We start from the raw sequence: 72,089 nt of genomic DNA on the forward strand, positions 1-72,089 counted from the left end.
GAGATACAACTACACAACCACTAAAATAACTAAAACTAAAAAGCCTGAAAATAACAAGTGTTGGCAAGGATGCAGCACAACTGGAACCCTAGTCCTGCTTTGGGGGTGTAAAATAGTTCAATCACTTTGGGAAACAGTTTGACAGTATCTTATCAATCTAAACCTGCTCCTACTATCAGCCCAATAATTTCACTCCTAGGCATTTACCCTAAAGAAAAGTAAACATATGTCCATGCAAAGACTTATTCATGGCAATTTTATTCATAACAACCAAAAGCTAGAAACAACTTTATTGCCCTTCAATAAGTGAATGGATACACAAACTGTGGTACTATACCCATACAAGAGAATACCACTCAACAGTGAAAAGGAACAGACTACTGGTACTCACTACAACATGGATGAATCTCAAAAACATTGTGCTGAGTGAAAAAAGCCAACTCAAAATAGTGAAAAGTCTTTAAATGATAACACCCAAAACAGGATTAGGTGAAAAAAATTAGATATTTGTATCACTGCCTGTAGAACATAATTGATGTGAGTACTAAGGACAATGTAGTAATATGTATCACAAGTCTTAAAAATACCTTACTTTTTGAGTCAGTAATTTTTACTTTAGAGAACTATCTTAAAGAAAAAATAAAAGATTCAGATAAATATATATAGAAAGTCATTGAAAATATTTTAAAATTACATACAATTTACATGTCCAACAATAACCAAGTGATCAAATGATGACATATTCGTGACTACTTTGAAAACATTGTAATGGGATAGGAAGATATTAATTATAAGTGTTATGTGAAAATAGCAGGATTCAGCTCAGCATGCACAGTGTGATTCTCAAGATATATTTCTTCTCAAGGAAACTCCTCACCCGAACCAACTGATTAATCATTCAGCCCAAAACCATATATTTTGGTAAAACTCAAGGCACAAATGATCATTGAACTTCATTAGACTTTACCCTGAAAACAATTCTGGATCAAGTTAAGTATTGACAATCATTTCTTGCAATTGAGAGAGTGGTGAATAGTGATGGGCGGTTGCCTTGCTATCCTCTTCCCTACCTGTCACAACATCCTCTGGAGTAGCCAGATGTGTATACTCAGTATTCTCCAAACAGTCAAGGTGAATAATGAATGCAATCCACCATCCTCCAACTTAATTCTTTTCAACACAGAATGCACTCATCTCAAATCAGCAGTCCTCTATTCAGAAGCCATGAGTCTTCACTGGAAAACTATCGCTACTTATCAAGAGTAAGAAGCATTCAAATTCATGAAAAGCAAACTGTACCTGTTCATTCCTCTGCTATAAAATGTGTCAACTGTCATGGGTATAACATGCCGAGAGCTTAAAACTGGGGGGATATTAAGCATTTTTCATATACCTTCTGAACTTACACATTACCCAATTTCTTATCATGACAAGGCATATTTGTGTTAGGTGGGTCATGCAATATTATTATTCCAGATTAAGAAATTAACTTAAGCACTGATAAATGAAAGTGTTAATTTAAGCACTGATAAAATAGAAGTATTATTCCAGATTAAGAAATTAATTTAAGCAATGATAAACTGAAAGTGGCAATCTGACTGTTCTGACTATCCAAGTGTCTTAACCACAATGTGAAATTAGTGGAGAAAGGGGTGCATTTACCCAATATTACTTTTGGTGAAAGGAGAGTATGATCCAAATTAAAGACCTAATTGATGTGGAACAAGAAGTTTCCAAACAAGGAAACACAATGTGGACTTTAAAATAAAACTGCTGCTCCAACAAACTGCTGGCAGAGAATTCTTACACTGTGTCCTCACTCTTGTAGAATGATGCATAGAACATGACATTCTGAAGCACACAGAGCACACAGCAGTTAGAGAATATGCTCCTGGCCTGAAGTGTCTATCCTTGTCACAGCAATCAGCACACTGCTCACTAGACAACCTGTTCATCATTGGATTCCAGTGCTCAGTATGGAGTAAGCATTAAATATATTTGCTGAATGATGATTATATGAATGAAATGAAATCAGTGAGTGACAGACCCAGGTCTAACCTACGTAATTTTATCCTAATGAAGATCTGTTTCCAGAAGTTAGTTCTGTTTGGCCGAACTAACCGGCCAAACGGTTCTGTTTATCATTCTCCTATTAGGTCAACAGGGTTGATTATGCACTCAGTAGGCCAGTTAATTGTGCCACGTTCTACAGTCAAAGACTGCAACATCAACTGACCAGTTCAACACAGGCACACATTTAGAATCATTAAAACTCCCTAACTTATTAAAATAGGAAAGACATTTGTGTGAAAATGCACAATTGAGTGTGGATTTTGAAAATATTTCTCCTTTAGTTCACAAGTCAGGTCCAGGACAAGATTATGTTAAAAACAAAACAATATGCCCAGGCAGAAATAGAGACACAGATGTAGAGAACAAATGTATGGACAGCAAGGGGGTAAAGTGGCCAGGGGAGAGGGTGGAGGGATGAATTGGGAGATTGGTATTGACATATATATACTAATATGTATAAAATAGATAAGTAATAAGAAACTGCTGTATAAATAAATAAATAAATAATTTTTAAATGCCCAAAATGGAGTCACTTATGCTAAGCTCCATGTCAGCAAACCAAGACTTAATTACCATTTCTGCTCTCCCAGAAACAGAATCTTAAACCAATCAAGAATTACCTAATCAGCACTACTTAGGTAATCCGCCTGATGGACCCTTGCTATGCCCTAAAGGAAAGTTACTTTGCAATGACCAACCCACTTTTTTATGGGACTTTTAAATATTCCATTTCCTAAAAATGTGACTGTGCAGCAACTTTAGAATTTAATACGTAATTCTTACGTTAAAAGTTAACTCAGTGAAATCAGTCAGACTGAGAAAAACAAATACTGTATGATCTCACTTATATGTGGAATCTAAAAAAAACAAAAAACAAATTCATAGAAACAGAGATCAGATTTGTGGTTGCCAGAAGCAGGGTGGAGGTGTGGGGGAATTGGATGAAGGTGGTCAAAAGGTACAAACTTCTGGTTATAAGATAAATAAGTACTGGGGATATAATGTACAATATGATGACTATAGTTAGCAATGCTGCATGCATAATTTGAAAAAGAGTAGATCCTAAAAGTTCTCATCACAAGGAAAAAAATTTTATAACTATATGAGGTTACGGATATTAACTAAACATAATGTGATAATCATTTCACAGTGTCTTCATACGTCAAGTTATTATGCTGTACGCCTTAAACTTATACAGCACTGTATGTCAATTAAATCTCAATACAACTGGAAGGTAGGTAAATAAATACATACATATATATATACACTTCCGGTTTGGCTTACCTGATTTAAATCGATTTTTGCTCAAATAAACTCTTAAAACTGAAAAAAATAGTTAACTCATTTTCCAAAGTCTCATTTTACAGGATGTTCAAGGAGCAGCTAGCAATTTTCTTTAGGAATACCAATTCTGTGGCTAACTTGTCATTTTTTAAAAGCACATTACAAAATAAAAGTGGATGTATTTAATATTTAAGACTATCAGATCCATTTTAAAAGAAAAATAGCAACTAGAGCCAGAATAAAATAGGGAAGTAGATTCCAAGTCAGTTCATCTCAGGGGCTTTCACTTACTGGGACAATTATTATCATCTATAGAACATCATTCAAAGATCCCCCCTACTAGCTTGACAATTGCTTTTCAGACCAAGTGCCAAACTGAAATATATAACAAGACAGCTCCTTTCCCAGATGGTAATTTTCCACATTTTACTCCTGTAAAGCTGCTTTTAGGAGTCCTGAGTTCAATAAGAAGATAAAATAGAACCAGTAGAACCAACTCTTTCTAAACTTTCTATTGAAATATGAACGCACATACAGGTCAAAAGTGTAAAGGCCAATGAATTTTCACAAACTACCTTGCACCCAGATCAAGAAACAGATTATCAGCACCCCTAGGAATGCCACCTTGTGCTCTCTTCTAAGAACTAGTCACAACAATGGTAGTCACTATCCCAACTTCTGACATCTAGGTATGTTTTGTCTGTTCTGTATTTTATGTGAGTCATCCATATTGTAATTTGTTGTTGTGAATTCTTTGTTCTTGTTGCTGTATAGTGTTCCAGTCTATGGATAGAATACACATTTGTCAAGTCTACTATTGATGGGCATTTGAGTAGTTTCCAGTTTGGGGCTATAACAAATAGTGTTTCTATGAATATCCTAGTACATATCTTTTGGTGAACATATGGACACACTTCTGTTGGGTATATAGCTAAGTGCGAAAATGTAGAGTCACAGAAGTGCATATCTTCAACTTTAGTAAGTAATGCCAGTTTTCAAAAAAGGTTGTACCAATTTATACTCCCACAGCGTCACAAGAGTTCCCTATTACATCATTTACCTCGTATATTTAAATGATCAACGTACATGTGCATCTCCTTAAGTGGTTGATAACAGGGATGAAGGGTATGATGGGAGACACCATCAGACACAGGCAAAAAATAAAAATTAGTTTATATATGTGGAGGAAAGTAATCATCTGCATATAGAAAACTATACAGGATAGGGGCACAACATAGTCCTAGGTGAGGGGAGGAAAAGGCAGGCAGGTTTCCATAGCAAGGAGTTTCCAACAAAGCTCCCAGTGGACCAAATGTAAAATAGATAGCTAGTGAGAAGCAGCCACATAGCACAGGGAGATCAGCTCGGTGCTTTGTGACCACCTAGAGGGGTGGGATGGGGAGGGTGGGAGGGAGGGAGACACAAGAGGGAAGAGATATGGGGATATATGTGTATGTATAACTGATTCACTTTGTTATAAAGCAGAAACTAACACACCATTATAAAGCAATTATACTCCAACAAAAACATTAAAAAAAATATTACTCAGCCATAAAAAGGAATGAAATTGAGTCATTTTTTGAGACGTGGATGGATCTAGAGACTGTCATACAGAGTGAAGTAAGTCAGAAAGAGAGAAACAAATATCGTATATTGACGCACATATGTGGAACCTGGAAAAATGGTACAGATGAACCGGTTTGCAGGGCAGAAGTTGAGACACAGATGTAGAGAACAAACGTGTGGACACCAAGGGGGGAAAACCACGGTGGGGTGGGGATGGTGGTGTGATGAATTGGGCGATTGGGACTGACATGTATACACTGATGTGTATAAAATTGATGACTAATAAGAACCTGCAGTATAAAAAAACAAACAAACAAAAAACAACTAATACTAAACTTTCTTTGGGTTATTTGTATGGAAATATGTTAATATAAATGTTTCAGACACTACATGAAATTTCGAAAAATCTTATATGTTCTGGTATAATGTTATAAGTCATAATTCTAGTTATTACTTTAAAATGTATATCTCAGAAATAACTAAATTTCCTTGTCAATTGCATTATTATGAACTTTCATCAAATCTTTAACCGTGGTCATTTTTAAGTCTTTTGTCATTTACAGACAGTTCTGGGTGTACTCTGATGCTTTTGCAAAAATGTTCCTATAAAAGGGTTTCATCTTCAAGGAATTCATGGAAAAGACCCTGACAAGTACAGGTTTCTGGTAACTGACTATACTGCTGAACTGAATGAATAAGCATTTTCAGAACTCTAATGGAAAACAGATGAATTCATAAAAGTGCTAACAAAAGATCAAGATAAAAAAAAATTAATTACATGGGACTGAGTGAACTGATAAGGATGATTACAATTTTTGTGACTTTGTTTGAATAAAAAAAATATTTTTTAAATCCCACAAGGACTCAAGAGGCAAAAAATATACAAATTAATTTTCACTGCAAAGTAAAGGAGCTGTTACAGTGGAGGATTACTGGACTGAATGTCAATATTATGACATAGTATGAGTGTGTTTCGTGTTTGGTAATTGCAATCATTGTTGCTTTTGTTGTGGTCATCCATTTACAATGCTTGGTGTCCGTTTATTTATCTCTTGTAAAAATAAAACACAGTGTGTGTGTGTGTGGAAAAAAATAATAAAATAAAATAAAATTCCCTAACCAAAAAAAAAAAAAAAAAAAAAAAGAATCCGCCTGCCAATGCAGGGGACACGGGTTCGAGCCCTGGTCCAGGAAGATCCCACATGCCGCAGAGCAACTAAGCCTGTGTGCCACAGCTACTGAGCCTGCGCTCTAGAGCCCAAAAGCCACAACTACTGAGCCCATGTGCCACAACTACTGAAGCCCACACGCCTAGACCCCATGCTCCCCAACAAGAGAAGCCACCGCAATGAGAAGCTCAAGCACTGCATCGAACAGTAACCCCCACTCGCCGCAACTAAAGAAAGCCCACGTGCAGCAACAAAGACTCAATGCAGCCAAAAATTAATTAATTAATTAATTAACTAATTTTTAAAAAGCCCCCAGTGGCCAATGATACAAATTGAGGTTCTACCAAGAATTCCATCCACCTACCCCATCCTCAGAGGATCTTACAGGTTCCTGTGTCACTACTGATCTGGAAGGTCTTGCTAAATAGTTTGTCTGCTCACCTTGGGCAGACAACTGGAAATAATCTGAGTCCCAATACATACCTGAGTGTTTACTATTACTGCGAGAGTTGGAAAAATCAAGCCAACCCCTCAGTAAACCATATTCGTAGCAAAAAGCCCACCTGAGATACTTCCTCCAATAAACTGTAAACTCCTCGAGTATAGCATATTGTTTAATCTTTTATCCCAAATATTAATGCACTATATAGAACACAATAGGTTCTCAACAAATGCCCTTTGAACTGAACTGGGTAAAACAATTATTATCATTCCCACTTTACAGTTGAGCATAGTGCCAGGAACATAGTAAGCCCCCAATTATGGTAGCTTCAGCTAAATCTTACTCCAAAGCAATGCTCTCTGTACTACACCACTCTACTTGACAACACCACACTGAAAATCAGTTTATTTTGTGTGACCCCAAGGAATAAATTTAGGAAAAGAGACTTCACTTCAATATAAAAACATTTCTAATAGTTGGAGATGTCTAAATATCATTTGCTTCAGAGGTTACTACTAATAAAAGCGCCACTTATGAAGTACTTACTATTCTTACGCCACAGAAGATATTATACACAGCACAGTTGCTGTGTATACATGGAAAAGCAGAAATACTTCTGGTTTATGTGTTCATCAAAGCGACAGCAAACGTATAATCACAAAAAGGAATGTATAATTGTAACTGTGATAGAGGTACATGGTCTATGATATACTAGAAGGGTGAGGAGGCTTAAGCTAAACTACCACTCTCCCTAAGAAAGTGATATTTAAAGTTGACATCTAACGACTGGTTAACTAGAAGATAAAGAAAGGCCCCCAACCAACAGGAAGAGTGACGTGTTTGAGGAAGTACAAGGAGACCAGCGTGGCTGGAACAGAAGGCTAAGAGGAGGATGCAAAGACACTAGATTGGGCCAGCTCACAAAGGGTTTAACAGACTCTATTAGGGATTTGGGGCTTTATCCTGATATGAATAAGTGTGGGTTTACTCAGTGTAATGTCCTGACTTTCTCTATCAATTTTTGGTAAGCAGCAATTAATAACAAGGACACAGAAGGTTAGTGAAGTCAGGCGAAGAATTTTAAGATTCTGGTGAGGACTTTGTTGTAACGGCTAACCCTGGGATCAGGGCCAGTAAGGAAACAAATTAAGTCTGAAGGAGCAGGTAATGAGGGGCAGACAAAAACATCGGACTGTCACGATGCACAAAAATAATTCAATCCACAGTAGTAAGTGAAAGTGGTTGCAAAGGTAAGGAAACTATTACCATAGAACAAAATTTCAGATTTTACCCAAGTTCAGAGTAATTTTTATCGAGAAGCTCAAAGTGATATGAAGGTGACTAGAGTTAAGGACATCAAGAAAATATTATGAAGCTATAATTTTAGAAGGGTTGACACCATAGAAATCAGGACCTCTGAAGAAGACTTAGGAAAGAAAGAAGAGGATAACTTTCAGACAGATGGTGAAGTCCTTAAGAAATGTGATGAGAATATCTTGAAGAACAGGTCTGAGTGATAAAAGATGGAAAGGGACACGAGAATTACCAAAAAGTATTTAAGATATTGACCAGACTTCTCAAATCAAGTGTTAGCAATCAATTCACAATGGCAAATAAATAACTCCTCTTAGAAGAACAATTTTCAAATATTAACATAAAAAAGGGCTGTGACTATAGTCTGGGGAGCTTTGTTTTCTTTATTCAACTTCTTATTTAAGGTCATAGAAATCCAAGATCCACAAGTTGTTTGTTTGTTTTTAGTTGTGGGTAGGATGTAAACATCTAACTTTTTTTAATTATAGGAATTAGAATATACAACCCTCAAGTGATCTAAAGAAATTCCACTAAGTATTCTTCATGAAGAACTCCATCTCTTGTGCATTACAGGGTACAACTTCTAGATCAGAGGAATCTTGACATTTTTCTAAAATGTATTGCAACATTACTAAGAATGAGGAAAGAGATGAAGGTGAAAAACGCCGTCTGAAATGAGACCATTTTAATATCATCAGAGAGTTTGAGGAGTGAAAATTCATGAAATTCTTTTAAAATATGAAATGGTAAGAAAGGGGATTTCTAGAAAGTAATCATCCACATATATGCTTTCTTGATCAGATAGAAAGGGTAGGTCTATGTAAATCCAAAATACGAACTCATCATGGAAAATAAGCATCGTACTCAGGCTGCCAAGTAAATGATCACCTGCCACATGACTTAAACATTGTAAACTGACATATTCCGAAGCACATCTTGGAAACTGCTCAAAATGCAGGAAGTGTCTGCTTCCAGCCTGCACGTTTGTTCTGCGACTTCAACTCCAAGCATTCCATATTTCCTCTGAGGCCACGGCTTATAAATCAGATGAGACTGGTCATCTTGCAACAAAGTGGACTTTTAAAATGTGATTTTGAAAAGATTGGAAAGTGTAATACAACAGGTTTTTCAGTCTTCAGGGCTGAGAAATGATTGTCTTATTGACGGCTCTATTGAGAATGATATTACTCCAGAGAGATGTAGACCTGTAACATTTCCAGGGGCCACATCATTAGATGTTTTATTTCAGGGACTAAATGGTCAGATACCAATTATGTGATTTACTTCAAAAGGTAAAATAATAATAGCTTAAGGGCTCCAATCATTGCTTTTGTTTCTGAGTTAATCATGGTATTTTAACAAATCCACAAAGGAAAGCCTTACTGATGAATTCCAGTGAAATTTAAATACTCCAAAATAGGTATATGGTTAATGACAATATAGATGGGTGGTTCACACTTTAAATGTCACTATCACTGAAGAGAAAAATCCAAAGGAATGTATTACAAAATGGTTCTATATTTGCATCTGTAGAAACAATGTATTTCTAGTCTTCAAATCAACATACACAAAATAAGGAACAGTTTTACAAAGTCAATACCTTGCTAAATTAATTCATTGTTGCCTTTCCAGGTATCCAAGCTCTAGATGGCCTTTCACGTTTTCACCCTCACGGCAGTTCAGAGAATACCCGTTCGCCCCATCTCCCCACCCCCTGGCTTGCATTTAATGACTAGAATTCATGCAAACTGGCTGCTCTTCCAGGCTCATAAGGAGATGGCAAAATCTGGAACCAGGTGGATGATGGCCAGTTAATTGGCTCTTTCTTCGCCAAACACCAGGGAACAGCTGGTTTGCATTGTTGTTCTAATGAGCTACGCTGAAAGTGAAGCCGGGCACATTAGTTGGAGCTCTTCTGGTGCTATGTACAGTCTTGGAAATCACGCTTATCACTGCCAGAGGCTTTTATTGTGAAAAGAATAGTTTCTATATTTAAAAAATGCAATCTGATATTAGGAGAAGGCAGCAGTGTGTCTTGGTTGCCCCATTTCAGTCCTCATGTTTCTAAATGGTCATTTCTTCTGCCACCTATTCCCTTGCATGGGCACATATATCTGATATAAGTGCACATGTCTGAGCACCACAGGCACACACTTCGCTGGGTAATCCCCTGGGAGAAGGGGCAGTATGGTTTCAACAGAGGCAGAATGAGTTTAAACTTGCAGGCCTGGTAGCCAGAGCCAAAGGCCAAAAGCCATTTTAAAAATAAGAATAAAGCACAACTATGGAGTAGCTTTGTAAATCATACTCTTTAGGAGGCAGGCCAGTGTAGTGTTAATACCTTCCTTAAACATTTGGAATAAAAGAAGGGGAAATTACTTGGAATATTCCCATTATAGATGTAAGATTTAGGAAATGTTAGTAAATAGACAAAAATCCAGAATCATAAGACTCTCTCCTCTCCCAATAATCCAGGCTCTGAGATCCCTCACTGGTTACATAGGTAAAAACTCAACCTTTAGCCAAGACTGCTAAAAGCAGTATAATTGGGTCCCTGTTTTTCTTTTCATGTTTGGGAGAGATATGAGATACCTTTTTTTTTTTTCAATATGAACTGTTAAAATGGTTCCAAATGGTGTCAAAATACAAAAGATTTAATAAAATACTTAAGCTTTGAAAGGTATTCTCTTTTTTCAGGACAGTGAGAAGGCACACAAAGAATGATAAAGTTAAGCAACTATAAAAATACTGATGAAACTGAAAAGTTTTCTGGCAATGAATTGTATTCGTTCCTTGGCTCTTGTTTCCACAAATCTCCTTTGATTTTCTCTTTTACTCTGAAATTTAAGATCTTTGCTTTTTCTCTTGGAGCATTTAAGTCTTCCTCTTAGCTACCGAGAGGAATGAGGTGTCCTCAGCATCCACATGCGTCATGCTGCAACGTTCCCTTGTAAGAGACTCATCTAAATGATAATGAGCATGAAAAATTAATTATTTCCTACATTGAACTGGTCTTTGTGATTTTCATCTGGCAAGTCTAACAGTTCTAGACTAGGTCTCAAAGCATAAACATGCCAGCAGTTCAATTAATAGAATAGTTAGAGGCAAATCTGCAGGATGTTACCTATTGTCGGCAAAAAGCTTCTCAAATAATAGTGATTCATATCATAATTTCAACAGAAAAAGGCCAGTGTGAATTTTTAACTTCCTATTTAAACTTGCATGTGGACTGTTTTCTTCAAACCCTCTATCCAAGGCAGAAGATAGATTACAGAGTTTTCAGGCATACCAAAACATGAATTGCAATGACCTAGTCCTCTAATAAATAAATAATCTGACAAAAATATTTGATGAAAAAAGTAGTTATGTGTTGAGGCTTTCTGGATCTTCATCTTCTTTCCAATTTTTGGTCCTTAATTTTTTATATTCTCCCCTTTAAAAAAATGTATCCCCTCTAAGATTTCAACTTTATTCTATGACATTTCCCAAGCTATGGCTCTAACCTTAATCTCCCTGCAGATCCAAGTGCCCACAGGAAGTCTCCACCTGTATTGCATACTACCAAAACATGTTCTAATTCAGCATCCACAAACCATCTCCTTCTCCTGGTTTCCCCATTTCTGTTAATGATGCCCATTCATTTTCTATTACCCTGTGGTTCTCTCTATCATAACATGTTCTGCTATTTGTGATTTTCTGCCTACTTCCATGGGCACCACCGGACTGAGATCTTCAAGAAATACCCAGAAATTCGTTTTCTATATCCTTAAATTTTGTTATTTAATAATGTTGAATGAATGACTATATAGATTAATTATCCTATAGCACTTTTTTCATACTACTACTATGGGGCTATCATATTCAAATTTGAAAATGAATATAAAAATTCATCGATACCATTATTGAAAAGTGGATAGCAATTGGCAAAATTTGAATATGGACTGAATATTTGATAATATTAATGTTGACTTTTCTAAATTTTGTTATTGCTAAATGTTAGAAAGTTATGTGATTGTGTATTAGAATGTCCTTGTTCTTAGGAACTATGTGCTAGAGTATTTAGGAGTAAAAATATTAAGAAACCTAGAAGTCACATGGTAGTTATCATTATTGTTGATGCTGGAAGTAATGATTTTATTTTTTAAATAAAACTATTAAATAATGTAATAAATTCAGATTTTGTAGGATCTGGTCCTGTACTAAACCAGGACAATTCTGGAACCTAATTAAGGCTTCTTAATTCCTTAAGGAGTTGTCATGCCTAATCTCATATAATTCTAATATAATAAATACCTGACATCCCAAAACCAAAAATAGTCAGGATTCCAGAAGATGTTTGAGTGGTGAGATGTAATAATAGAACAAAAGTCTGCTTACACAGTCTATACCATACATGATACATTTTTACTGAATATGAGCCTGATTTGCCTGCCAAGGCTTTTGTCAAATATGTTAGGAAATGTTAAAACCTGCAAATTGATAAATTCAACCTCAAAAAATTGTGATCTGAACCCAAAAATTCCATGGAAAGTAGAAACTAAGTCTACAAGCAAGAACAACTTTGCACCTTCAAATGAGACTCAGATATTCTCCCCTCAAATCCCCACTTTTCACCTGAGAACTTGGAAAGAAATACACATCCTCAGCTTTCATCTGTTCCAGGAAAGGGAGTGAGAAAGAGAGAAAAAGAAACAGAGAAAGAGACAGAGAGAGAAACAGAAAGAATATGAATCTTCCTAGACAATTATTTGTCATTGATTATCATGCCCCCCCACCCCCAAGACGGACCAAGATTCAAACACTTCCAGGACTGAAAAGAAACGTAATGATCACTCACCCAGAGGTGTTTCAGACTGTGTCCCAGAAACTCCTAGAATTCTTTGGCAGACTTTAGGGGCCATGCTGGGAATTAAAGGATAACTTGACCACTGCTTCCACCTGAGCCATCCTACTTTTATATGCTTTGCATACTGAGGCTCTGGCTAATATTTCATTTGAAAAACTAGGTTCAGTTCCATCATGACAAAACTGAGATCAGAAATGCTGAGTGACTTGTCGAGTCCACACAGCTAGCATCAGAGCAAGACTGGAACCCAGCTAGCAGATATTCAAACTCCTAGTGCTCTTTCCACAGCAGCAGTGATTCCCAAACCTGCCTGTGCATCTAAATGACCTAAAGAGCTCATTCAAGTAAAGACGTCTGAGCCTTCATCCAGGGATTCCAATTCAGTTGGTCTGAGATGAGGCCTGGGAGTATGTATTTTACCAGGTGTTCCAGGTGATTCTGATTCAGCCAGTCCACAGACCAGCATTTAGAAACCACTGATGCCTCTATTAATGCATGCATTAAATCTCACAACAAAAGTAATTTATATTTAATCAATGTCGAGCACGGGGCTCAGCCTCCTGCCACACAGGATCCTCATCTCAGCTGATTCAGGAGTTAAGAAAGCTTGAAAGTTAATTTAGCACCAATGAGAAAAGTGATTTATAGCCTGGGTGTGGGTGTGGGTGTGGGGGGAGGGGTGTGTGTGTGTGTGTGTGTGTGTGTGTGTGTGTGTGTGTGTGTGTGTGTGTGTGTGTGTGTGTGTGTGTGTGTGTGTGTGTGTGTGTGTTCCCTAGGGACAGCTCTCAGAGGCTGCGGAAACAGCATGTCCGCCTTGGCCCTAAGGCCTCTTCCAGATGGCTCCTAAATGAGCTGGAGGAATCAGCAGCAGCTTTTCAAAATCCTACATACCCACCCACATGGTCTAAGCAAAATGAGTACTTTTAATGAGTCTTAGAAATAGGAAAAGAACTTACTGGGTGCAGGAGACACATGAAGAATTGCACCAACTGTCCCCCTGGAATTTCCCTGCTCCCCACTCTCTCAACATGAGCCCCGTAGCAGAAACTCTCAGGGAGAGATGTAGCTGATAACGCTTGCAAGGTGGACCTTGGGTGTTGGCAATGCTAAACCAGCAATATGGTCCCTGCTAGGGAGAAAAGGAGAAAAGTGTGGGAAAATGCCAGCCACAGCAGCCCCTCTTCAAGACAGGAGCCACAGTCCTTTTATCATGTATCTTCCACTGGGTAAACATTACAATTGGTCACAAGTAGCAGGGTCTATTCTCATTCTTGGCAAACTACTCTTTCCAGCCTCCTTGCCATTAGGCAGGGTCAGGTGACTAATTCTGGCCAATGAACGTAGAGGTACCCTGAGTCCCTTCCAGGTGAAAGCAGGAAAAAGCTCCCACTCAACACTCTGGCTCTGCTTTCGCTGTCACTGTGCACTGGAATCCATGTGCTGATATACAGAAATATTAGAAAGGAGCAGATGGGGTTCCTAAATCGCTGCTTAGGACAGAACAGAGCTACCCTACAGAGCATCAGGGTCTGCAACATATTATGCATGATCAAGAAGTGATTCTTCACTGCATCAAGCCACTGAGATTGCAAGGTTAATTTGTTTCTTGAGCAATCCTTAGCCTGTCCTGACTCCTCTCCTCCTCTCCCTAACCCTACCCCTCCCTTCTCCTGTGTGTCTCTCCAAGATTGTTACATCAGTATCAGGGGCTTCATTCTCATTGGCCAGCTCCTCTTTAAAAAGTGGGATCTGAAGTATTAATGGATCACCTGCTTTGTGATGTTATCTATCAAGATAATGAAAGAAATTAAGACTAAACACCTGTTTTAACTTAATCCACAGGTAGAAGAAAAGAGAATGTAAAAGAGACAGAGGTCTCTGTGAAGTCCCAACATTATGATTCTGGTTTCAGGTTCTGAAGCAAGAGTGACTGTCTTTTAAAAAATACACAGTTCAATCACAAAAGTAGAGGCTCAAGGCTGCTCCAAATCAGCCCAGGTCCTTGGATATGTTCAAAATCCTTAATTTCACAACAGATGCAAATACAGGATTAAGCTACTATGAGTTAAGTCTTTCCCTTCACACTGGTAATTCACAGAATTCCCACACTTCCCTGCACAAAGGTGAACTCCCAGACCCATGCCTGCCTTAGAAGTGGCCTTTACAGGACTCAGAAAATAGGCATTAGACATGTTGATCTCCTTACAGAGCTATACCAACAAGCCTGGGTGTGTGCTACATCCAGGCCTGCCGAGCAGAACCTACATGGAAGGCGGATGATGCCCTTGCAGTTGCTGTGTGATTGTCTAAGTGAAAGAACCACGGTTCATGCACACAAGAGAAACACTCCAAGCAGGGCTTCAGGCGCCTCAGACTAACCGTGACCTGATAAAACCAGCAACAGCAGCAGTCCCATATAAAGGTGGCCCAAGAAGTGAGGAGGAAGGACCTTGGTCAAGGTAGGCTTGCAAGCAGCTGGAAGTCCAAGTGGACAGAAATCAATATGGGTTTTTTAGCCACTCTCTCCCACAAACAACACTGATGCCGACCACGACTGTGAAATGTTGCAGACTGTTGATGGGGAACAAACGAGGGACTGGTTTTTCCTGCCCTGCAATGTGATCCACAATAGTAAAATCAATTTCCAAATACTAAGCAAAATGCAACTACATACATGGAAAAGGAGTAGTCACTCAGAACCCAAGGTGGGAGCCCAGGCACCACCAGTGTGGTTCCAGGTCTCAAATCAAACCAAAAGAGTGCATAACTTAGTAGGAAAGTCCGTTCTCCTAGGACAGGGAGTCCAGGCTTCCGAAATCAAGACGGCTTTGGCCCTAAAGCCAGGGTCAGCCACAGTCCCTATTCCCAGGAACATTCCTCTAACTTCTCCTTTTCAAGGTAACTCAAAGCTTATGCAATGACTGAAATCTCAGATACCTCTAAGCAAAGAAAGAAATACAGGGGGATACTCTAGGGTCTTTTTCTAAAATTTAGGATCTAGTATCCTATGACAGCAACTCAGTGACACTTTGTGCTACTTTTCATGATCGTAAGAAGCATTTTCTGCACATAACTCTACCCACAGTTAATTACGCACAATAAATCTGCTCTGATTTCTGCTAAGTCATGCTGAAATTCAAATCTAAACCTCGTGCTAAGGGATCATATATTACTGGCGTCTTCTGATTTCAAAGCCCCTTTGCCAGGCCAACTCTGAAAACATTGTTTTAGTTGAATAATTATTTAAATGTGTGCTCATAGGAAATATTATCAAATTATAGTGAATGAACAAATGCAATTAAATAAAGCTATGTCTCCTCATGAGCACATAATGATCTGAGATGTTTGGCCCCAGGAAATGTGGATAGAGTAGACATTAATCTCTGTCCACTGACTCAGGTGTGCAAAATAATCAATTTTTTAATAAATAAACTTAATTTCTGGCTCGGCCCCCATCCTGCAGCTTGGTGAGGGATGCCCCTTTCTCCAGGGTCACGTTGAGGTCATCTGTCTTCATAACTTATTGCTGAGATAACCCACTGTCATGAACTACATGGTCTCTTCAGATCCTGAAACTTCTTATGGCTTCTATGCTCTGCCAGAGGTAGAGAGATACATGTAAAGCTGGGAACTCTAAGCCCGAGGTCAGGCCCTCTCCTATGCACCAGGCAGCTGTTCTCTTTGGGATCTTGCTGCCTCACTAATTACCACCATGAAAATGGGCCTAGGTCCTCACTGTTTCTGCACTCACAGGGCCCATCTGGGAGAATCATGTCTTCAGTCTGGTAGAAGTCCATATTTTCCTACTGCTTCTTCCAAATCAGTCTGATTCTTCCTATAAACCTTCTCTTCTCCCTTCTATTACCTCTGCAAACCATCTCATCCTCTTGTGGACTTAGGTTTTTAGCAACAAACATGATGATGCACCACTGGCTATTTCTGTGTTCAGTGATCCAAAGAACAAAATATCTCAACCCTTGATTTAAAACATAAAAGCAAGCCCAAGTATACAGAGCATTCTCTAATCTGTTGTGATATATTCCAATAAATACTAAACTATTTTTAGAGTCTGACCACAGAGCACAAAGCAAGAAGGGTAAAATATCAGAAGTAAATTAGAAAAAAAAAGAATTTTGAATAACTACAATGCACAGCCTATTTGATTGCCTTCTCTTCACCAATTAGTGTCACTCAATTAAATGAGATGAATTTTCATTTAGTCCACTGGATTCAAGAGTAATTAAAACAATTGAATGACTTCCATTGAGTTTTTTTTCCTTCTGCTCATATACCCCATCAGATTGGCTCACAGCCCCACTGAGAGGCTGTTGGCAGCTCCAAATAAACTATATTCAAGTTATTCTCATATTTCTGCTAATTCAGTCTAGCTTTTTGGCTAAAAGATAGTATCTCCAAGTGTTCATAAATATGCATATGGGAGAAATTTTAAAACTTAGAATTTTTCTTTTTCTTTTTTTTTTTTTTGGCCTTCCAGGAATTTTTGAAGTCACAGAACTCTGGGCTAAGAAGAAATACAAGTAGTCAATCACCATGTCGACTTTACTAGAACTCAAAGAATTGAAAGATTAAACAACGAGACACCTACCACTTACCTGCTATGAAATTGGCACTTTTTTAAGCACTATGGAGGCACTGGTGAGACTGAAAGGAATAAGGAGGGGCACTTTCATATGCTGTTGGTGGAGGACAAGCTAGCTGATTTAGATAAGGAAGTACTAGGTGCTGTAAAGAATGAACCCCTAATGTCAGTGGCTTCGCACAATGAGTAGTGAGTAGTTCTTACTTACCTAGAGTCTGAAATAGGTAATCCTGATTGGTGGTAGGGCTCTCATCCTCTCACTCATAAAGAGAATGACAGAATCTGATGGACAGAGCCTCCACCATCTTTTGTGTGGCTTCCAGGTTCACCCGGGCATCAATATTCAGCTGAGACATGGGAAAAGAGGGAGGCCGTAGAGAAGGCACACCAGGAATTGACACGCATTACTTCTGCTAGGAGTGCATGGATGAGAATCAGTCACATGGGTGCACTGAGATGCAAAGAGGGCTGGGAACAGCTGCTCCCCAGCAATAAATCTATACTATGGATGGATGGATGGAGGGCATGAGATTGTCTCTGCAAAGGTAGCTAAATAAACACATAAACAGTATAATAATAAATATTATATACATATACACACATATATATGTACATATATACATAATTTTTTAAGTTATACTCTTTGACCAAGCAATTCCATTTTTCAAAATTTATTTAAAGTAAATAATTAGATATGTGGGCAAAGATATGTGCATAAAGATGTTTACTGACATTTTATGTTCGCAAAAAAATTAGAAACAACCTAAAAAATGTTTTTAGGCAGATTGGTTAAATAAATTCTGGCACATTTGTATAATAAAATACTAAACACTATTTACAATTCAAGAATGATGCTGTAAATGTTTATTGATTGATTGATATGGAATTTACAAACCAGGATATACAGGATGAGCCCATTTTTATAACAAAAATATCTGGTAAATATATAGATTGGTGAATCACCATGTAGAGTCCAGATTCTCCACCTTTTATTATGGATTCTAAAATTCAATTTTTTCCAGTAACTTGGAAGCATTCAAGGTCTGAGGAATTGACTCTGGATAAAAAATTCTGAAGGGACCGATTGACAAATTAGAATGCTGATTTATTCTTCTGCAGTGAAAATACACAGTGAAAAATATGCAGTGAAATTTTGCTACTAGAAATGCCTGTTTCTTTTCTCTAAGAGCTTCTTCACCCTGTTATTGAGAAACTAGGAAATCAAGTTTTTTTAATCAGAAGTTATGTCATGAGCTCAGTCCTCGAAAGAAAGGGAATTTGATGTGCTTGAGACTTTTTTCCAGACTGGAGAATCCTCAGCCAACATTTAATGCACTCCCACTCTATGACATGGATTGTGTTAGACCCTGAGGATGAAAAGATGAGCAGCACAGCTGCTCAGAACTCAGAGAGGACTCTGCAAGGCAGACACAGCAGTTGTGATCTGTGAGCAGAGCTTAGTGAGGGATGGCCATAAAGTGCTATGAGAAGCACCCAGCCCTTTTTCAGGGATCAGGGACTCCAAGACAAGACAATATTTGAGTTAAATCAAAAAGGACAAGAACAGCTTCCATAGACAAGCAAAGTGAAGAAGGACCTTCCAGGCAAAAGGACAAGCATATACAAAGAAGATACTGAGAAATCAAAGATTGTACAAACACTGGAGAAATGTAAACAAGGTTCCCAAATTGAAATGATCTAGTATATACAAAATACCAAGCCTGATGCCTGGGACAGGGTAGGCACTCAAATGTCAATTTCCTTTCTCTTCTCCTTCCCCAACTCTGAGCAACTGAAGCAGAATGGGGGGAAGGTTTAAGTTTTGTAAAGTTTCTATATGTAGGGGGTTCTTTGCAAGAAAAAGAAGCTTTCAGGAAGGAAGAACTTACTCCACAGCTGCAAGAAGAGCTCCCTCAGCTGTAAGCCCCTACAGGGACTGCCTCAGAAGAAAGCTGCTCACCCAAGGCACATTCTCCTTCCTGTGGTATCCTGTGAGGTGTAAAGATTACTCACTCTGCGTAGGTCCAAGTTGACACAGAAACCGAGAAAACTAAAGTACCATCATGGGTCCCATTAGAATAGAGGTATATGGAGCCAAATAATAAACGAGGTCCTGACCCAGGTCCAGTTCACAGTCAGTGCAGTAGGTCCACTGACCCAGCTGGTGGTCATTTTCCCGGTCTCCAAATATGTAATTGGAATGGACCCACTTCTAGCTGCCAGAATGCCCACATTGGTTCCTTGGACTATGTGATGAACACTAGAGCCATGTGGAAAGCCAAGTGGTAACTGCTGAAATTGCAAACCCTTTCCACCACCACCAACATAGACTATCAAAAATAATACCGCCTCCCAGGGAGAGAGGCAGAGATCAGTAACATATTTAAATAATTAAATTCTATTCCTTTAATTAACCATTCTGATTCCCCACAAAAACGAGAAGTATTCCATAGTAGACAGGATTACCACAAATTCAACCAAAGAGTATAACCCCGCTTGCAGCTGCTGTGCCATATGTGAAGTCTTTGCTAGAGCAGCCTTGGGTACGCGGTATGTGGCATTTGATCTGGCATAGGCATTCTTTTCCATCTAACAAGAGAGCAGAAACAGTGTGCATTCACCTGAAATGAACAACAGTAAACCTTTATAGTCTTGCCCCAGGACCATGATAACTCTCCCACCTTCTGTTATAATATAATCCAGCATGACTTGGACTGACTGGACATCTCGGAAAACATCACACTGGCCCACTATATTAATAACACTATACTCATCAGAGCAGATAAGCAAAATCTGGCTGGTACATTGGAGGCCATGGTAAGACACATGAACTCCAGAGTATGAGAGATATTCCCTCTGAAGTTCAGGACCCCAACATATCAGTAAAAATTTCAGATGTCTAATTGACTTGGGTAAGCCAGGACTTCCCCTCCAAAGTAAAGGACAAATACTAAGATTTGCATTTTCCACTGTGAAGAAGGAAGCACAAGGCCTGATAGTCTTCTTTGGGTTATGAAGGCAGCATATTCCATACCTGCAAATATTGAGAATATTGCTTCAACACCAAGTTTCCAGCTTTTAGTGGGGGTCCAGGGCAGGAAAAGTTGTCAGATTTTCATTAGGATCAGAGCAAGAAAGGGCTATGCAGCAGGTCCAGGCTGCAGTTCAAGCAACCCGGCCTTTTGGACCATATATCCCAGCAGATCCTATGGTGATAGAGGTTTCAGTGATGAGAAAAGATGTCATGTGCAATTTATGGCAAGTACCAATAGGAGAATCATAACACGGATTCATAGGGTTCTTGGGCATGACACCTGTAACGGAGAATTACACACATTTTGGGAAATGGTTCCTGGCACGTTTCTGAGCCCTGGTAGAAATGGAGTGTAGGACCATTGGACACCAAGTTAGAAATGCCCCTTATGAACTGGGGATGTCAGCACCACCAAGTCATAGGTTGGACAGGTCCAGCTATCAGATGGAAACGTACATGGGGGACTGAACACAAGCAGGAGCAGAGAGCACAAGCAGGCTGCACAGCAAGTAGCCCAGACCCACATGTTATCCACCACTGTGGCACCAGAGCCTCTTCCTCAGTGCACATGTATGGTCACAGGAGTGATCCCTTTTGACCAGCTGATGGAGGAGGGAAAAAGCCTGAGCTTGGTTCGTAGATGGGTCAGCTCATTATGGGGGTGAAAACCAAAAATGGATGGTGGCTGTACTACATCCCTACTCACGACTGGCCCTGAAATTCAGTGGTGAGGGAAGATCCTCCCAAAATGCAGAGCTTTGGGCAGAGGTGTGTAGATGGACATACAGGAATAGAGACAAGGTATGACAATCTTTATACCACATGTCAATGCCCATCAAAGATAATTCATCACAGAAGAGGAAGTAAACAATCAAGTAGATGGAATGACTCAGCCAGCTGATATAAGCCACCCTCTGTCAATAGCCACCCCATGACAGATACAATGGACACATGAAAGAAGTAGTCATGGTGGCAGGGATGGAGACTATGCATGGGTTCAAAGAATGACCTTTAACCCACCAAGGGTGATCTAGTACTGTGACTGCTGAATGTCTAACCCACCAACAGCAAAGAACAATGCTGAGTCCCCAGTACAGCTCCATTCTTCTAGGGGCCAATCACCCACTGGTAGCAAGCTGATTACATTGGACCCCTTCTTCCATAGAAAGGATAATTATTCATTTTCATAGGAACAGACATATATTCTGGGAGATACATCTACAAAAGATTTGCCTTTCCTACAATAGGACCTTAGCCAGCATTACTATCCAAAGGCTTACAGAATATTTGATCCACTGGCAAAGTATCCCACATAAATTGCATCAGGCCAAAGAATGAATATTACAGCAAAGGAGCTGTAGCAGAAGGAACTGACCATAGGATCAACTTCTCATATAATGTACTGCAATACCCAGAAGCTGAGAGCCTGATAGGATGATGGAAGAGCCTATCGAAAGCACAGCTGAAGTGCCAACTCAGAAAAACTACCTGTCAAGGGCCATCCTCCAGGATGCAGTACATATTTTAAATCAATGATGTTTACATGAGTACTGTGTCCCCAGCAGGTAGAATATATGGGTCTCAGAAATAAGGAGTAGAATCAGGAGTGGCCCCACATACCATTATTCCCAGAGTCCCATTTGGGGAATTTGTGCTTCCCAGCCCTACAGCTTGGGGCTCTGTGGTTTTACAGGTCCTGGTACCCAAAGAGGGAATGCTTCCTCCAAGAGACACAGCAAGAGTTTCATTGAACAGCAAGCTGTAGCTTCCACCTGGGCACTATAGCTTCCTCATACCAAGGGCTTAGACCCCTTAGACCCAGAATGAAGGTCTGGGTCACACCAACAAGTAAGCCACTAAGACCAGCAAAGGTATCAATGAAGGGTGGTGAGAATCGAAAATAAAGAGTAGAGGAGGGTGATGATGAACATCAATTGTGGCCCTAAGACTTGCTGCAAATCAGGGGCTATGGCTGTCAAATTACCTTTCTTTTGTTAAGTTTACATAAGGGAGAAAACGGCCCACTGGAATCCTAGAGAAGTTGCTTCCAGAACTGACACAAAGAAGTAGATCATAATGGCCCAAGGAATGGACTGTGGTGACTGCGGGGATTTGCTACCCAGATCCCCATTAGGAATGAAGACTTACTCCCAGCCTCTGAGAGTGCTGAAAGCAGAAGCTCTCAGCTGTCAGACCCCTATGTAGACCCACCTCTGCTGAAGAGAGTTGTCTCACCCAAGATCATGCCTCCTTCCTAGGATGGCCAGAATCTAACAACTGATGGACATGGGAGTATAATGGCCTGGTCCCTGGCTCAACTCAGGGCAACTCTGAAGAGTCATCCCAGGTTCAGAACTCCCCAGAGAGTTGGCTGAGACGTCTGTTGAGATGCAACACAGCTCAACCTCTCCCTCTGCCCTGTCCTGCTTCCTGAATGTTCCCGTATGTTCCTCTTCATCTCAGAGTCTGTTTTTCAGGGAACTCAACCTGTGACGTGCACCAGAATACAGGCAACCAAAAACATCTGTGTCTGCCAGATAAGTTCTCTCCTTTGAATGGTACTTGATAAACACCAATATGTTCACCGTCCAACTTGCCTACATAGTTTGTCATAGTTTCTTTTTATTAAATATAAATATTGATGAGACACTATTTACTGTAAGGGGTCAGAATGCCATCTTCCAAGGTGGTTCCAGATTTCCAGAGTTCAATTAGATGTTTTCTTCAAAGATGACTCACTACCGACCTCAGATAAAATATCTGATTCATTCTTGTTTTGAAAGTAGGTAACTGCCAAAAAGATTAATGACACTTCCAATGGGCTAGCCCTTTCAATTACCAGGTTGTTCTCTGGTTTTCAGCAGCAATACTTGGGGTCAGATCATTGCTTGTGATTTCTTGAAGTTTCTTGTTTTAAGATCTCCCATCTTGGCTGTCCTAGAAAAACAGAAGGCACAGAAGGACTCTCTTCTACCTCCTCAGTTCATTTTTTCCTGCAAAGTACTCTCCTATTACCTAGGTTGGCCTGCAGCTCACATAAGCACTCCGGGATCTTTTAATTTCTAGGAAAGAGCAAGAGAGCTACTGTCTTTCACCCTTCCTATCCCTGTTCCCCAACATGGCACTTCCCCTAAAAGATTGCTGTCTTTTCCAACTCCGGAATTACATGAATTTATATGTTGATTAATTTCAGGTGGAAAAGCAGTAATTCAACTAGATATGAAACTACAAATCTGTACAAAATAACAGAAAGTTCCAAGTATGACCTGGCCCTCTCCATATCAAAATGGTGTCAGGGAAATTAGGTAACTGAGTAACCTTAGACTAGAAAAGAAGAGATGATAAAAGGATAGTTCTGTGTGCTATACCACTTATGTCACCCAGGACCTACAAATCTTCTAGTGTTGAAGATCGTTTGTTAAGAAATGGTCCTGTTCATAATCAAAATAATAGTAATATATGGCTTCTCTGTTTCCCAAGATCTCACCCCTCTATATCAAAGAAATGCCTGGACTAAAAACAATGGCTTATCATGATATAAAATAACCGTAGTTAAGGCGTTTAGGGTTCTCGGCCCATATATGCTGCTGAAGATGACCCACTTTCATCTCCTGACATCTCCTTTTCATCATCTGTTTACAAAAATGGGGAAAGTAGAGGTAGGGCTAATGTTTCCAAATTATTTTCTAATAAGCATGTATTACTTTCTAGTGGAAATAATTTAAAATATTTTACTATTTGAAAAATAAAGGTAATTTCTAAGTTTCTCTCCAATGCTAAAATTTTATGAACTTGCATGTAGTCATGGTGAGCTAAATTGCATTAGTTAATCAATCTCAGCCCATATTTCACCCAAAACGTGGTTTCAGTAACAATTTATATGTCAACAACTTCCAAATTTACATCTCCCAGACATACTTCTCCTCTTAGCTCCAGACTCGTATACAACTGTCTACTCCATATATCCCTTTGGATATCTGAAAGACACCTCAAATGCTCCCTCAAATGCAAAACAAACTTCATGATTTTCTCCCAAAATCTGATTCTCCTCCAGTGATCCTTATTACAGTGACCAGCACTCTTGCCTAATAATTACAATAAATCAGGTAGCTGTAGTAAGACTTGACTCCTTCTACCTCTTTTACCTTCTATTTCCAATCTATCATCAAGTCCCATCAATTTATCACTAAATAACTCAGACCATCCATGGGTCTCCAGCTCCACTTCCACCACCTAATCCAAGCTATGATGACTTCTCACCTGTGCTAGTTAATAGCCTCCTCACTGGCCCCCGACATCCTTGCTTGCCCCATATCCATTCTCCACACTACAGTTTGTGATGTTTCAAATAAAAATATGATCACGCCACAGCGAAACTAACACAACATTGTAAAGCAATTATACTCCAATAAAAATTAGTTTTAAAAATAAATAAATATAAATAAAAATATGATCACACTATTCCCCTGATTAAAACCTTCAAATGATTTCCCTATTTTCTTAGAATAATCACAAAATCCTTAACTGTTACTACAAGGCTCTGGATCATCTGCCCCTACTTATCTTGCAGCTTCACAGTGTAAGCCCTCTATTCCTCCCTTAGAGCTCCAGCCACACCGGCTTCTCTAAGTTTCTTAAAAGCTCCCACCCACCTCAGGACCTTTGCACATATTGTTGCAGAGCTTCAGAACTCTGTTATGGATGGAATGTTTATGTGTCCCCTCAAAAGTCATATGCTGAAATCCTACACCCAAAAACGGGACCCTCGCCAGACCCAAATCTATCAGCACCTTGATCGTGGACTTCCCAGCCTCCAGACTATGAGGAATAAGTGTTATTTAAGCCACCCAGTCTATGGTACTTGTTATAGCAGCCCAAGTTAACTAAAACACACTTCATTTTCTTTGCCTAGTTAACTCCTACTTTTCCTTCAAATATCGGCTCAAAAACCACTTTTTCAGGGAGCCCTTCTCTGACTCACAGGCTTTCTGTTACAAGTTCTCATGGTACCTCATGAATTGTCTTTATACCACTTATTATAGTTTGTAATGATGAATGAAGGTAGTTATTTATTCAATATCTCTCTTTCTTACCAGAAAGTTTCATAGGGCTAAGACTTCTGTTTGTTATTCACTTTATCCCTGACATTTCACTCACTGCTTAGCACCTAACAGGTACCCAATAAATATTTCTTTAATGGATGAATAAAAGCAGGGGAAAATGGTGAGGCATTTTTCTCATTATTGCTTTTGCTCAAAAACCTACACATTTTCCTCTTAACTTTATTGTACTTTGTGAAGATATAATTTGGGACTGCTGCTCAAATTTCATCAATTTTAGAGGAGAAAAGTTATCTACTTATCAAATTGAATTGTTAAGAATGATCGCTTATTATTTCCATGACAGTTATAAGATGTCAAGTAAAATTGACAGTCTTGATAGTCTTTCTGGGGGAATTATTAGCAGGTCAAGGAAACTAGAAGCTAAGAAATGTTTGGTATACTCTCCAGAAATGAGATATCATCCCTGAGTATTATACAGTGGAAAAGTTTTGAATCACCATCAGCTTTACTTCTCTATAACTATCCTAAGTCAAGTGTCTCACATACGTCAATCTTAGACATTTAATGAGGTCCCCAAACCATTGTCTAACCTGGAGACCACTGGAAAGGGAATGAGGAATGTTTCTAGTGGTAAGTAGGTACACAGGTACACCAGTCTAACGAAAACCAGAGAAAACACACAAATGGTGTTGGGGGGGGGGTGGTAGGAGTGAGTATTTTCTGATTCAGCCTCTGATCAGCTCACCTCCCTATCCTTATGTCCTTGGATGTGAACTTTGTAATGCAATCCCCAACTACAAATATACATAGGACATTCATTAAGTCCTTGGGACCTTGGACTCAAGGACACTTGAGTCAACAAGGCACTCCTCTTGTTTAACTTATCCCTCACTGCTGCCTTTTGGCCAGCTCTGCCTTTAGGGAACAAACTAACAGCAAGATTCTAAGTCAGGTCTTTCATCAGCACCAAATTCAATTTCTAAAACCCCAAGTGTTACCTCTTTCAGTGAAAATGCTCCAGATGATGCTTTGGAGGCAAGTCATGTCGAAATTGAATCTTATGTCTAACTGAATCCCTAAACGGATTTCTCCTTCTCTCTACACCCTACTACTTTCTTGTATTTCTGAACTAAAGGAGGAAAAAATAGAAAGAGGGCCAGGCAGAAATCCATCACTGAGGCCCAAATTCCCTCTTCATATGACCCAGATCAGCAGTTACTGCCGTCTCATGGTCTTCCAATGTGACTTGAATAAATCTCTCCTCCTTAAGGTAGAGCATCGATTGGTCCTGGACTGGAGAGAAATTTACAAAAGGATGCATCAAAAGGGAAGCTTCAGAAACACACAGACAGGCACCTGAAAACAAGACCAGCCACTTGTGCCATTTAAGATCTCCTCTCCCATCAACCTTTAGGTCCTCAAGATAAATAGTTCCCATAAGCTCGCAATGCAAAGAATGAGGCTCACAGGAAGCATGCATTTGGTATAACTAAGAAAAAGAGAGGCTTAGGGTCTTTTTTTGTGAAGCCATCCATGGCTTTAACATACTTAGTGGCACACACACAAAGAGACACACACAGACACACACAGGCACACGCCCCTTCAGTTATCATAACACATGTTTTGTATTTCTATTATATTGCTGGTCATAGTATCACACAATTATTTTTTACACATTTGTGTACTCCACTGTACTGGGAGATCTGCTGGGGCCTGCAACCACATTATTCTACATTATAGCTCCATCACATAGCACAGTAAGTGTTCAATCAGTGTTTGTTGAATGAATAAGAGAATAAAAGAATGCAGGAATCTCTCAGGATCAGCCAATTAACTCTTTATCTAGTCAATGTAATAAGTAAGATTGCTCAGCCAATTTATTCCTTTTAGTTTTTTTATTATTTTTTTAACGTCTTTATTGGAGTATAATTGCTTTACAGTGTTGTGTTAGTTTCTGCTGTGTAACAAAGTGAATCAGCTATATGCATATGTATACCCCCATATACCCTCCCTCTTGCGTCTCCCTCCCACCCCACTTATCCCACCCCTCTAGGTGGTTGCAAAGCATCAAGCTGATCTCCCTGTGCCATGCAGCTGCTTCCCACTAGCTATTTTACATTTGGTAGTGTATATATGTCAATGCTACTCTCTTACTTCATCCCAGCTTCCCCCTTCCCGTGTCCTCCAGTCCATTCTCTACGTCTGCATCTTTATTCCTGTCCTGCCCCTAGGTTCATCAGAACCTTTTTTTTTTTTAGATTCCATATATATGTGTTAGCATATGGTATTTGTTTTTCTCTTTCTGACTTACTTCACTCTGTATGACAGACTCTAGGTCCATCCACCTCACTACAAATAACTCAATTTCGTTTCTTTTTATGGCTGAGTAATATTCCATTGTATATATGTGCTACTTCTTCTTTATCCGTTCATCTGTCAATGGACACTTAGGTTGCTTCCATGTCCTGGCTACTGTAAATAGTGCTGCAATGAACATTGTGGTACATGACTCTTTTTGAATTATGGTTTTCTCAGGGTATATGCCCCTATTCCTTTTATTTTTAGTCTTTTTCTGTTTATATAGTTATGTTTAACGCATAAATGTGCACAAATATGTGAAGACTAGCACAATAAACATTAGGGTATCACCTTTCTTAAGAAGCTAAACAAGACCAATACAGTTGGAAAGTTGCTTGTACCCTCCTCCCTTACCCCCACCCAGAGGTAAGCACTATCCTGAATCTCATAATCATTTTTAAGTGTCATTTCTTTAACTCAGCATGAACAGAGGTTTGCCTTACACAAAACTTTAGGTTATGATTGTGTTTATTTTTTAAAGTTGCACAAATAAAAACAAACTTCATAATGATTTGAAATGGAAACCAACGGAAATATTTCCAGCCAATCTACATGCAAACAAGGAATTTTACCTATCTGGATCAGGAAGTCTTTTGACTCAAATGTTACCATGCCCCAGTGAACAAATTTTAACCCTTTTTATCCTCCCTTCCGTGCAATAGAGATTACAGTAATCAGGAAAAAGAAGGCATGGTCATAGAGAGTACACCAGGGACTGGGGTTAAGAATGTTCTTCTGAAGCCAGAGGAACAAGGTGAAGATAGGTCCATACCTTAAAAAGTAAATGCAATGGTGACTATTAATAGGTAACATAAAGAACTACTTACACAATTCCATGTATGCATGTGTGTGTGTGTGTAGACAGAGTGCAAGAGAGAGAAAGGGAGAGAGACAGAGAGAAAGAGAGTGAAACTAGCTGGACGGGGAATGATCAAGCATCCCAAGGGAAATAAGAAAGTAAGGCAGGATCAGATCACTTTTTTTAAATTAGTCATTGCCAAACTGTTTCCCAAACTGGTATCCTTTCACAACTCCTACTAGCAGTGTATGTGAGTTTCCACTGTTTGTCATCCTTCCAATACTTAGTATTGTCAGACACATAAATTTTAGTCTATCTGATAGTTGTGTAATGGTATCTCACTGTGGTTTTAATAATTTCCCTAATGCCTAATGAACCCCATATTATACTTATTGGCCATTTGGATATCCTCTTTTCTAAAGTACCAGCTCAAGTATTTTGCTCATTTTTCAATTCAGTTTTTTTTCTTTTTCTTATTAGCTATTCTTTATAAGTCTTTTGTTTGTTATATGTGCTACAAATACCTTCTACTTTCTCTTGTCCTTTTTCTTTACAATTTTTTGAGATATAATTGACATATAACATCACATTAGTTTCAGGTGTAGAATATAATCATTCAGTATTTGTATATATTGAGAAATGATCACCACAATAAATCCAGTGAACTTACTACTTTAAATGAGTTCAAGTCTTAAGGACCACACAAATTCTACTCCAAGAGGATGAAAGATTACCCAGGTTTTATCTCTGAACCACCAAAGATATCTTTTGAGGAATAATTAGGAAGAAAGATCATTGCTCCAATTTATCAAAAAAGAAGTAAAGGATGAATCCCAGGAACACCAGAAAAGTTTTAGACCAACTTATGAAACAATGGATTCATGAATATACAGAAAATAATGTGTTAGTAATCTCTAAAACCATTTCTATAATGATTTTTTTGGATATGAAACCTAAGGCACAAGCAACAAAATCAAAAATAAACAAGTGGGATACATTGAACTAAAAAATGTCTACACAGCAAAAGAAACAACAAAGTGAAAAGACAACCTATGGAGTGGGGAAAAAATATTTGCAAACCACCTATTTGATAAGGGGTTAATATCCAAAATATATAAAGAATACAACTCAATAACAAAATAATAATAATGATAATAATAATCCAATTAAAATGGGCAAAAGACCTGAATAGACATTTTTCTAAAAACAATACACGAATAGCCAACAGGTACATTAAAATTGTTCAACATTGCTAATCATAGAGAAAAGCTAATCAAAACCACAATGAGATATCATGATTAGAATGGCCACCATCAAAAAGACAAGAAAGGGACTTCCCTGGTGGTCCAGTGGTTAAGACTCCACACTCCCAATGCAGGGGGCGCAGGTTCGATCCCTGATCGGGGAACTAAGATCCCACATGCCGCATGGTGCAGCCAAAATAAAAAGACAAGAGAATACTGGCATAGATATGGAAAAAAGGAAACCCTTGTGCACTGTTGGTAGGATTATAAACTGATACAGCCACTACGGAAAACAATATGGAGGATCCTCAAAAAAACTAAATATATAACTATTATATGCCCCAGCAATTCTACTTCCAAAGAAAATGAAAATGCTAACTTGAAAAGAGATCGGCACCCCATATTCATAGCAACATTATTTACAATAGCCAAGACATGGAAATGAGCTAAGCGTCCATGAACAGATGAATGGGTAAAAAAAGTTGTGGTGAATATATATACAATGGAAAGTCATGCAGCCAGTAAAAAAATGTGGAAATCCTGCCATTTGTAACAACATGGATGGACCTTGAGGGCATTATGCTAAATGAAATAAGTCAGACAAAGGCAATTATTACTGTATGATCTCACTTAAATATAAAATCTAAAGTAAAAAACTCATGGATCATATTTGCCGTTACTGGTGGTAGGGGGTGGAGGGTGGGGAAACTGGAGGAAGGTGGTCAAAAGATACAAACTTGCAGTTATAAGATGAATAAGAAATGTACAACATGGTGACTATAGTTACCACTGCCATATGATATATATGAAATTTGTTAAGAGAGTAGATCCTAAGAATTGTCATCACAAATTTTTTTTTCTTTTTTGCTTTTTCTTTTTATTATATCTATATGAGATGATGGATGTTAACTAAACTTACTGTGGTGATCGTTTCACAACATATGTAAGTCAAACCATTAGGCTGTACACTCTAAACTTATACAGTGTTGTATGTCAATTATATCTCAAAACAACTGGAAGGAAAAAAACATTGCTAGGTCACTAATAATGTTATGGCAATTTATTCTCATTTTCTTTCTTAATAAAGCATTTGACAAATTCTCCCATACTGTTTCTGGATAAGATGATAAAATGCAAGTTAGATGATAATGGAATTATAAGGATTTAAGCCAGTAGAACTAGAAATCAGGTAGAGAGATGACAGATAGATGATAGATAGATAGATAGATAGATAGATAGATAGATAGATAGATAGATAGATATAAAGATTTAAGACCACTGCAAACTGATCCATTCTGTTCCTTGTTCCTTTATTTGATCAAACATTTCTTTGGTTTCCTGTAGGCATTGCTGATTGCCCATTCCACAGCCAACTCCCTCTTTTCCTTGGTAACAAAACAGTGATTTTGTTTAGACAGTAATAGTTCATTTTCCAGGCAATCAATCTTGGTCTACACCAAGCATAGCAATCTCAATCCATTTGGCCCAGTGATTTGGCCCAATAAGACATAAAAAAGAAGTCTGCTGGACAGTTCTGGGAAAGATTTTCCTCTCTAAAAAAAGAAAGGTGTGAAAGAAGAAAGTTGTTTTCCCCTTCATTCCTGCTGTGGATATTCTTATGCAAGAATGTGATGCTTGGAGCTGTGGTGGCCATTTTTGAAACCATGAGGTCACAAACATGAAAATGAACCCAATCCTCTGAAGATAACAAAGTAGAAAGAAGAAAAGAACCTAGATCCTGATGACATCATTTATCCAACAAACAAGACTGAGATCACATTCTTCCAAGCTTCTTTTAAGTAAACACTAGATCTCTTTATGGTCTGAGTCACTATTAGCTGAGGACATCTTAACTGAAATATTTGTAAATACTCAAGAGATGACAAAATGACCTAAGAATTTGCAGTTAGCAAAAAAAGTTTCGTGAAGCTTCTAAAACTGGTGAAAAAAAAAGTCTTGGTGTACATATTTATGTATCATATAAATCATATATCACTGGAGTATCGTGGAGACCAACAGTAACATTCTATAGTCTCTTGGTTCAACTTTATTTAGTAAGTTTTCTTTAGATCAGGGTAGTATATGTTAGGAGGCACAGTGGAAAAGTCAAGTATAAGTAGCAATTAAAACGATGTATGAACAAAGATATATCTTAAGAAAATAGATTAATTATTTGAGGCTGTGTAATAAAAGACAGAAAGAATCACGATGGCTAATTCAAACGTCTGAAGGTTTTTGATGCTGTATAGACAAGAGAACAAAATGTTCTGCCCTACCGTGTCACAAAATTCCTCCTCTTGCATTCTCTATGTCTATAATTACACAATATACCCAAGTGCCAGTGTCAAAAACTGAGTCATTTTCCACTCCTCCCTTCTCTCACCTAACCTCCATATCTAGTAAATTACAAAGGTTTCTGGCTCTGTCTTTTTAGAGTCTCTCAAATCCCCCTAATTCTCTCCATTTCCAATGTCACATCTTAGGCCACCATCATCTCTCACTTGGACCACTGCAAAGCCTCCTGATAGGTCTTCCTCCAGTCTCACTGTTCCCTAGTACAGCTCCCAAAATATGCTCTCTAAAAAAACAAATTTGACCAAGTTGCTCCCCTACTTAAAATCCTTCAGTGTTCCCTGCTTGCCTTCAGAGTGAAAATCTTTCATAGTTTGGTCCGTATCCTGTCTTTCCACCCTCATCTCATTACTTTCCCACAAATACCCCATGCTTATGCCAAACTACTGGCAGGCTCTTTAAAACATGCCAAATAATTTCAAGCTTCTGTGTCTCTATCTTCTCACTCCATGTCCACTTGAAAAACCCCAACATTCCCTTCAAAATTCTGCTCAAAATTCTACTCCATCATTAGAGTTCCTAAAGCTTTTTTCTCGCAGACAGAAAAGTCTGAAGGACACTAGCACAGTACTGCAATATAAGTATGTGTGTGTGTGTGTGTGTGTGTGTGTGTGTATATATATGTATACATATATATAAAGTATTCCAATACCCTGGGTCAGGCAGGAGAGCAGGGAAGACACGGGATGCAATAGAGAGGACCACCCAGGAGGCTGGATTCAGATAAACGATGTAAATGAGACTTTGCCCTCATGGAACCAGACAGAAAGGTAGAATTCAGTAAAAATCAACAGGATGGAAAGGAGAGAAACCAGCAAATAACCAATATCTGAAATGAACATGAGGAACAGAGTCTGAATTAACTATTGGAGCCAATTTTAGGTGTGACTATTGAAATTATGTATTGCTATTTGTTTCCCCCTCTGTTCTGTATGCTCATCTGTAATCTATACTTCCCCAAGCCATACCAGTGAAGGCATAAAAGGAGGATGAAATTAACAGTCAAAACTGTTATTTCTCTGTCTCTGTTCCTACGTATTCTTTGGGGATCCTCCAAATCCCTTCAAATTTCTCCTCACTCAGGAGTCCCCTAGGGGTACTCAGCTAGTCCTGTCTGTCACCATGTGCTCTCTGCCATTTCCCTTTTCTTCTGATCCTGCCCCAGCTCAAGGAGTGGTGCCTTCTGTGACAGTTAAGTCCCTCCTGTGAAACTGCTGACAGCACCAGCATGTCCAATGAAGCTACCATGTGGATTACCTCTAGAATCCACCAGAGAAGGCAATGTCCCTGCCCTTGTCCTTGAGTCAATCCACTTACAGCTTCCTGCTGGCCCAGTCCTCTGCTCAAGTCTCAGCATTTTCTCTGCCTTTATCTAATGAGCTCCAAAAGTAAAGAGAACTGAGCTCTTCGTTGCCATCTGCTTTATGGAGGCAATATTTCTGTGAGCTCATCACTGAAATTTTGTAAAATGATTCTGAGTCTTATCTGCGGCTCCCTCACCCATGGAGGGTTAAACCAGAAGCCAAAAGAGTCTTAAAATCCTTCTCTCCTCAGAATAGTCTTTCTCACCTGAGGCTTCGAGGGCCTTGACAATCTGCCTTTAGGATGAGCCTCTCATGCAAAACAGATACATTAGTCATTAGGGAAATGCAAATCCAAACCACAAAGTGAAACTACTTTACACTCACTAGGATGGCTATGATCAAAAAGATGAACAATAACAAGTGCTGGGGAGGATGTGGAGAAATCAGAACCCTCATGTATAGCTTATGAGAATGTAACATGGTGCCGCATTTTACTGTAGAAAACAGTCTAGAAGTTCCTCAGAAAGTTAAACATATAATTACCATCCGAGCCAGCAATTCACTCCTAGGTATAGAGAACTGAAAACATACATTTTCATCAAAACTTGTAGTCCTAATGTTCATAGCAGCATTATTCGTAATAGCCAAAAAGTGGAAATAATTCAAATGTCCATCAGCTGATTTACAGATAAAATATGGTCTAGTTATACAATAGAATATTATTCAGCCATAAAAAGAAATGAAGTAGTGCTATATGCTACAACAGGGATGAACCGTGAAATCCCATGCTAAATGAAAGAAGCCAGTCACAAAAGGCCATAGATTATATGACTGCATTTATATGAAATGTTCAGAAAAAGCAAATCCACAAAGACAGGAAGTAGTGGTTTTAATGGGTTGGGAGAAGGGAAGAGCGGACAGTGGCTGCTAGTGGATGCAGGGTGTCTTCCGAGGGTAACGGATTAGATAGCAGCGACGATTCAGGACTTTGTGAACGTACTAAAAACCACTAAATTGTACCCTTTAAAAAGGTGAAGTTTATGATACACGAATTATATCTCAATTTTTAAGTGCCTCTAAAAATAATTAGGAGGATTGGGTAGACATTATATCATTACAAAGTATAAATCACCGAGTAGATTTTGGTTCAATTTTTTTAAGTACTTTCTACTTTTAGAACTAGACACGCCCACTTGTGGAAACAAATTCCTCATTCCAGTAGTGAGTTACCTATCCCAGGCATTATTCAAGATAAGCTTGTCAGGGGTGCTACAGGAGGAATTCCTACACTGCATTTGAGATCGGACTATCTCATAAATTTCTTGTCATGTTAGGTACCCCCTAGTGCCCTGTGCAAAGCAGGCACTCAATCATAAATAAATAAATGTCAACAAACGCCTGGTGCACAAGTTAACAAATCCTCACAAAGAATTTATTAAGCATATCTTTGCACATGATGCTGTGCTAATTGGCAAACGCCAACCTTTTCATTGAAAGCTTAGTGTGGATGGAAGCCAATCTGTCCCTGATAGGCACAGACGTTAACTTCACATATTCTGTGTTGGGTTTTGTCAGCTGTTAGAGAAGTTATTTAGGAGAAAACCAATAATGGCTGATAAACTCCAATTGCTCAGCTGAGTGAATCTAAACACCACTGGCCAACGTGCTCACACACCCCAATGATGGAGGGCAGGCAGCCCCCGCAGAGAAGGGGGCTGGAGGTCAGTGTTAGTTTTCAAATCCTGGGAGAACAAGAGACATAATCAGAAGAACATCATTCCCGGGGCATCAGAATAATGTCAACAAAGTCTGCAGAAGACACTTCACGCCAACATTTATAGTACTCAGCCCAGTGCCGGACAGAGAGTTGGCACTTTTTTTTTTTCTCTTTTTCTCTCAAAAATAAAATTTCTTTTTTTTTTTTACATTCCCCTACTCCTATGTTATGAGTTGAATTGTATCCAAAGAAGATACATTGGAGGGAATTCCCTGGCGGTCCAGTGGTTAGGGCTCCGCGCTTCCACTGCAGGGGGCACAGGTTTGATCCCTGGTGGGGGAACTAAGATCCCGCATGCTGCACAGTGCAGCCAAAAACAAACAAAAAAAAGATACGTTGGAGCTTTAAACCCAGTGTCTCAGAATATGACCTTATTTGGAGATAGTAGGTCTTTAAAGACGTAATCAAGTTGAAATGAGATCATGAGTGTGGGCCCCTAATCCACTATGATTGGTATCCTTATAAAAAGGGGAAATTTAGATACAGACACACACACACTTGGACATGAAGGCAGATACCAGGATGATGCAGCAGAAGTCAATCAACACCAAAGATTGCCAGCAAACCACTAAAAACTAGAAGACAGGCAAGAACAGAGTCTCCCCAACAGCCCTCAGGGGGAAGCAACCCTGCTGATACCTTGATCTTGGACTTCTGGTCTCCAGAACTGGGAGACAATCAATTTCTGTTGTATAAGCCACCCCGTCTGCGGTGCTTTGCTTCTGCATCTAACAGCACCTAGCAGACTAACACACCCTACCACTCACCTTGCTATCCTTGTCATTTTCTGCTCCTGACTTCCCCATACCAAGGGCTAAGTTTAAAACCCACACTGAAAGTCCAGCCAGCCCAAGCCTCACAAGTGTCCAAGACCATTTTCTCTTTGTGAATGTACTCCATCTAATAACCTGCAGCAAATGAAAGGGGGTAAAATGTCATGATCCCTCCCACACCCATTCTTTTTTATTATATCATTCATTTTTACAGAGTGGAGGGAAAAGTTGCCCTTAAACTGGCAGTTTCATGAAGTTAAGCATGATTTTGGATAAGTGAGCCCCAGGAGCTCAATAAACAAATATGAACAGATGTTCCAAACTGTGGAAGGAATGTGACAATAGAAGAGGGAATAATGTTGCCAGACTGACATTTCATATACCCAAGGCCCTGTCTGAGATCCCAGTCACCAGTACACCTGCTGCAGGAACAGCATTTCAATATGATTTAATATACTCAGTAATAAGTTCAAAAGTGCATCATGCACATAACTTCATTCTAAGGTCTGTAAATTAGAGTGCTCTTCTAATGAAGGGTAATAAGTCGCATTTCCCAGCCTGCACTTAGGAAGCCACAGCAGAGCCAGCTCTCTGGCTCAGAGAAAAGGGTCCTTCTGCTCTCCCCTCCGTGCTAGAGCCTTTGAGGTCAGACGTCCAGAGAATGGCAGCCCTACCCCAGCTGCAGCCAAGCTCCTGTCCAGGTACTGGTGGGTCTACAGAGCTGGGGGGAGGGGAGAGGGTACACCAGCCAGTACCACCCAAGTACTGCCCTCCCCAAGCTCAAAGTCAGAGCCTCACGGTTTGCTAAAGGCAGGAGCAGATGAAGAAGCTAACAGAGAAAGCAGAACCATGTGCCCTATGGAGAAAAAACTGTTTTGCACCCGATCATATAAAGGCTATTTCAAAGAAAACATATTTAGTTCAATGATAAGGTTCCAGCTTTAGAACAAGAGAATTCCTTTGTGTGCTTCAGCAGTAGCCAGCCAATCTGTAAGGCATCCTTGCATACCTACCATGTGTCAAACATTGTGCAAGGTGCTGAGGTAAGCCAGTGAAGAAGACAGACACAGTTGCTGTCCATGGAGATACGGTGGTGGGCACGGGAGTCAGACCCCACTAGATTCCAATCTCGAGTCCATCATTTATTCGCTGGGTGATCCTGGGGAGGTCACATGACCTCTCTGAGCCTCCGCTTCCTCATCCGTAAAACAGAAATGTAATATGTCCTACAGAATGTTTTGTAAATTGTCCAGTACATAGTAATCACTCGAAAATGGTAGTCATAATTATTATAAACTAATGTATAAATGCTGATGGATACACTGTCTTTGTAGATTTGTCTTTAACTGTCCTTCACAAGCATATTGCCTTCCCAGCTAGAGGTGAATATTCTTAAGGGCAGAAACCATGTCTTCTTTTTCTTTTGTGTCTTCAAACTGGTTGTAGCACAGTGATGGCTAGCTGAGTTCCCATACAAATATCCTAGACCATCCATAAGAAAAATGCCAGGAAATTACATAGTTGAGAATTGTAAGCTATGATGCTTCTCAGGAAGAATTAATGGGGTACCACTGAGGTAAGACTTGTAAACTAATGATTAGCATGACTGAAGTGCCTTGCTCTAGTTCCAAAACAGAAAGCTTAAAGTTTTGCTCTTCTCTCTCTTTAATGCAAAGCAGTCTACGCTTAAAACAACACGTTCTCTGGCCCCAGAAGCAATGAAAAGATTATTAATCCTATAGAACTTCTTGGCATTATGTAATTTCATATAGCATGTGTATGTTCCTATAGAATACTACAGTTTTGAAATCCACCTACTCCTGAATTACACAAAATATCCTTCAAACAATTTCCTCATCCTGAGATGAGAAAATAAACTGTTTCTTCTGAGAAATCAACAGCTTTCCTAAGGAACAAAATGTTCTCCAGGACAAAAATCATTCGCCTTCCAAAGAGAGACTATTTTCTCTCTTCATCAACAAGAGACAGAGTCAGCCGCTTTTAACTCATAAGGTACATCTAACCTAAAATGGTTCAAGAATGTTCTCATGCATTGTTTGGATATTTCAAATAATTCTATGGAATATAGTTTTCCATGTTTTATCAAAAGTTACACTGATATCTTCTTAGGGAAGAATAGGAATAAATTGGGTTATAAAATTCAATAAATTCCTCCTTTTCTCAAGAATGAGGTATTGAATGATTAAAGGTGAGGTTATATTTGACAAAGGAAAAAAAGGTCATTAACTGTTTCCAAGAAAGTCACTGAACATAAAGGAGATTGTCACACACATTCAACCCTTCAAGAGGCTTACAGCTCCCCCAGATGCTCCTAAAAGAATTGATGAGGTAGACAGTGGCTTTAAGGGGAGAAGACAGTCCATCATCTGGCCACCATTCCTAACTCGATTCATTCTCCAGTCTCTGCAGCTCTGCTCACTGGGCTTGGCATGCCCATTTATATACTCTCAAAGGGCCTAACCTTTCCAGACTTCAGCCAGGTTGCTCCTCCCATGAACTGCTAATGGACCCACACTGGCTTGTCCCATCCTCCCTACACCTGGGCCCTGCCTTCAGGGGCAGCCCTGACAAGCATTGACCATGACCCAGAAAAGCTGATTCTAATAGCCAAATGCTTGTTTTGAATGATTTAATCTGCTCAAGACTAGCAGCTGGAATGGATAATATCTTGAGACTTCCAGTTTCCATAATAACAATTTATGGATAAATCTTCCCACTAGAGCTGGACAGAGATATGTCCTACACATTTAAACCCCAAACAGAGAAAATATGACTGGTCCTATAGAATGTTTTAGGACCAGTCATATTTTAAACGTTAAAATATTTTAACCTCAGTCCAGACCAATTATCAACAGCAGAGTAGCAGACTGGTTTAGTCCTTTCAAACTACAGGCTTTTCTATGGCATAGATGTGTCATAAATTAGGTGAGGGGGGCAAATAGGGGTGAGAGTAAGATGAGTATCTTTATCTTAACCTAACTAAGAGCAGATTATCCCTCACCTCTGAGGTCTGAATAAAAGAGAAAGAAAGCTGAGGAAAGCAATTAAGACGGCTTAATAAGGGTCTGAGAAGGTTTTGCTGCAAGCAATAATATAGCTTGGAACATGGAAAGCAAGAAGAACATTTCAATGCTATTTAGAACCTCTAAAGCCATATCTGCATGTGGAACTGAATGAACACTGGTCATCTGTATTTGGATAATTCACCAGTTGCCACTAAGAAATTACCCTAGGGAATGTTTTCTGGGAAGGATCTGGGGGAGGGGAGCAAAGGACAGGCTTCATCCTTTCACCTTATTGTTCAGAGCCTGGACTCATTTGCATAGCCCTCCGAGGATGAAGTCTTTTCTGCCATTTGGTAGATTGCCATCAAATTTCAAGTGACATGATGCACAGTCGATTTATGCACTGTGAAGCAGATACTGCAGGGGTTTGGTGTATTTGTGTTTCATTTCCAGTTAAACAATACACAGGGGGCTGTCACACTAACAAGGTTTATAATGATTGACTTGTTCAGCCGTATCGAGACCTTTACTTCAACAGAGCAGAAGCCTCAATAAACAGGAAATTTATATTTGAACAGATGTCTGTCTAGAAGGGTGGTACCGTATTTCTGCCTGACTTGGTTCAGAGTGAATCAAGCTCATTTACCCCCCTCCCCAACTCTCCCAAGCACGGCACACAGCTAAATTCTGGACAATCTGCAGGATCTCTGGGACACTGACATCCTACTCTTATAAAATAGAATCCCTTAAAATGTCCTCTGAAAGAAGTATTACCAGGCATAATTCAACATTTGGCTGTGCTCATTTTTTAACATGAATTCATGATTTTGAAAAATGCAAATATCATATCAGAACAAAAAGAAAGCATTTTTATCTCTGTGTTTTGGATCAATTTAATTTCCTGAGCCTCAATTTTCTCACCTATAAATTAGGAATAGTTTAACCTACTGTAAGGGGTTATTGTGAGAATTAAGTGAGAAAAAGTCTGAGAGTCTAGCACACAGTTGGTGTCCAATAAATGCTTGTTTAAAAAAACACACAAATGATGTAAGTGACCCTCTAAACACACTTGATTTCATCTTTTACAGATGAATTCATATTATCTGTTACAGAATTAAGAACAGTTAAGACATTTAGGAACAAAGCAATGCCATACACAGAGAAGAAAATGCTTTCCTGGAACCTGATAAATCCAGTGAGCCAGGCAGATATGACAAATGTGGCCACTGCCAGGGACTGGGTCCCTGAGAGCTAGATTTAACTTGCTAAGGAATATTAAGATATGAAAGAGTCAAAGGAAAGTTGAAGAGAGTAATTTCTTCCTTTGGATTCAAAAATACCTAGATATTTGTTGAATGAATGAATGAATGAATGAACAAGTGAACAAACAAACACTCCTGACATAATCACCTCCTATTGGTTCAGGGTTTTTTAATGAATGATTTATTGATTCATAATATATTATTGGGCACATACCATGTGCCGGACACTGATACAGGGGTGGGAAGACAGAATAGTCCTTGCCTTACAAGCTCATAATCTAGTAGACAGACAGATAAATAATCACAAAATTAAAGATAAAAATCATAATAAGTGCTATGATGGAAAAGTACAGAATACTACAAGAGAGTTTTTACACCTTACGAAGCTAACTTCTGAGACCGGAAGTATGTGTAGGAGTTAGACAAGTAAAGAGTGGGGGAGAGTTCCAGGCAGAAGGAATAGCACGTGGGGAGTCCCTGAGGTAGGAGAGAGCTTGGGTCATTCTGGGAGCTGGAAGAAGGCCTCAATGGCTGGAATATCCTAAGCAAAGGGAAGACTGGCAAGAGTTGGCAGGAACCAAACTGGTCAGAGTCTTACTGGCTGTGTTATTTACTTTGTAGTTTATCCTAAATGCAATGGGAAACGTTGATTTGATCAAATTTCGCCTTTAAAATGTTATTCTGACTACAGTGTACTGAATGAATCAGAACTATAAAAGTGGATTGCAGAGACCATTAAGAAGCTACTGCAGTAACCCTGACAAGAGCTGATGTCGGCCTGCGTTAGGATGTGGAGATGGATTTAGTGTGCATTTTTGAAGCAGAATTGACAAACCTGGAGTTCAATTCGCTGTGGCCCGGGCAACAGGACACATAGTGATACTGCCCACTAAACAGAGTATAACAGAAGAAGAGCAGCCTGGGGGGAGGGAGTGTGGGGTAGGATCAAGAACTACATTTTAGATGATTTGAGTTTGAAATTCTGCAACCACTAAAGTGGATGTGTCTAGAATGCAGTTGTATATAAATGTCTAGAGCTCAAAAGAGAGATCAGAGCTGAAACTATAAGTTGGGGCGTCCCATGCAGAGACAAACAGTAATTAAGATCACAGAAGGGGCTGAGATTGCCCACGGAAAGTGCAGAGGAAGAAGAGAAGCAGGCTTGCATTTCAAGGTCGGTGGTGGAGGAGACTGGGAAAGAGCCGCCATGGATGGGAGGAAACCAAGAGGGCGTGGTGCCAGGGAGAGCCAGAGAAGAAGGCATTTCAATAAAGGAATGCTGAATGTTGCTACATATAAAGTAAAATGAGAATGAAAACAAGTCCACTGAATTTAACACATGCAAGTAACCTTAGTAAGTGCAGATATAATAGAATTGTGAAAACAGAAGCCAGGCTGGAGTGGGTTAAAAAGACAGCGGTGAGGAAATACACAAGCCATGAGCAGACCAGGCTGGTGGCTGTGAAAGTACTGTAACAGGACAGACTTGGGTCAAAGGAGGGTGGTGGTTGTTTGTTTGTCATCATGGTCTTTGTTGTTGCTGTCACTGTGGTTGTTCCTGGTGGGAAATACTACAACATATGTTAATATTGATCAAATAAATCCAGGTAGATGGAAAAGGCGAGAGGGAATGGGGTTCAAACCACACGTGGAGCAAGTGGCCCTGGATAAGAGGAAGGTTGTGTCCCCCCATCATAACTTGTGAAAAGAGCCTGCAGACACAGGCTGTTGTGTAGATCATGCAAAGGGAACAAGCAGGAGTTTCCATCTGAGAGCTTCTAACTTCCCTTTTACATTTGAGACAAGGTCATCTTCTGAGACTGAGGGAAAGTTAGTTCTAAGGAGAATGGAAAAGGTATGAAATAGTCCTTGAGGAAAGCAGGACGGAGCTTACTAGAAAGAGTAGTACTAAGCTTGCCACACAGTGGGGAGAAACTAATTAAGTTTGATTATTGTGAATCCATAGTGTTGGCATCTGCCAGGTTGTGTCCAACAAAGCCAATACCTTCGGAGTGGGCCTGGAGAAGGTTGATGGCTGGGTTCATCCAGAGCTGGAGTTGTGTCAGGTGGGCAGGACAGAAAGAGATTGAAACATGAGGGTATTTGCAACAAAAGAATGGTCATAGTGGACAGTGAAGGATAACCTAGACCAAGGAATGTGAACACGATTCTGATGCGGAGAGAAAACAAAAGGGCCAATGGACTGGAGATGCAGGGGGGACGGGAGCAAGTGAGCAGGGAAGATACAAAAAGTGGCACTCAGGGAGCGAGGTGTGGGACTTACATACTGTGCAGATGTGGCAGTCTCTGGTGATGACAGCAATTAGGGCGTGGCTATGGGAGAGGGCTGCTTAACACAGGAGTGGAGGAGAAAGCCAATACAGATGAAATGTTCAAAAACCAAAAGTTTGGAATGAATAAATGTAACTGTGGATATTTACATTACCTCTGATGAGGGCGGAAGTTAAAGTTGACAGAAAGATTGAGAGTCATGGTTCTAAAATCTTTAGTGAGAGAGAGTAAATACCAAAGAGATTTACTCACAAAAGAGTAAGTAAATTACAACAAACAGGAGGGGGAGAAAGTGGTGCAGCCGGAAAAGACCAGGAATTTTTGTACAAGGAGAAGGTAGTTATGGTCTGAAAGTGTCACGATGAAGGAAGGAGGGCATCTACCCACTGTCCAACCCCAAGATAAATCATATATGAGAAAACAGCCTCTACTCAAGAGCACCTCAAGGAATATGTAACAAAAACTACAAATGCTGTGAGTGCCAACTCTGCGCTAAGAACATTTTACACAGTACTTCACAAAAACCGTTAGGTATTATGATTCCCATCTTACAGATGAGGAAACTGAAGCTCAGACAGAGTTAAAGTAACCTGTGTTAGTCATATATCTTATAAATGGCAGAGATGAAGCCATAAGTACAGTTACTGAAATGTTCTCGAGGGTTTATCATACTGACAGGATGCAATGCTTTATTTCTACCCAGCGGGGTCTTGGAGAAGCCATCATTCTGTGGGGTAATGATGAAGTGATGACAGTTACGGTGGACTGCCACATCCAGGCGAAAGTGATCATTTCCTCCTGTGTCCTTAGGAAAGACCTGGCCTTGGTCCTTCTCCTCCCCTTCCTTCTCCCTCCCCTCCCTCCCTTCCTAGAATACAAACATGTGAAAGCCCTATCATTCATCTTTGTCTCCCTGAGTCTGACAGACAGAGCTCCTCACACATAGTAGTTGCTCAACAAGTATTTGTTGAACTGGAACAAGGAAAACATACAGAATAAACCAATTTACTGATTTTCTCTTGCTCAAAGAGACAAGGAGAGGGGAGAAGACATGCAACGATTTCTCTTTACTGTCATTTTCCTGCCTCCCCAGCCCCTCAAGAACAAATCAGAAATGCAGTCACCTTTTCTGACATAACAGGAAAGTGAATAAATGGGCACACTGAATCTTTAGGTCTTGGTCTTGGTTTTATGAGAGGTCTCAGGCCGGGAGAGAGCAATGCAATTTCACATTGGCAAGGAATCTCTAATTCTCAGGGTTTAATCTTCATATCTTCTCCAGGGCACAGGACAGAGGAAAACTGGTTCTCCTTTACTATGAACTTCTCACCCACTCTCCCCAATTTTCAACCTTGAAACGTCTAGGCTTTTAAAATAAAGAAATATAGGAAGAGACCTTCAAGATGGTGGAGGAGTAAGACATGGAGATCACCTTCCTCTCCACAAACACATCAAAAATACATCTACATGTGGAACAACTCCTACAGAACACCTAGTGAACACTGGCAGAAGACCTCAGACCTCTCAAAAGGCAAGAAAGTCCCCAGGTACCTGGGTAGGGCAAAAGAAAAAAGAAAAAACAGAGACAAAAGAATAGGGATGGTATGTGCACTTCTGGGAGGGAGCTGTGAAGGAGGAAAAGTTTCCACACACTAGGAAACCCCTTCACTGGCAGAGATGGGGGGTGGGCAGGGGGAAGCTTCAGAGCCACGGAGGAGAGCGCAGCAACAGGGGTGCAGAGGGCAAAGCGGAGAGATTACCGCACAAAGGATTGGTGCCGACCAGCACTCACCAGCCTGAGAGGCTTGTCTGCTCACCCGCTGGAGCGGGTGAGGACTGGGACCTGAGGCTCAGGCTTCAGAGGTCAGATCCCAGGGAGAGGACTGGGGTTGGCTGCGTGAATACAGCCTGAAGGGGGCTAGTGCGCCACAGCTAGCTGGGAGGGAGTCTGGGAAAAACTCTGGACCTGCCTAAGAGGCAAGAGACCATTGTTTCGCGGTGCGCAAGGAGAGGGGATTCAGAGCACTGCCTAAATGAGCTCCAGAGATGGGCACGAGCCATGGCTATCAGCACGGACACCAGAGACGGGCATGAAATGCTAAGGCTGCTGCTGCAGCCACCAAGAAGCCTGTGTGCAAGCACAGGTCACTAACCACACACCCCCTCCTGGAAGCCTGTGCAGCCCGCCACTGCCAGGGTCCAGTGATCCAGTGCGAACTTCTCCGGGAGAACACATGGTGCACCTCAGGCTGTTGCAATGTCACGGTGGCCTCTGCCACCGCAGGCTTGCCCCACATTCCAATTATGACTACGGTACCCCTCACTCTCCGCAGCCTGAGTGAGCAAGAGAGCCCTAATCAGCTGCTGCGTTAACCCCCTCCTGTCTGGGCGGGGAACAGATGCCCGAGGGGGGCCTACATGCAGAGGTGGAGGCAAAACCAAAGCTGAACCCCAGGAGCTGTGAAAATACAGAAGAGAAAGGGAAATTCCTCCGTGCAGCCTCAGGAGTAGCAGATTAAATCCCCACAATCAACTTGATAAACCCTGCATCTGTGGAATACCTGAATAGACAACAAATGTTCCCAAAATTGAGGCGGTGGACTTTGGGAGCAACTGTAGACTTGGGGTTTGCTTTCTGAGTCTGATTTGTTTCTGGTTTTATGCTTAGCTTAGTTTAGTTTTTAGTGCTTATTATCATTGGTGGATTTGTTTATTGGTTTGGTTGCTCTCTTCTTTTTTTAATTTTTTTTTCTATTTTTGTGATTGTGTATGTGTACGTTTCTTTGTGTGATTTTGTCTGTTTAGGTTTGCTTTTACCATTTGTCTTAGGGTTCTGTCTGTTCATTTTTGTTTTGTTTTGTTTCGGTTTTGCTTTTGTTGTTGTTGCTTGTTTTCTTTTTTATGAGTGTGTATGTGTATGTTTCTTTGTGTGATTTTGTTTAGTTTTGCTTTTACCATTTGGTTTCGGTTTCTATCTGTTCAGTTTTTTGTTTGTTTGTTTTTCTTCTTTTTCTTGGGAGCCATGTGGCTGGCAGAACTTGGTGCTCCGGACTGGTGCCGGGCCTGAGCCTTCGAGGTGGGAGAGCAGAGTCCAGGACATTGGACCACCAGGGACTTCCTGGCTCCACATAATATCAGTCGGCGAGAGCTCTCCCAGAGATCTCCGTTTCAAAACTAAGACCCAGCTCCACCCAATGGCCAGCAAGCTCCAGTGCTGGACATGCCATGCCAAACAACTAGCAAGAAAGGAACACAACCTCACCCATTAGCAGAGAGGCTACCTAAAGTCATACTAAGTTCACAGATACCCTAAAACACACCACCAGATGTGGCCATGCCCACCAGAAGGAAAAGATCCAGCCCCACCCACCAGAACACAGGCACCAGTCCCCTCCACCAAGAAGCCTACACAAGCCATTGAACCAACCTCACCCACTGGGAGCAGACACCAAAAATAATGGGAACTACGAACCTGCAGCCTGCAAAAAGGAGACTCCAAACACAGTAAGTTAAACAAAATGAGAAGACAGAGAAATATGCAGCAGATGAAGGAGCAAGGTAAAAACCCACCAGGCCAAACAAATGAAGAGGTAGGCAGTCTACCTGAAAAAGAATTCAGAGTAGTGATAGTAAAGATGATCCAAAATCTCGGAAATAGAATGGAGAAGATACAAGAAACATTTAACAAGGACCTAGAAGAACTAAAGAGCAAACAAACAATAATGAACAACACAATAAATAAAATTAAAAATACTCTAGAAGGAATCAATAGCAGAATAACTGTGACAGAAGAACAGATAACCGACCTGGAGAATAAAATAGTGGAAATAACTGCCACAGAGCAGAATAAAGAAATAAGAATGAAAAGAATGAGGACAATCACAGAGACATCTGGGACCACATTAAACACACCAACATTCAAATTTTAGGGGTCCCAGAAAAAGAAGAGAAAAAGAAAGGGTCTGAGAAAATATTTGAAGAGGTTTTAGTTGAAAACTTCCCTAACATGGGAAAGGGAATAGTCAACCAAGTCTGGAAGACAGAGTCCCATACAGGATAAATCCAAGGAGAAACACACCAAGACACATATTAATCAAACTATCAAAAATTAAATACCCATATTAACAAATTGAAGGAGAAAAAGCATATGATCATCTCAATAGATGCAGAAAAAGCTTTTGACAAAATTCAACACCCATTTATGATAAAAACCTTCCAGAAAGTAGGCATAGAGGGAACTTACCTCAACATAATAAAGGCCATATATGACAAACCCCCAGCCAATATCATTCTCAGTGGTGAAAAACTGAAAGCATTTGCTCTAAGATCAGGAACAAGACAAGGCTGTCCACTCTCACCACTATTATTCAACATAGTTTTGGAAGTTTTAGCCACGGCAATCAGAGAAGAAAAAGAAATAAAAGGAATCCAAATCAGAGAAGAAGAAGTAAAGCTGTCACTGTTTGCAGATGGAGAGATATACCATGTTCTTGGATTCAAAGAATCAACGTTGTGAAAATGACTCTACTACCCAAAGCAATCTACAGATTCAATGCAATGCCTATCTAACTACCACTGGCATTTTTCACAGAACTAGAACAAAAAATTTCACAATTTGTATGGAAACACAAAAGACCCCAAATAGCCAAAGCAATCTTGAGAAAGAAAAACGGAGCTCGAGGAATCAGGCTCCCTGACTTCAGACTATACTACAAAGCTACAGTCATCAAGACAGTGTGGTACTGGCACAAAAACAGAAATATAGATCAGTGGAACAGGATAGAAAGCCCAGAGATAAACCCACGCACATATGGTCACCTTATCTTTGATAAAGGAGGCAAGAATATACAATGGAGAAAAGGCAGCCACTTCAATGAGTGGTGCTCTGAAAACTGGACAGCTGCATGTAAAAGAATGAAATTAGAACACTCCCTAACACCATACACAAAAATAAACTCAGAATGGATTAAAGACCTAAATGTAAGGCCAGACACTATAAAACTCTTAGAGGAAAACATAGGCAGAACACCCCATGACATAAATCAAAGCAAGATCCTTTTTGACCCACCTCCTAGAGAAATGGAAATAAAACAAAAATAAACAAATGGGACCTAATGAAACTTAAAAGCTTTTGCATAGCAAAGGAAACATAAACAAGATGAAAAGACAACCCTCAGAATGGGAGAAAATATTTGCAAACGAAGCAACAAAGGATTAATCTCCAAAATTTACAAGCAGCTCATGCAGCTCAATATCAAAAAGACAAATAACCCAATCCAAAAATAGGCAGAAGACCTAAATAGACATTTCTCCAAAGAACATATACAGATCGCCAACAAACACATGAAAGGATGCTCAACATCACTAATCACAAGAGAAATGCAAATCAAAACTACAATGAGGTATCACCTCACACCAGTCAGAATGGCCATCATCCAAAGATCTACAAACAATAAATGCTGGAGAAGGTGTGGAGAAAAGGGAACCCTCTTGCACTGTTGGTGGGAATGTAAATTGATATAGCCACTATGAAGAACAGTATGGAGGTTCCTTAAAAAACTAAAAATAGAACTACCATAAGACCCAGCAATCCCACTACTGGGCATATATCCTGAGAAAACCATAATTCAGAAAGAGTCATGTACCACAATGTTCATTGCAGCTCTATTTACAATAGCCAGGACATGGAAGCAACCTAAGTGTCCATCGACAGATGAATGGATAAAGAAGATGTGGCACATATATACAATGGAATATTACTCAACCATAAAAAGAAACAAAATTAAGTTATTTGTCGTGAGGTGGATGGACCTAGAGTCTGTCATACAGAGTGAAGTAAGTCAGAAAGAGAAAAACAAATACCATATGCTAACACATATATATGGAATCTAAAAAAAAAAAAAAAAAAGGTTCTGATGAACCTAGGGGCAGGACAGGAATAAAGACGCAGACATAGAGAATGGACTTGAGGACACGGGGAGGGGGAAGGGTAAGCTGGGATGAAGTGAGAGAGTGGCATTGACATATATACACTACCAAATATAAAATAGATAGCTAGTGGGAAGCAGCTGCATAGCACAGGGAGATCAGCTCAGTGCTTTGTGACCACCTAGAGGGGTGGCATAGCAAGGCTGGGAGGGAGGCGCGAGAGGGAGGGGATATAGGAATATATGCATACATATAGCTGATTCACTTTGTTATAAAGCAGAAACTAACACAACACTGTAAAGCAATTATACTCCAATAAAGATGTTAAAAAAAATAAGATAAAAAATTTTTTAAATTTTTAAATAAAATAAAATAAAGAAATGTGGAAGCGTTAAGATAAGAGCCCACCACTTAAACAGAGGGAGCTTGGTCCATGATGATATCAGGTACCTAAAAATGGCAATTTATGGGCTTCCCTGGTGGCGCAGTGGTTGGGAATCTGCCTGCCAATGCAGAGGACACGGGTTCGAGCCCTGGTCTGGGAGGATCCCGCATGCCGCGGAGCGACTAGGCCCGTGAGCCACAATTACTGAGCCTGCGCGTCTGGAGCCTGTGCTCCGCAACAAGAGAGGCCGCGATAGTGAGAGGCCCGCGCACCGTGATGAAGAGTGGCCCCCGCTTGCCACAACTAGAGAAAGCCCTCGCACAGAAACGAAGACCCAACACAGTCAAAAATAAAATAAATAAATAAATAAAATTGAAAAAAAAAAGGCAATTTATTAAGTCTGAGATTTCCGTCTTGCCTGATTCAGAATAAAAGTGTTGTGTTTGAATGCTTCCACAGCGGGCTAACTGATCCCTGCTAAAATCCCACAGAAAGTTTGCTTCTCAGGAAGATGAATATGATTCCAATAATTACCTATTTCACTTATTCAATCGGCTATCACTTCATTCCTATTCAACTAATAACTGCTAGAAGCTACAAAATGTCCCATGATTGTAATTTGTGCCACAGTCTGCCAACCTAGCAAGGTCTCCCTGACTGATGCTAATCCTGGAATGACAGTGGGAGGACCAGAAGCTTCTGCATCAGAGATGGGTGCAGTCCACGCCTACATAGATCCAGGTCTGACGTGGGAACAGTGTGGCCAAACTGCTCTAATTTAATCCATCTTCGTCCTACTGTGTACCTGAAAAAATATGCCAACTTCACGAAAAGGGCAGCCCTGGGGTCCCAAGGCCCAATCTCCATCCTTCTAGGAGACAAAAATGCACAGACTCAGAACGGCTTTTCTTTCAAATGTCATTGTAATGCTAATTTCCTCTTTTTAATATTTCAGTATTTCAAGAGGAAGGGGGAAGCTTTGGTTGCAGTGTTCCAGAATTGTCAACAATCCCCTGCATCTCATTGCTTCTTTACTGTGAGCCTGTTTTGTTGATGAGGTTCCAGGTGCATCCTTTCAAGAAAGATGGAGGTGGGCTGGTGGTCTGAGCCAAAGATATAGACTAAGAAAGACTGAAGGGAATAGCTGCAGAAGAAGCCATTTCCAGCAGCCATCACTTTGGATCCTTCTACATCTCTGTGTATCTGCTCAGACCCTCCTCAGGGAGATACAAGAACACTATGGTCCATTTACCAACTTCTACCTAAATTTTATTGGCTCAGTACGGTCACCAAATAATAATACCAATGCTTACTACATGCCAGACAATTTACTGAGATCTTCAAATGCTCATGTCATGTAATTCTTACTAGAATCTTACTAGATATATATTATTCCCCTCCCCATTTTATATATGAAGGAAACTGAGGCACAGAGGTACTGCTAATAAGTGCAGGTGGGATTCAAACCCACACCTCTCAGGCTCCAGAGCCCCAGTGTGCAGGAGCCTGGGGAACAGAATGTAAGAGAACATGAAATGTTCTTGGTTTCAATCTCATATACAAATTATGAACCAGTTGGGATTCATCAGAAATTTTTTGTGGGCCAACTTTTCAGTGAAATGCTTTGCTCAGTCTGGAGAAGTGTGAAGAACTGGCAGCTGACTTGTGATGGCTTGTTCTGAGTTGAAATCTGGGTTCATCCCAGCAGCTTACGTCTCCAGGGCCCTCCGATGCCCAGGCGAGTCGGCAGTGTAACCACGAAGAAGTGTGTCACCGGGGACATCACACTCAATTAAATCGTATTTCCTTCCAAAGCACAGTACTAAATAGCATGCTCCTCCCTGAAGGGCTACAGGCTTACTTCACAGGAGCATGTGAACCAGAGCACAGCTGTCTCCCCCTCCTCAGGGAAGACACCTAGTCCTGGGTGCTTTGACTTCTGCTCCCAACTTTCTCAAGTTTCAGGTACCTCTCCTTACTCTTCATGAGTAACACAGCGAGGACAGTAAGGTGAGTAAACTGAGGCACAGGTGGGGTAGTGACTTGCCCACATCCAGGTTGTAAGTTAGCAGAGCATCCTAGGATCCAAGTCACTTCACAGCACAGTCCAGGGGGTCTCCTCTGCACCAGGCATGGTGTTTATCCAAGATGACTAAGACACTGCCCCATACTTGGGAATTGACAGTCTACTGGGGTGTGCTTCATCTCATGGGTTTCAAATCCAGATTTTCTGGCAACTTTTTACAATACCATTAACTACCCCAAATCACCTATTGTCTGTTCTGTTTGTTTGGGATGTAGCAAAACTATCTGAAATGATAGTTCTATTTCTATGGGCCATACTTCTAACTGGATTTTTAGCTCTTTTAAGGCAAAGGCATGTGTCATGAACCCTTTTGCATCCCCTTACCTAGCACTGTACCTTGCACTTAATGGTCTGGCATAGGTGGGTTTTGATACTGTTGGTTGTGGTGTTCATGCAGGAGAATGTTTGCAATTACACTAGGACTGAGTAGAGAAGCAAAAGGGTTGGAGAGAATTTGTTCCCTCAATACCAATAGAAAGGTGTGTCTGTATGAACATATTAGAGGATTAAAACTCATTTAAGCAAAGCACTACAAACTAGTAACCTATAATTCAGAGTACAGGCTCTCGAGCCAGACTGTTTACATTTGAAAGCCATTCCTACCATTTATTTATTAGCTGTGTGACCTTGAGCATGTTACTTAATTTCTCTGTGCCTCAGTGTTATCTGTAAAACAGAAGATTATTAGTAAGAACACATTCTTGTAAAGATTATATGAGTTAATACATGTAAAACACTCCGAACAGTGTTTGACACATAGTAAGTCCTCAACAAAAATTAACTCTTGCTATTATCTTAAGTAATTTTGCTTCAGTGCAGTTACTCATAAAGCATATAATCATAATATTGGCAGAGACAAATCACAGGATAACAAACCCTGTTCATAGATTTTTTTTCCTTTTTTTTTTTGAAGTATAGTTGATTTACAATGTTTCAGGTGTACAACAAAGTGATTCAGTTATGTGTGTGTGTATGTATGTATGTATATATACATTCTTTTTCAAATTATTTTCCATTATAGTTTATTACAAGATATTGAATATAGTTCCCTGTGCTATACAGTAGGTCCTTATTGTTTATCTATTTTATATATAGTAGTGAGTATCTGTTAATCCCAAATTCCCAATTTATCCCTCCCCCCCATTTTAAATAATAACTTCTAAGTGACATTCTGGGTTCAGTATGTATTTAGTTCAATGCTTCATCTATAGAATAATAATTTATTCAACAAATATTTATTAAGTACCCATTGTATGCTAGAGGACAGAGACATGAAATATAGCTTCTCTCAAAGAGCTCAGAGTCCAAAGGTGAATTTAGCACAGGAAGTACAGGGACAGGGGTACTGTGGTACAGGTGAATTTAGCACAAAGTATCAGTACTATGGAACACAAAGAAGGGACATATAACCTATCCTAAGGGGGTCAAAGGAGGTCTCTTGGAAAAGCCACATCTGTACCAAATTTTGAAGAAGAAGTATCAATAGAAGTGAGACAGATAAAGAAGGGAGAGAAAAAATGATGAAACAATAATTAGATTTATAATTACAGCACCACGCGTTTCCGTATATTTTTACAACTTACGAAATGTTGTACTGTCAATTACCTTATTGGTAACTGGTCTAACATGTGGGCACATGAGCTGCACCAGACCAAGCAGGGTCTTTCCCTGAGGATTTTTCTTAGTTTGTGCTGTGGGGAAGAGTGTCTTTATCTCTCTGGTCACAAGCTCCAAAGATGGGAGGACAGAGCTGCCTGCTGCCATGTCCCCAGCTGAGCATAGAAGCAGCTTATAAGAGAGAATGAGGCTTCCAGGCAAAGGGACAGAAATGAGAGATGGCATTTGATATGCTGGATCTAGTTGTCCCTAAAGCCAGCTCACCCTGACCTTTCCACTTGGGGTTACATGCACTGATGATGACGATGAACACCTACAGTAACAATATTGCTGATGAACAGGTACTGGGTCCTTCATATGTACCAGGGGCTGTGCCAAGCTCTTCTCACTACCAGTAGCACAAAACTCTTCTGTAAAATGAGTTGCCAGGCAAGGAAGGAGTCAGCTACTGTGTGGCTATTTCTCATCGAATTGAATTCCTGCTTAGCCAACAGCTAATAACTGTGTCTCACCTAGGCAGCAGCACTAGATATTTAGTATAGACAATGAAATCTTGTTGCTTGTTGCTATTTTTTAAATCTCCTTCCCTTTAATTGCCCTATAAATCCAAAGATGCTTTGTACTATGGAAAGAACCATTGTTAAATAGCCAATTTGGGATCCCTTGCAGTCTTGTATATGGGAGGCAAAAGGAGACACAAGCTCTCACAAAGAATACATCCCAACCCACCGTCACCTTGCTAGTCTCTGATGCCCCGAAGGCCACCATCCCCTGCCAAACTCATCTTAAAACAAATACCTCTTTTCCGTCAGCAATGGCTGCTCAGGTGTGAATCTTAACACAATCCATCTGCACATCTCAGACAAGGTGCCACCTTCTAGCAAGTGATCAGAAGGGTCTTTAAAATATTCCTGTGGTCCCCGGGACTTCTTTCCATTGCCAAATGCAAATTCTCTCTCCATCAGCAAAGGCAGTTCACTCTGCGCCACAGCTCCAAACTGCCTGCACGCTCATCCCCAAAAGTATAAATTGTCCTTCAATATTCTACTTACTGCTGTTGCCAAAGACATCAGAAAACAAGTCGTACTCCACACTGTAAAAAGTATTGGAAAACTAACAGCAATAAAACCTCACAGTGTTTTAGCCCTTTACCATATTCCAAGTACGTGTGATTTATCTCACTGATTTTTTAAACAATACAGGGATTCTGACGCGATTTAGACAGATATTTTTACTCAATTTTACCCACACTGATTTCCTCAAGTTACCAGACCGTAAGTGACAGACCCAGGCAAGGACCCCATACATCTTTCCTATTGTACTATCAGTAAAGGGCAATCATTATAAGGACCTGAATCCCAAACCAATAATAAAAATCATTTAAGTTAAAGCCTTGATTGCCTTTTCCTTCATATTCCTTTCAGGATATATGATGCTTGGCTTTTTTTTTTTTTTTTTTTTTAGAAATTCACGTTCTTTTATTTATTTATTTATGACTGTGTTGAGTCTTCGTTTCTGTGCGAGGGCTTTCTCTAGTTGCGGCAAGTGGGGACCACTCTTCATCGCGGTGCGCGGGCCTCTCACCATCGCGGCCTCTCTTGTTGCGGAGCACAGGCTCCAGACGCGCAGGCTCAGTAATTGTGGCTCACGGGCCCAGTTGCTCCGTGGCATGTGGGATCTTCCCAGACCAGGGCTCGAACCCGTGTCCCCTGCATTGGCAGGCAGATTCTCAACCACTGCGCCACCAGGGAAGCCCGATGCTTGGCTTTAACAGATGCATATTATGTTTGGAGAGAAATGATTATTTATCTCCCTTGGATAAAGAGTCCAAAATATTCCAAATACAACACGATTTTTGTTTTTCATTAAGTGCTCTATGTGGGATGAGCAGCAGTGGCTCTCAGGCAAACCATTTCTCTTATCATATCTTGAAATGAACAGAGAGCAGTGGCACAAAACTGACAGGTAGAAAATGTCCATTATAAGGACTTCAGACATGGCTTTTGGAGTGATGTGTGAGTGTCTCCCATGCTTTACATCATTGTTGCTTCCTCATGGATAAGTCAGAAAACTCCAGAGAAAGATGTTTTCTTCCCATTTCCTTCCCCAAGAGAGATTTTAAATGTTGATCACTTTCTCATTAGAGAAGCAGTGTTCATTCGAAAAGGAGGATTTTCCGATCCTCTTTAAAACAACCACTACAGCCCAAGAGAGTCAAGCAAGCAATTATCAAATGGAACCATTTTGATGGAAAGACAGAATGACAGGAACTCAAGCAGCAGCAGCTAACTGGGGACTGTACCACAGAGCCGCTGTACCCTGTGTCTCTGGCAAAGAGAAAGCCAAAGGATGATTTCTTTCTTTAACTGAAAAGTTAAAACAATAAAATTATGCCAGTGACACTTCACGCCCTAGACTCCAGGGGTCGCTGTTAAATGTCGTAGCCATTTCTCCAACCAGTCAGCCTCCAACCACCCAAGGCAAAACAATTCTTTTCCAGCCAGAATTTTATAACCCTTGCCAAATACAGGCGACACCTATTAAGAGAATATTTTAGGACCTTGACCTACCTTGACATATCTATTACTATTTTTTGAAACACCTTCATTATGGCTTTTTACAAATTTTTTTTTTAATTTTAAGGAGAAAAAAGTGATTCTTTTAACACCTCACAGCTAGTCCCCATCATCTGCATGACTTTTGAGGCAATCATTAATAATACTTTTGCTTCTTCCTCTAAAATCATCTATTTTCCAAATCTGTACAGTTTAGAAACACATAGGGAAGAAAAGGATGAATTCAGATGTGGGCAGGAAAAAGGCCTAGAATATAACTTGAAGGATTATACTTTATTCACATATGTATATGTATATATGTAGAATATCCATGTAGGTAAGAACAGAATCATGTACTATATATTCAGTATACTTAGAGGTAAGTATAGATAATGTAATGAAAATCCCAGAAGGGATTAATGTCTTATTTTTAAATTTTCTTAACTTAGCAAGTATACAAAAGTAGCAAAATAATTTATCTTAGTATTGCTAATTACCAAGGACACTTAAGCAACCAAAAACTGAGCAGTCATTTTAAAAATAAGCTTATTCAAATTTGTTTCTGGCCCATAACAACTTTTTCCAAACTGCATTAAGCAGTTCAGAAATACTACAAACCATCTCCCTCTTTTGGAGAAGCACAATGCACAGAAAAAGAGCTGTATAATCTAGCATTTAACCTAGCTGTTTAACCTGGCATTTCTTAACTTATTTGACCACTGAATATATTACTCATTAAATACCTTTTAATTTCTCATATTTTTATTGTTTTATAAACAATAAAAATAACAAAATATAAACACGGTTTGGAAAATGCTGACCTAGGGTTTTAATTAGAGCCCAGAAGACTTAAGAATGTTTAAATGTTGTATATATTTACTTTTATTTTGTTCTTAACTTTTGGAATTTCCTTTTGGGAGATTATCTTACCATCCAGAAAATCTATGTCAATATACATTATAATGCAAGTCTGTCCATTTTACTTCCATTTATCATGGTCTAGTGCTATAAAAATTTACAGTCAAATGCTAAGCTTTACCATTTTCACATAATAGTAATATTTCGTATTTCTCCAAAAGAAGCTCAAAGTATACTGCGAGCATTTTTGTAACAGATTTTCATAACACTACTGTGACACAGGTGGAGATTTTACAGATGTAGAAAAGGCATCTTAGAGTCACAGGCAAAGTTGGAAAAAAAACTCACTTACTGAGCCTTCAGAATGTAATCTTTCATCTAGATGGCAACGTTCTTCTGTGAATTAAAAGTATGGTTCTCTCTGTGTACGGCCATCTCCTTGGAAAAAAATAAAATAAAATAAAGAACAAGTGAAAAGTGCTATCTATGGAATCTTCTCCTCAGTAGGAACATTTGATCAAGGATCTCCGCCTCAAAGATTCTGAATAACAAGCTAAGGGAGCAACAACACTCCCCCCACCAACCCCTGCCCCAGGCAGGAGGAGAGGACACTTGGTGATATAACTCTCACAGTGAACCAAAGAGCTCAGTATCCATCATGAATTTACAGCCATCTACTTTTCCTTTTCAAGAGCTACCACCAGGGATAGTATAGTCGTTTCCCCTAGGCCACAAAATAAAATACAATACAGCCAAATCAGTTAAAATAACTTAAAATCCTTTAAAATAATTCAATCTCCTGCATTCATTGAATATGCTGAAAAGAGTTAATGATTATTGAATCAGAGTTATTGTTATTATTCTTACCCTCAAATGGTTTGGAGGCTATCATTTAAGGAAAACCTTCCTAACAGCTTTCCCAGTGCCTTACATCCTCTTACACACACACACACACACACACACAATTATCTTCCCATCCCTGCCAGGACATTTCTATTCCTTTCAGCAAAAAAAAAAAAAAAAAAAAAAAAATCAAAACAGAAACTATAGGATTTTTTATTTTGTAACATTTTTATTTTTAACATTTAACTTGGCCTTCTGGTGCATTTTACCCAGCAGAAATGCTTATTCAGGCAAAGCCATTTGTGTCTCCATTCCTAACATAATGACAACTCAGCCCACTATCCCAGAAGTTCTCACTTCCACACCTAACCGCATAGTCCTAATCTCTAAATTTAGGCTAATACTTGGCCAGTACTTTTACTTTTCAAAGGGAATTTAGGAATCCATAGCCTGAGGTTTGATGGTGGAGTAATGCTCCGTTCCTTTATCACTGGTGCTCTTCTGCCTTTTGAGGCCTCCTTGGAACTAAAGTCTAGTCCCAGAATCTCATGCCAAGGCTGGGCTCAGCTTTTGGCTACTCCAGCCCCCCCAGATGCCCCCCACTGTCTTCATGGTCTCAAGAGAGTCTCGACGGAGTTCCATCCTCTGTCACCCACTGCTCTTGTGCCTGGGCTCTGCCAACTCACTTAGATCATTTCCCATTTCCAGCCTCCAGGCATAGTCCCCAGAGACCTAGTTACCCTGAATGCCATGTCTGTTCTCCAGTACCTTCCTCAGCCACCTAGACAGTCCATCAAAGTACTAAGTTTCATGCACTTGAGTGTAAGCATCCAGAGTGTTCAACTATTCCAAAGACACTGCAAATCTGGAGGAACCAGCATCTGAAAGTTTCACTAGGCAGACAGTAGACACCCACAGTGACAAGTACAGGGAAGATGCTCAAAACATACACTGAAAGAACAACTTGAGAGCCCTACACACAAATACCCCCACCCCAACCTCTGCCCCTTCCCTGTGAAACTGACCACCAGACATCAATGAAGAGAAGCTGAATGGTCAGACTGTGGTATGGTGGCTCACTATACAGACTTTGGGTTCCGAATGCCTTGATTCCATCCCAAAGCATCACTTACTATCTGTATCATCTTTGGAAGGTGATCTTCCTAACCTCAATGTTCACATTGGTAAAGTGGGGGAGGTAATCACTTAACCCACTAGGTTTTTGCAAGGACTAAATGAATTTATCCACACAAGGCACTGAGCAAGTACCTAGGCTAGAGCTGACACTGGATAAATGTTAACTATTATTAGCATTAAGCCCTTTCCCATCAGTTACACCCAAAAAGGGGAATAAGAAAGAAAATAAACAAAACAACTGGCACCAGAGAATATCAAAAGAGGCTGTGCCTAACTGTCGTATTTTTCCTCCACTTTCACTTTTATTCCCCAGTTTCATCCTGTTTGCTAGGGGCAGCAGCCCATGACACTGGGAACCAACAGGTCAACATGGCAGCATTTCTCAGCCAAATGACGTGCCCCACGAACTTCACAAGTCACTTGAGTTCTCAACGTGCCTCAAAAGGGTGAGAAGTGTGTTTCTGCTCGAGGAACTCCTAAAAATCAAGATTACTTTCATCCTTGAATATTCTTGAAGAACCCTTGCCTGAAGCTGGTCAGGCTTTCAAGTCTTTATTCACTGGCTGGATTTGTCCATATAAGGTATTAAGCTGCTGGGACCAGCTTCTAAGGTTGGATTTCTCAGTGTTCCAGAGCAAGCCGGATTTACAGCCTTGACCTCCTTCAGAGAGAGAACGCCACCTTCTTCAGGGTCCTCTAACACCAATTTCACCCTGGCAATTTGAAGAAAATTTTGCCTTTTCATCATTTTTTCATAAAATACCAAAGGAAATTCCAAAGCGCTTTCAATTATTTCACAGCCATAATATGTGACCTGGAGCTAGTTTTTTTTCTTCTTCTTCTTTAAAAAAGAAAAGTTATTTCTCTTACCTACCTGCGTTAGTGCTTTAAGAACTTTCTCCAGGGCTCAACAAGAACACTCAGCGAAGGAGGGTGAGGTGTAGGTGGCGGGGTGGCATGGTAGGAGACAGAACTGGGACACCAGAAACCCAACCATGCCTAAAGATTGATAAGGACAGTGTTTTCTTGCTCTTATTTCTTTGGTCTAGTCCCACTCAACACTGTGTTCTGCTTCACAGCAGCAAGGAAAAAATAATGCAGAACTTTCCTGCTGCTTTAGGGTGGGTTGAATGTGGAAATCTTTCATAAAGAGGAAGTTTCTCCAAGACCCACATTGCTTGAGCAGTTTATAAATGAAATTACGGTGACCTAGACATGGACATTTTTAAAACATCCTCCTCCTGTGGGGCTGTCTTCATCCTAGCATGCAGTCCCACTGGCCCTCAGGTCCAGTGGCCAGTCCCCAGACAGCCAGCTAATCATATTCTTCAAGCTACCCTTTGGCTGAAGGCTAGCTTCAACGTGTGACAAAAGGAATTTCTTAGAGCAATGGCAACAGATGATTCTGTTTCTAATTTGGATACCAGATTATAGAAATAAGCAGACATGTGAAAGAGAAACTATATGCCCAGTGCTATGGTAGTACTTTATATATTATCTCACCTAATCTATATCCCATGAAATATGTATGTTTATTCCCATTTTACAGATGACAAAACTGAGGCTAAGAGCAGCTAAATAATTTTACAGCAAACACCCCAGTCTTCACACCCGCCTTCACGCCTTCATGGAGCATCTCACAAACCGTTAAGAACAGAGGGGAGGGTGTGAGTGGGGAGGTGAGCTGCGCAGAGAAAAAAGGAAGGCCAGTGGCTATTTTGTAACTTCCTCCCATTTGCAAATACCCCCACAGATCAGGGTCAACGGTGACATCAACAGAGTTTGGGTTCTCATCCCAGCTCTGGAAAAATGTGTTCAAGAGCAGTTTAGCACCAACCAAAGTGAGAGCAAGAGAGGGTAGAGCCAGACTTCTCTTAGGAGTAGGGTGACAGAGCAGACAGGCTGGGCATTCTTAGTGGACAGGAAGCCTCGCTCAATTTTAAAGAAATAGCACTGTAAAAGACAGATCACATTTTTAAAATACTCTCAATTTGTCAGTGTCTCAATAAAAATCACCTCCACTCGAAACAACAGGCTGAAGATATCATAATAACTAGTTAGTTTTTCTAGTGCCAAATAATAGTATCATTATGTTCTAACCATGTCTGAGCTAGAAAAAAATGCAATGAAATTTTAATGAAAAAAAAAAATCCTTTAAACTCATACGAAATTTCCTAATTGAAAATGAATGCTCTGTATTCCCAAAGAAATACACAGGATGCAGACTATGGTTATTGTTTTAAGAAGCAGGCAATCCATATTAATATGTTGTCTTAAGAATCCTTTTTTCTGTTGAACATTTGCCATAACTCAGGGAAATGTTTGCACAACTCAGCATCATTCAAAATCAAAATGCATATACAATTCAATCTGAGATCATTTTCAAAGCCCTGCTCCTATCAGATGTTCAGACAGATGAAGAAATTTCATACAAAGCCTCTATTCTTAATGAAAATACATCTCTCTTTCATTCCTCACCTCTGGCCGATCATGACAAAAAGAAGCTTTTCCCTAAAGAAAGTGGATTAAGTAAGAATGTGGAAAGAGAGACATAATGTGTATTCAACCCTCTGCCTGCTGCCAGCTCTTGGGATTTAACTGGCTTTGAAATATGTATAAGCTAGGGTGACTGTTGTATTATTCATCAAAGACTTATCAGACCTTTAAACTCAATTACACATAGTGACCATGGGATACTTTACAATAACAATAATAACAAAATGTGTAATAAAATAAATCTTTTAAAAATATGTTAAAAAAGAAAAAACAGAACAGTTGTTTAAAGTTAATATCTAGTCCTCTAAATCAAAATTGTGGCAAGGTTCCCCATCCCCCAACACTTAGTTTTTAAATTAACAACTCAGTATGCAAGGGTCCCTTCTTTACCTGGGGCCCCTGAGAAGCAGGGTTTACCTACAAAGAATCAGCACCTTCGTTTAGGAGATAAGCATTGCAACAAACCTCTGCAAAAGTCATTGTGGCCCAAAAAGTTGAATTATCCTTTAAAAAAAGGAAAAGAACAGAAAATACTCTTCTTTTCCTTTGCAGTCCTAGCTTTGGTGTTTGTTTGTTAAAAACAAGAGAACTTGGCAGGCATCCACTGTGACTTTCCAATTGTACAGATCATACAGATGGGACTTCACAGATCTAATTGCACAGATCTGAGCCCCAGCTATGATGTGACTTGGCCAAGGTCACAACCAGATAATCATATTCATCACTTTATTCAACATTTATTGAGTCCCTAGTATGTGCCAAGTATTGTCTTAAGCACCAGTTATAGTGATAAACAAAACAGGCCTCGTCACTGCCCTTCAGGGGTTCAGTGGCTACAAGGACCACTAGGGTGTGTACCTCCACTGATGGTCCACTCCTATGCCTGGGACCAGGCCAGCCCATGACAAGGTTTGCACCTGTTGGAGGCAAAAGGTAAAAAAATACAGACAGTGTAGGTTTCCATGAAGCTAGATGTACTCAGCTTTAAAAGGTATCCTTTTTCTCAAGACTATCTTTCTTATTTTGTTTTGTTAAAATTTCCTTCCTTTTTATGAAATGATAGTGGTAAAAGATTATAGGGGCTTTTTTACGTCCTCACTCAAGAAATTAGTTTTTCTTTTTAAAATCTACTGGTTTATAAAATCCAAGTCTGGAATGTTCTGCTTTGCACCAAAATATCCCCTCTTCTAGGATTAGCAGATGACGATGTCTTCAAATATCACAAAAGCAAGGGCAGGAAATACCCCAACTGGGGGGTCAGTTGAAGTGGCCTGGTTTTGGCAGCTATTTCTTCCTACATCTGGAATTTCAGCTTGAAAGCCTGTGGTAACAAAGTTAAAAAGGTGTGTCCCTTGGCTCTGGGACTAACTGTTACAGTTAATATCTGTGAAGTTCTTGAAAGTGGTAACAGGTTCTATTCATGCCACACACCATCAAGGTTACAGAAATGTGATTAGAACTGACGGGGTGTGTATCTGCAGGATGCATTTCAGGAAATCTCTAAGGATTACATCAGTGACCTAAACATAAATGAGCAAGCTTCTTATCGTTTCTTGGGTGTATTTCCTCCTGAGCAAAGGATCAAGAGCTCTCCAAGTGGCTTCTCTCCCCTCTGGATGCAGGAACAGCAGTGGCCTTGTTTCTATGGTTGGATTTTCAAACTTATCTTAACCCAATTCTGGACCCTTCTGTCAGAGCAAAGGCAACAGCTAGGAGAAGTAAAGGGGTGGGTTCATAAATGCTTCAGCATTGAGCGTTGAAGCACAGCTCTTTTTCATCCTCTGTTGCCAAAATCCATCACTGGACTCTACTGTGCTCCCAGTGGGAAATGCTTATGCCCAAAAGTTGTGTCTTATAAAATTCCTAGAATCCTAAAACAGCAGCCACTACGGAGTGCTTACCAAGCATCAGGTCTTGTGCCAAGTGCCTTCCACACATCATGTTTTTCCACTCCCATAGCAGTTCTTACTAATAGGCAGCAGCATCCTCAATTTCTAATCAAAGAAACTGAAACCTAAAGAGACTAAGTAACTTGCCCAAGATCACCGAGAACAGGACTTGAACCAATCCCAAAGTCCTGCTTTTAAACCATGATGTCGTGCTGCCTCCTGCAAAAGACCTAAATAAAGCCTAAGGAAAGCAGGCAGGTTTCCTTTCCAAATGAAAATTAAATCGATTGCAGTGGATGCTGTGATATAGCCGAGGTGCTCATTTCCGGGGCTGCTGGGAGTAACGTCTACTGAGAGCTCAAAGCTTGTCCCTCTACAAACATTGCCCTCGGCCAAACTGTGGGCTGGTCCTTCTGCCTCAACTCGGGACAACTTTAAAAGCCCTCCCAGCTTCAGAGCACACCATGGGATCAACTTATGGCCTCTGCTGCTGCTGCATCCCAGTTCACCTCCCCCTTTGTCCAGTCCTGCTTTGCATAATTCCTTGTAAGAGCTGTTCCTAAGACCACTCCCCAATTAACACTTGCACACAAATCCATCTCCGAGCCTGCTTCCCAAGGAAGCTAGAATACAACATTTATAATAACATATGATTCCATGGAACACACCTACTATTATAACAAATGCTATTCTGCAGATTTCTCTATAACAAGAAATTTGTTTTACCCAACAGTCTATGATTGAACATTCCAAATGCCCCTTCCTGACCTGCAATACTAAAGCACAATATGCCGTAAGAAACCTCCTGTCCCTCTATTAATTATTGATATTCTATTATTGATATTCAAGCCATGAAAAGACTTGAGGACAATATTTTGCTTTGAGTGTAGAGGCTGCTGAATGAAGGGCTGGACCATGGAGAGAGGAGGAATTTAAGCCCCATGGCGAGAGGCAGGGTTTAGGGAAATATAAGAAATATTTTGAAGAAAGACCTTAAGTGGTACCATCATCTTTATCATGACCCCTTATCCTTTTTATCAACAGATCATTTAATCACAAAGTTGACAATCTAGAGTTGTACTGTCCAATACAACAGCCACCAGCCAACACATACAGCTATTTAAAATTAATTAAATTCAAAAAGTTAAAAATTCAGTTCCTCAGTCACACTTGCCATATTTCAAATGATCAATAGACATTTGTGGCTAGTAGCTACCATATTGGACAGCACAGAATGTGAAAATTTCCATCATTGCTAAAATGTTCTATTAGGTAGCACTGGTTGATGACACAAACAGATGGAAAGATATAACATGTTCTTAGGTTGGAAGAATTATTATTGTTAAAGTGACCACACTACCCAAGGCAATCTACAGATTCAAAGCAATCCCTATCAAAACACCAACTTTTCACAGAACTAGAACAAATAATTTTAAAATTTGTATGGAAATACAAAAGACCCTGAATAGCCAAAACAATCCTGAGGAAGCAGAACAGACCCGGAGGAATCACACTTCCTGGTTTCAGACTATACTATAAAGCTACAGTCATCAAAACAGTATGGTACTGGCACAAAAACAGACACATAGATCAATGAAAGAGAATAGAGAACTAAACACACACACTTATGGTCAATTAATCTATGACAAAGGCAGCAAGAATATAAAATGAAGAAAAGACAATCTCTTCAATAATTCGTGCTGGAAAAACTGGACAGCTACATGTAAAAGAATGAAATTAGAACACTCTGTAACAACATATACAAAAATAAACTCAAAATGGATTGAAGAGCTAAATGTAAGACCGTATACCATAAAACTCCTAGAGGAAAACATAGGCAGAACACTCCTTGACATAAATCGTAGCAATCTTTTTTATAATATATTTTAACTAAACTTAAAAGCTTTTGCACAGCAAGGAAACCATTGACAAAGTGAAAAGACAACCCACCGAACAGGAGAAAATATTTGCAAATGATATGACCAATAAGGGGTTAATATCCAACATATATAAACAGCTCATACAACTCAACATCAAAAAGACAAACAACCCAATTTAAAAATGGGTGAAAGACCTAAATAGACATTTTCCCAAAGATATGCAGATGGCCAACAGGCATATGAAAAGATGCCCAACACCACTAATCATCAGGGAAATGCAAATCAAAACCACAGTGAGATATCACCTCACACCTGACAGAATGGCTATCATCAAAAAGGTCACATATAACAAATGTTGGTAAGGATATGAAGAAAAGGAAACCCTTGTACATTGTTGGTGGGAATGTAAATTGGTACAGACACTGTGGAAAACAATATGGAGGTTTCTCAAAAAACTAAAAATAGGCCTATCATAGGACCCAGCAATTCCACTCGTGAGTATATATCCAAAAAAAAACCAAGAACACTGTTTCACAAAGATACATACACCCCAATGTTCATAGCAGCATTATTTACAATTGCCAAGATACGGAAACAACATAAGTGTCCATCAACAGATGGATAAAGAATATGTGGTATATATATATACAATGGAATAGTATTCAGCCATAAAAAGAATGGAAGTTTGCCATTTTCAGCAACATGGATGGACTTGGAGAGCATTATGCTAAGTGAAATAAGTCAGACAAAGACAAGTACTGTATGATATCACATATATGTGGAATCTAAAAAACTAGTGAATACAACAAACTAGTGAATATAACAACAACAACAAAAAAAGCAGACTCTCAGATATAGAGAACAAACTAGTGGTTACCAGTGGGGAGAAGGAAGGGAGGAGGGGCACTATAGGGGTAGAGAATTAAGAGGTACAAACTATTAGGTATAAAATAAACTACAAGGATATATTGTACAACAAGGGGAATATAGCCAGTATTTTATAATAACTATAAATGGCATATAACCTGTAAAAATGGTGAATCACTATACTGTACACCTGTAACATATACTGCACATCAACTATACTTCAATAAAAAAGACAAAAAAAAAAAAAGATCTAACTAATCTCACAAACAAAAGTCCTTCTGATATTACACTGTCAGTAACATAGAAAACTTTATCAGCTCCCAACTCCTGACAGCCTATATATATACATATATATATATATGTGTGTGTGTATATATATATACACACACACATATATATCACTGAATCACTTTGGTTCCGTTACCTGAAACTAACACAACACTGTAAATCAACCATACTTCAATTAAAATTTGTTTAAATAAAATAAAATGGAAACCCCTTTCTAAATGAACCAATAAATATGGCCACCACTTATTGGGTGTTAACTAAATCATTTCTGTATATTATCTCATCTAATTAAATAATCTAGTGAGGTTGGTATTATGACCGCCATTTAACAGACAGGGAACAGAGCCAGAGAAATAAGGGAACTTTCCCAAGGATAGAAAGCAAGTAAGGAGAAGAGTCAGGGCTGAAACTGAGGCCGACTGACTCTAGAGCCTTGAAGGGAGATTGAAAGAGGCCACAAAATATGCTTCACCTATTTCTTTAAAGAACTTTGAGCCACTTCTGAAGATACACCAGATTTTCCTGGAATGTAACCTCCTTCTAGGAATAAAGTGGCCTGTCGGACAGAGGATATTAATGCACTGTGTTACTGGGGCACCACTTGGTAGTAAACTGCTGCTTTCAAACACAAAAGGACTCTGAAAGGATTCCTCCAGCTTTTCAAACTCTGAAATGAACAATGGAATTGTCTATATTCATAGAGAGTCAAATACTTTTACATGAGAATTTGTAGAAATATAAGGAGAAGCAGGAGTGAGCCTACAAAAGTGAAGACCCATAACCTTCCCCCACCACCTCAAACCATCACTAGGACTCCTCTGGGAGTCCCCAGCTCTACAGCCACAGGAACTGAATTCTGCCAACAACCAGTGAGCTTAGAATGCTCAGGGCCTCCAGATGAAAACGGAGCCTGGACAGCACCTTTATTACAGCCTTGTGAGGTCCTGAGCAGGAGACCAGCTAAGCTGTGCATAGACTCCTAGCCCACAGAAACTGTGAGATAATAAACATGCGTTGTTTTAAGCCAGTAAGCTTGGGGCAATTTGTTATGCAGCAATAGTAAACTAATACAGGCTCATTTCAGGAGCACACAAAACTGGCTGCTGTGTTATAGCTCAGGTTTGCAAGCATCCAGGGGTGCAGGTGTAGGACACAGGAAAGGTTTTCCACTTAGGCAGAGAACCAAAGTGGACAGGTAGACAGGGCACAAAATCACAGAACCATACCCCACCCCCCCTTGTTTGTGGAAGCAGTTGACTAAATTGTTTTATTTGCCAGATGATGTCCTTGCCTTACTAGCCTTATTAACTGAAGGGCTTTCTCCTTTTCCCTCTCAGAGACTGCACAATGGCACCAGCAAAAGCCCATGAACTGGAACCAGTGTTAATCTTGCTTACACCATTGGCACTTGGGAAGCAGAGCAAGACAGTGTGTGATTAGCTGCTCACTGTCTAAAGTAACAAAGTATTTCCAGTTTTATCAAATCTACTGTTTACTTGATAATTCCTAGGGTAAGACCTAAAGTCCAAATTGTCCAATGCATTCTTATCGTAATTTTTTTAAACTGGCTCTGAGCTTTAAAACTTTTCCCCTCTGGTTCATAAAGTACTCCACTTATTTTACCAATTTAATCTCCCAACAAATCTATCCTTATCCCTGAATTACAGGTAGGGAACTAAAACCCAGGACTATGGTTAGATTTATCCAGAGCCATCAAGTAAATTCCAGATGGGCTGGAATACCCCAAATGCTCTTTCGTCTAAGCAGTTACATAACTCTTTAGTATGTGTGTGTACGGATATGTGTATACATATTTTACCTGATATTTCCTCAGGAGTTATTTCCACAGTCTGGGTTGCTATCTCAATAGCCTCTTATTTCTGACCCAATCTACTAGAGTTCAAGAGGTACCCAGCACAGCTTGAGCTAATTATTACTAGAGGGAAGCATAAAGGTGTCATTTGATGAGGCAGCAATTCACATATGATAAAACAGTTTTTTGAATTAAAAATAAGGACATCTCAGGGTTAGACAATGGAGCAGAACATGTAAATATGACAGCTGCCCTCAAACCTAGAATATATGTTTACATACATCCACAGATGTATTTTAAAGACATCCACACTTTTATATGTTCAACATCACCAGTAAAAAAAAATACCTTGTTGAAGCAAGCCTTTGCTCATAGGTTAAGCACGACAAATACTCCATAACTGAGTAGTTCGTGCAGTTACAGACTTGAAAGTAACACAAAGTTACCAAACAGACAACCTAAATCCCAGGAGCTGAAAAGACTAATTATTACAAGTAACACTGTCATCATCTATGCATAAAGGAAAATGTCATCCATTTGTTAAGAACTTACTAGGGAAACTGACATTTGGGGGGACCTCCTATATGCCTGGAAGTAGGTTAAATGCTTTGCATAAATCATTCCACTTATTCTTAATAAGAACCCTTCAAGGTAAATGTTGCTACTGCCACTTTGCAAATAGGGAAACTGAGATTCAGAGGGGTTAAGTAACTTGCCCAAGGGACACAACTACTAACTGCCTCTTGAATAAAACACACACAGGTAAAGAAAGGCCGAAACCAACAAAAATCCTACTGGAAGGAGCTCCAAAGGTTTCCCTACTATTTTGTTATAGTAAAATTGCATTTCACTGTTCTGGTAGAAGGCGTATTACTAGCCTATCAGACCCGAAGATAAAACAGAACTGACCTCCAATTTACTTTAGTATTGTCAGGGAGTGGGAAATTTCTGCCTCTACCCCTCTTAAGTTCTTGTGGCGGGACTAATGATAAAATTGACACAAGACAGTTTAACAGGAGAAAAAGCAACACATTTTAATTCAGACGCACAGAGGTCTCAGAAATGGTACCTAATAAGTGGCGAAAGCAGGTACCTTTTATACTTTTTAGACAAAGAAACAATAAATTTGTGAGGAATTGACAGGACAAAGAAATAGGTTTGGGGTGCTCAATTAGTGAAGAATCTGAACAGTCTGGGCTTGGGGTATTAAATTAAAGAAGTAACAAGGTTTGTTTACATAAGCTTCTTGACCTCTGTAAACAAATTCCCTATCTCTAGCGATAAGGGTGTCTTTCTATTTCCAAATGTAGGGAGTGAACATTTCACATGGGAGATTTATTTCCTGCTTTCAGAGAGACAGGGAGGAGGGTCTGAGTGTCCCTCTTGCACTGGCTGCTTTTTAAGTAATTTTGATTCAAAATAATCAACATGCCATTGTGGCATATTTTAGGGCTGCCCACCCTGAGTCACAACAGTATGTAATCAAGTAAATCAAATTATATATTTAAAGCCCAGTTGGGGCTATCCCTTTCCCCTGCCCCTGTTTGGGGAGGGGGGTGGGTAGCTTTATTTAGGTGGAATCTCTTTATGTAAAAAGTATAATTTTGGAGCATAAAGAGATGTAAGAATTACAAAGAAGCTACTATTTGATGGGAGAAGTGAAGTAGCAACAGGAGAAGTTGTAATAATCATAATGACTGTTGTTATTATTATTTAATGCATTATTTTAAGCACTTTCCATAATATAACATTTAATCCTCACAACAATCCTATGAGGATACGATGATCATCTCCATTTTACAGGTGAAGAAACTGAGGCACAAAGAATTAAATAGCCTGCCCAAGGTCGCACTGAGCATATGGAAGAACAAACACTGGAACTCCAGAGTCTGGGCTCTTAACTATTAAGAATTATGAGGAATTAAGGTCCTCCTGGATTTTCCTCTCACCCCTATCCCTCCATAGCACAAAAGCTCTTAACCCTTTTCTCTGTTAGGGGATGATCATGATTTAAGAATGGAAACTGGTTTTGAATAGGACTTTTTGTTACATGAAATGCAGCCTAGTCTATTTTGTTACTCGGGGAAAACTGTTCTACGCCCACCCCACTGCAGCTTCCAACCAGACATTCTCCCTTTTCCATCCCAACCAAATAGATCTGTCTTATGTCTGAGTTACAGCAGCAAAGTATACTGATGACACAAAGCATGCCACTCACAGCCAACGCGTATGTGTTTTAACAGAGACCTTCAAATACTGCTTGAACCTAAAGGACAACTGTTAACTATAAAGCTGCAGGCACCATGGCAGGTTTGGGGAGCTGCATTAAGAAGAGTGGGTATGGCACTTCCCTGGTGGTCCGGTGGTTGACTCTGCGCTCCCAATGCAGGGGGCCCAGGTTCGATCCCTTGTCAGGGAACTAGATCCCGCATGCCACAACTAAAGACCCCGTATGTCGCCATGAAAATCCCGCATGCGGCAACAAAGATTCTGCATGTCACAACTAAGACCGGGTGCAGCCAAAAAAATAAATAAATAAATAAATAAGAATGGGGGTCTCATAGAGAACAGACTTGTGGTTGCCAAGGTGCAGGGGAGGGAGAGGGATGGACTGGGAGTTTGGGGTTGGTAGATGCAAACTATTACATTTAGAATGGATAAGCAACAAGGTCCTACTGTATAGCACGGGAAACTGTATTCAATATTCTGTGATAAACCATAATGGAAAAGAATAAAAAAAGAATGTATGCATGTGTATAACTGAGTCATTTTGCTGTAGAGCAGAGACTGGAACAACATTGTAAATCAACTATACTTCAATTAAAAAATAAACAAAAGCATCAAAAATACCAAATATCCAAAAAAAAAAAAAAAAGTGGGTCTCTGGAGGAATTCATCCAATTAGGGGTAAGCAGAATGATACTGAATTGTGTACTATGTAATATATGATATTATAAATATGCAAATATATGGTATTATGAAGCAACACCAATGAAATTTTAGGCTTAAATAAAAGTAAATTAACCCTAAAACGTACACTGAGGGATTCAGAATCAGATGGCAGATACAACCCATGACTATAAAAAGTAGTAGACATTACAGAATTAGAATCTCCTCTAGGAACTTTTAAAATTAGGATATTGTCTTATCAATATGAGAACGTTTAGGTATAGATATTTCTTACTATTCATTCCTGGCCCTGACACTTGAAGACATATACTTAGTTCACACCTTAAGAACATCCAAGCAAAGATCAGTCTATACATTCTCATGTAAAGGAGATACAAACGAAAGGACCGGATTCAAAGATGACTGTAAAATCACTAACTCTAGGATTCAGACATATCCACATATGCTGAGGTTGGCTTTCCCACACCTCTTTTTTTGAGCTGGATTTGAACTGTGTAGGCTACTGCTGCAGAACTTCAGGAAGGGCCTCTAGGATGGATGTCAGGAGACTTGGGATCTAATTGCATCTGTGCTATTAACTAGCTTTGTAAATTTGGGGAAGACACTTAACATCTCTGGCCCTCACTTCCCTTTCCTGGTAAATGAGAAGGTTCTCTCTACTTGACTGAAAATTCAGGGAATTCCCTGGTGGTCCAGTGGTTAGGACTCAGCACTTTCACTTCCATGGGCCGGGTTCAATTCCTGGTCTGGGAACTAAGATCCCAGAAGCTGCATGGCGGGCCAAAAAAAAAAAAAATTCAATAACTCAGAACAAACCATTGCTACATACAACATCACAGATTGAACACAAATACAATACTGCACAAAGGGAACTGGACACAAACGAGCACATTCTGTGTGATTCTATTTCTATTTTAAAAAACATACACAATAATCTACCTTGTGAGAAGTCTGATAGTGCTACCTTTTCCACAAGATAGTGGGGGCAGGCCTCTGGGGTAATTTCTTCATCTTGTTGCCGGCTAAATGAGTGTGGATACTTGGTGACAATTCACTGAACTGTACGCTTATGATGTGTACACCTCTCTGGACGTATGTTATGCTTCACTAAAAGGTTGTTTTACAAAACAGGTACAGTGGTTCCAATCTCTGGTGCAGTTCTCATCACCCTGAGGAAGCTGAGGCTCAGAGAGCGTAAGGGACTTGCCTAAGCGTTACCGGCAGAGCCGATAAACAATTCCTGGAAAATAAAAATAGAGGCTGGGTAATAAAGACTAACCTTTTTTTTTTTCCCCCTTTGTGCTTCATCTAGTTTCACCTGCTCACAGGGTGCCACAGGCAGAGTCCTCACACCTCGCACTGCGTACCAGAACTCCTTGTGGGAAATGGCTGCGCTGACGCCTCAGCTCGGCGGGCCGGGTGCAGAGCTGCTGCGCACACCTCAATCCAAGATGGTGGCTGCGGCGGGCCGTGTGCAGAGACTCCGCCCCCGAGCAGCACAGCTGTGCCCCGCCCCCGCCCCCGCCCCAGCTGGCTGACGAGTTCCCGGTAAAGTAGCCCTGCCCCCGGAGAGTGTGTGCTCTAGAGCTGGAGCTCGCTCTTCTCCATTCTTTGATCAAAGAATAAAATTTTCCTTTGCTTCTGAACTCGGCTCCATTCCATTGGCTCAAACGACCCCGGGCAGGAGGGCCTTTGTCGGGTCTGGCGACTCTGTCAGGTCGGACTATGGCCTCTTCGCCTGCGCCCATCCTCTAGGCTCCGGGCTCGCCCCGGCTCCAACAGGAGGACGGCGGAGGCTTTGGGAGGTTGACGTGAGGATGATCACCTCAGGTCTCTGAGGACACCCTGCCCAGGTAGGACGGCCGCAGCCTTCAGCCGAATTCAGAGCAACTCCGCCCAGCAACCCGTATTCGGGTGATTCTTTATCGACTGAGGTTCCACAGGCTCCCTTCCCGGAAT

The sequence above is a fragment of the Balaenoptera musculus genome, chromosome 14 (genome assembly GCF_009873245.2).
Source record: "Balaenoptera musculus isolate JJ_BM4_2016_0621 chromosome 14, mBalMus1.pri.v3, whole genome shotgun sequence".
Lineage (NCBI taxonomy): Eukaryota > Metazoa > Chordata > Mammalia > Artiodactyla > Balaenopteridae > Balaenoptera > Balaenoptera musculus.